The sequence below is a fragment of the Dioscorea cayenensis genome, chromosome 18 (assembly GCF_009730915.1).
Source record: "Dioscorea cayenensis subsp. rotundata cultivar TDr96_F1 chromosome 18, TDr96_F1_v2_PseudoChromosome.rev07_lg8_w22 25.fasta, whole genome shotgun sequence".
NCBI lineage: Eukaryota > Viridiplantae > Streptophyta > Magnoliopsida > Dioscoreales > Dioscoreaceae > Dioscorea > Dioscorea cayenensis.
The window spans coordinates 6,252,937-6,325,025 of record NC_052488.1 but is presented as its reverse complement, the minus strand read 5'-3'; the positions used below and the strand labels follow the sequence as shown (position 1 = coordinate 6,325,025).

The 72,089-nt window shown below is 35.1% G+C and overlaps 4 protein-coding genes across 6 annotated transcripts in view; all 4 read left to right on the top strand.

The window, feature by feature from the left end:
* The window catches only part of LOC120282714 (14-3-3-like protein), a 6,923-nt gene extending 1,363 nt beyond the window's left edge, over positions 1-5,560 (top strand). For both annotated transcript variants that reach the window (XM_039289566.1, XM_039289567.1), the window contains exons 3-6: positions 1-65; positions 134-256; positions 4,807-4,923; positions 5,019-5,560. The exon at positions 1-65 is cut by the window's left edge and continues 14 nt beyond it. In XM_039289566.1, the coding sequence (XP_039145500.1) occupies positions 1-65; positions 134-256; positions 4,807-4,923; positions 5,019-5,078 (365 nt within the window). In that variant the 3' untranslated portion in view covers positions 5,079-5,560. The remainder of the gene's footprint in view (positions 66-133; positions 257-4,806; positions 4,924-5,018) is intronic.
* Positions 5,561-16,698: 11,138 nt separating this feature from the next.
* Positions 16,699-21,213, top strand: LOC120282022 (leucine--tRNA ligase, cytoplasmic-like). The gene is made up of 2 exons (XM_039288735.1): positions 16,699-16,817; positions 17,669-21,213. The coding sequence occupies exon 2, from the start codon at positions 17,685-17,687 to the stop codon at positions 20,976-20,978; it is 3,294 nt and encodes a 1,097-aa protein (XP_039144669.1). The 5' UTR covers positions 16,699-16,817; positions 17,669-17,684; the 3' UTR covers positions 20,979-21,213.
* Positions 21,214-30,756: 9,543 nt separating this feature from the next.
* On the top strand, positions 30,757-31,556 carry LOC120281705 (acylphosphatase). The gene is made up of 2 exons (XM_039288404.1): positions 30,757-30,906; positions 31,000-31,556. Exons 1-2 carry the CDS (start codon positions 30,853-30,855, stop codon positions 31,267-31,269), a joined length of 324 nt encoding a protein of 107 aa, XP_039144338.1. The 5' UTR covers positions 30,757-30,852; the 3' UTR covers positions 31,270-31,556.
* Positions 31,557-35,196: 3,640 nt separating this feature from the next.
* Positions 35,197-50,304, top strand: LOC120283012 (DNA-dependent metalloprotease dvc-1-like). Of its 2 annotated transcripts, none has more exons than XM_039289835.1 (7): positions 35,197-35,444; positions 47,478-47,636; positions 47,795-47,861; positions 47,949-48,029; positions 48,135-48,253; positions 49,133-49,212; positions 49,425-50,304. In XM_039289835.1, the coding sequence occupies exons 1-7, from the start codon at positions 35,302-35,304 to the stop codon at positions 50,018-50,020; spliced, it is 1,245 nt and encodes a 414-aa protein (XP_039145769.1). In that variant the 5' UTR covers positions 35,197-35,301; the 3' UTR covers positions 50,021-50,304. The 2 variants fall into 2 exon arrangements, with proteins under 2 accessions (XP_039145769.1, XP_039145768.1); XM_039289834.1 differs by having other exon boundaries at positions 47,792-47,861.
* Positions 50,305-72,089: the final 21,785 nt, after the last annotated feature.

The following is a 72,089-nucleotide window of genomic DNA, read 5'->3' as shown; positions in this document are numbered from 1 at the left end:
TTAAGACTGGAGCTGAGAGAAAGGAGGCTGCAGAGAGCACTCTTTTGGCATATAAATCTGCACAGGTAAACTTTCTGGTGTATCATGATTTCTTGAATGATGGCCTAGAAGCTTAACATGTGACTGTGAAAAGGATATTGCTTTGGCTGAACTGGCTCCTACTCATCCAATAAGGCTTGGGCTTGCTCTTAACTTCTCGGTCTTCTACTATGAGATCTTGAACTCACCAGATCGTGCATGCAATCTTGCAAAGCAGGTTCATCTTTTGCTCATTGATTTTTCTTTTGAGCTTTTGAAGTTTTAGATATAAAGCAATTTGTCATTTTTTGCTTTGGTAAAGCAATTCATGATTTCTTATTGCATTGCATGAGGATACATCTTAACCAGAGCTAATTCATTTAACTCAGTAAAGCACATGTAAGGTTGAATTCCTCATTTGCTGAACACACATTGAAGTAAAGTAGCAAATATGCAATTAAAGCATTTGGGAAGCTGAGAATCCTGTATTTGTTTTGATTTTGTTATACATGACAGCTTAATTTTCTGGTAAGCCAGTAAAGGTCATGAAGACTAAATTGTGACAGAGGATCACATTGACCTACCCTAAAGTCAAATTTTAAGATTTTGCGATCCTCATAATCTTGAGATGTATTAATGTGCATTAGTGTCTTTTATTTGATAATTATTATATTCTGGAGTTTCCACCTTCATCCATCCATCTGTACATGCAATCTAAGACGTGAGCTATTATGTGTTTGCATAGTGCTCTCTATGGACCTGGCATGTCTGTTATGTAGAAGGTTGGGTTTAGACTCAGGATTTAGGCTTTGAATCTAGCTAATTCTGTAATATTAGACTATTAGTCTTAATTTAAATTAGATTTTGTTGGTGCGAACCACCTAGTAAGGTAAATTATATTTTTGGTCAAAGTTCAACAAATGATTTTGGTCCAGCTTGTTTATGCCCTTTAAATCTGACTTGGTGTACTATCTTACTTGTATATCTTATTCTCATTTGTGTTCTAACTTCGTTTGTCATCATGCTGTCTAATTTCTTCTTATTGGCATGTTAATGATATGATATTAGCTTTTCCAATATTAATATCATCGGTTTTAGTCCATCTCCTTCTTATGTAAAGTGGATCTTAACTGATATTGAATACCCTGTAGGGAGTTCTCTTTGCTGATGGTGCACCTCAGTAATGATAACAGCTTTGTGTTTTTATCAACTTTATATTTCTTTTAATCGGAGAACAATTCTACAGTATGGTCATAATCAAAAGTCTAATTACATGCCCCAATTATATCAGTCAAAAGGTGCATTTATCATTATATGACTTTTTTCTGTTGAAATATTGTGTTGATTGAAGTTGCATTTCCACAAGTTCTTGGTTTTTTATCTAATTGGCCCTTCAGAAAAATATGATGTTATTCATAATTTCACAGTTATCTAAGGCAAATTAAGGATTTGGGGATGGCAATTGTGTTGTAGCTAAATTCTATTTGGTTCCATAGGTTCACTCATCTAAATTCTGTTATCTCAATGTTGTGGGTGGGACACAATTAGTAATGTCTTGATTCTGTCATTTTGCTTTTGTGGCTCACTTACCTGTGAAACAAACACTTAGATTCTATTTTATCTGGATAATCATATTTACTAAAACTTTTGAACAAAAAATAAATATAGGATAGTTCTGCTTGATATCATGGGTTCTGTCGATATAGTTGCTCACAAGAAATGAGTTTGTGTTCAACATAAATTCCAGAAGAATAGATGAGGAGGGAGATACTTTTTTAATGTCTTAATGTAGAATAATTTACCTTGTTTCTTATTTTGAAACTGTTAATACAAGGCTAATCTAACTTTCAATGTTATTTTTCGTACATGCTAATTAATACTTTGGTTTCAATTCTTTTTAATTTCCAAGAATTATGTATAATATATTTTAGTTCCAGAGGTTTTGCAAGCGCATGTTTCAATTTTTTTTTAGTACATGCTAATTAATACTTTGATTTCAATTCTTTTTAATTTCTAAGAGTTATATATAATATATTTTAGTTCCAGAGGTTTTGCAAGCCTTCATTTCAATTTTATGAGTTCAAAATCTATCATTTGGTTGTTTATGAAAGAAACACTATGATATTGTAGGAAATTAAATATTTAGTTTAGACCTCATTTTACCGCAATTCCAGCTCCATGAAATCGCACGCAATTAATTGAATGTTTCAAATTTCTTATTTGTCAACTTATGACTTGTGCACTGGGTTCTGCATCCCATCATTTATTATTATTATTTTTTGTTGATATGGCCTTATTGCATCTAGTATGTAATTTGGCAAGAAAGTAATATTTCTGTTTGATGAGAAATATTAGAGCTATGCAATAAGCAAAGTAGAGCTGCGCATATGCATTATTTCCTTGTATGTGTGTTCTTAAGTTAGCCTAAGCATAATAATACTTATTAGTGAATTATTGAATTTATCTTCAAGATATTTGAAGGTGTATGGTCATATTTGTTCTAAATCTTGGCAATTAAATTCTCAATGATTGCATGATCACAATGTGGATTGAAATTATCCACCTAATGCTTTTACAAGACCACTATGGATGATCTTGAATCACATTTGATTTTGTTGTACCATCTTAATTAAAAGCGCTAGGTTCCTTAAGGGGAGGAGAATATAAACCGCAGGTGGTAGGCGCTCACCTGAGCGACATGGAGTACTATTTAAAAATGTAAAAAAATATAGTAAACAACTTCGAAATTGCCTAAGATTAAACTTAAATTAATATAATTATCATTTATTTAAATATTGAACATCCAAAATAAAAACATAAACATAAAACCGCAAAAGGCAATCTAAACTTTCAAATTTAGTATGCAAGACCTAATTTAGAATCTTAATTTTTTGTCTAATCATCATATAATTCTATTAGGCCATCTTCATCATCTAGGCTATCATTTTTCTTTATCATCTAGGCCATCTTCCTCTTTGAAAGTAATATGATGCTTTAATATTCTTCTCAAAATAGAACTCTTTCCTAATTAAACTTCCTTATCTTGCACATGAAATCTCTCAAGTTTTCCTATAGTTTTCGTGTGAAGTTTCTTGTGTTTTTTTTAATCTCTTTCTTTGTTTTATTTCTTTCTTTGGTTAATTCTCTCCTAAAAAGTCTCTCCATATTTCAAAAAGTTGCCTTAATTTGCTTTGAAAAAAAAAATAGAAAACCTCTCTTTTTAATTGTTACACTTTCTAATAATAATTGTTTATAATTCCTATAAAGCATTTATTACTCTATAATGTAATTTCCTAAAAAACATTAAAAGAAAATGTAAAAAAGAGAGCTAACAAAAGCAACACTATTTTTTTGCCTTCTTTTATCTTGCGCTTGGGCTGAGGTGCTTGTCTTAGCAACGCTTCTTTGATGACGCCTCACCTAGAGGGTTATGAGGTACTATAGCCTCGCTTTACCTGGGTACCTAGGCAATCACTTTTTGCACTCTTAGGAATGCTGTTTTGTACTCACAATATTATAGGCCATGACTTTTGATGATGGTAGTGTTTATATAGTTAATACCATGAGATGGTTGGGAGTCTCCATTAAGAAACTTACGAGAGCCCAAAGAGAGTGTATGCTTTCATTATTTCTTTTAAATAAATATTACACAAATTTATTAGCGGTATACCCCTTGTTGCATCATCAACACAAGAGGCAGTGAACATGTAGACTAGTAGCATAGAGGAAAACAATCTAGTTCATGTTGTATGTTTGTAGAACTTGGTTGTTATTGAAAGCGTTTGAATTTTGATGTTGCATAGTCCTGTGCTGTAATATCTATAATATAGTAAGTGTGGGTCGTGCATAGGGAGAATATGTTTTGATTTAAAAAAAAAATAATAAATTAAAAGATTTAGAATTGCAGGGCCCTTGGTTTTCCCCTAGTCTCAGTTTTTTAATGAATTTTGGGCTTCAATAAAATAGAACTTATTTTATTTTAGTTATGATTTATGAGTAGTGAGGCGAGGGAGTTAGCTATAGGGTAGAGGGGAAAGATTGGTTTTGGATCTCAAGCCCTGGTGATGGGAAATATTAAATGTAAACATTAGAGAGAACCATTTTGAAGGAGTTTCACTTTTTTGCTTTTACATCAATGTTGCATCTTTTTTTTTTTTTACATCATGAATCAGAGGACATTGAGAGGGATTTTTATTTTCTAGCTTAAGAAGATGCTATAAGTTAGGTCTTTATAGATTATGGAATTTTTTATTTTTATTTGTAATTTTATTTCACTTTAGAGAGTTTTGGGGGATGCTGCTATTAGGAGGGTCTTCATAACTTCACTAATCTGTGTAATTTTTTCCAATGTGGACCTACAGATTCTCCTATACATTAATATCTTGAGACAAATTAGCCCAATTGAAATTAATTTCATTGTACCTGATAATTGCATAGAACAGGGATGTTCATGGAATTAGCTGAAGCTGTCACCATATTTTGGTATAATTACTTGAAGCACTACTAAATCCCATTGCATTTAAGTGAAGCATCAGTTGACTTAATTTACACATTCAATTGTTGCTTACTCAAGCAAAGGGATGAATACAATTGAGATTTTATCACTAGTCAGTGATAATTACATCCCAATTAGATCTAATTCCAATTAAAGCTATATATTGATCGGTTAACATAATTGTCACGATTGGGCCTGCTATCAAAGCTTCATATTAGTTCCATTTCTAGAACCAATTGAGTTGCTTTATGCTAGATGTTCGATGAGGATGTTTAAAATGACATTTTGGGCAGGCCTTTGATGAGGCAATCTCAGAGCTGGACACTCTGGGTGAGGAATCGTACAAGGACAGCACATTGATCATGCAGCTTCTTCGGGACAATCTCACTCTATGGACCTCTGATATTACGGTCCTCTTTCTTCGCTATTATTTTTCCCTTTTTCTTTTATGTCTTGATGTATTACAATGAACCATTTGTGTTATTCTTTTGTCCTTGATTGGCAGGAGGACGCTGGGGATGAGATTAAAGAGGCCCCGAAAGGTGAATCAGTGGAGGGGCACTGATCTCTGGAACCAATCAAAGATCTTAGAATATGATGAGCATAATTAGTAGCTGTACCTGATATCCAGAACCATATGCAGTTCAACATTTGTTGCTCAAAGGACTGCTTAGTGGTGTGTTTGAAGTTTGAACCTTAGTGTGACCTTTAAGTTAAATTTGTTCTACAGATTGTTCTTCTTGGTTCTGCTGCATCCCTGAGCATCATCTTCTTGTTTTTTTCCTTGATTGCTTTGCTTTCTTTCTTTATTGTCTCATGGATGCCTGGACCTCAATTAGCTCATCAAATGCAAAGTGATCAGTGTCGTTTGACATTCGGTGTTGTCACCGAATTCTGGTGATTAATAATGTTTTTTCTGTCATTCCTTGATTGTTTGTTGTTGAAGTTTAAACATGTGTTATGTGAGACCAAAGTTGTCTTATTTTATTGGTCCTAGGAGAAATATTGTAAACTCAGTTGCAATTTTTCATCTGAAGTCTTTGGCTATTCAGGTCTAAATTGAAGTCTTGCATGCCTTTTGAGTTCTAATTTACATTATTGTAATTCAAACTATGGTTACTGTGAAAAGATTTAGCTGCTTTATCCAGTTTGCTTACTAGACAGCTTGATTTCTGGTAGTGGTTCTGTGCTTCAAATGAATACATTATTTCAAATTTATGCAGTTGTTATATTATGGTAAGTAATGTGTAATTTAACCAGTATCTGACCTTGTGTCAAGCCTCTTGAACTTAAGTTGTCTATTTCAAATGTATGCCTTTGTTGAATACAATTTTTGGGTAAAGTAAAAGAAAAATTTTTTTGTGGGTTTTGATATTTGTAAAATAATAGTATAGTTTTTTTTTTACGATTTTATGATGTGTGTTTTTTAGATTTGTTAAATAATTAAAAAAATTGTCAAGTAGTTTTTGTAAGTTTATTATTAACTTTTTTTCAAAATTTTATTAAACAAAAAATTTTAAATCCTAAAAATCAAATAAAATTATATTGTAAAATTATGTTTTTAATATCATGTAGTGGTTTTTAATATGAATGGATAATTTTATCAGTAAAAAAAAAATTAACACTGTTGACTGTTTTTTTTTTTTATAAATATAAGAAATCACATGTTATAGAATTGGGAAAATCAGAAGTTTTTTTTTTTAATTTTCCCCAAATTTTTATAATGTAAAATAAAATGAGATCGAGAACTTTTTTTATAAAATATTATATCACATTCTCGAATGTAAAAAGCACTTTCTCAAAATTTTTCAAAGGTTCCTATAACATAATTTTTTTTTTTTTCTTGAAGTAAGTTCAGTAAATTTTTATTTAAATGTAATTATAGATTTACTCCCTTTGATGCGAACCCAACTGTTTATAGTTGCTAACGTTTAGCTGTGTTTACTTAAAGTAAAACTACACAATTCGAATTGCTTAATTAAACTAATTTTTCCGGAAGCTTCGCTTTTTTATTTTAATATTTATTATGAAATTGGATTTTTATTTAAACAATTTCATTACAACCTCTTAAAAAAACTGTTTATATATATATACACACGCCACTAAAAAAGAATGAAAGTTTATTTATCTTCTTATATGGCCTCCTGACAAATCTTTCTTAATTCAAAGCCTGAATTCGAAACCCTATCCCGATTTTCATTTTTGACATAATCCCACGAAATTCATATTGGCTTCAAGAAGGTGATGAGGGCTTGTACTTGTAAGACTCTCTAATGAAGGATTGTGTAAGCTAGTTATATAATCTATTTTAAAACTATAACTATCACTTATTGATCAGCTTTGATGGTAATTGGAATATAAAATTGTTGACTTTTTATATTAGACCCTCATGATTAAATGGATGCAAGCCAAGGTATATAACAACAACAACATCAATTTGAAATTTTTTTGCTGTTTTGTCATTTGCAAACCTTTGATCATGATGAATTGGTTAAGAAAATGTATTCTAAACAAATTTCTTGACTATTAGAATGATTACCATCCTCGTGTGTATTTACACACTACTAGCATGACCATGTTCTTACCGTTTATTTATCTCTTATTTTTTCTTGTTTGGACATAACTATTTTCTCTAAATCTTAAGATATGTATGCATTTGTATATTATATTCTTTATGCGATGGTTCTATTATCTATCATCATTATTATGGTTCACTTTGTTTGTAATAATTTTGAACAACATAATTTGAAAAAGTATTCTTTGAACTAGCTTTATTTTGTGGATCTAATCAATTATCAATTATATGAGTGCACAAAAGGTAAAACTAAGTTTGATTAAATTGGATGTAGTGAATTCGACTAAAATTAGAGACAAAAAATATGAAGAAATTTAGTCTATTTATTTATATCCAAATTAAATATAGTATTGAGTCTTCTGAAAAGAGCCAAAATGAGATAGAAGATGAGAGAAAATAACTACTTGTTGAAGATTCAACATGTGAAAAATAATTTCTAAGGTAGGTATGGTTTTTAATTCAGAAGAAATTTATGATTTCTATGCTAGGTATGCACAACAACGAGAAGGGTTTGGTATTAAAAAAAAAATACAAAATTAAGAGATTACAAAATATTAAAATATTACACACTTGCATGTGTATGAGGTGTCATAAATTACAAAAGATTTTTTTAGCCATAGGCTACTTACCAAAATAAACTGTCTAATGTTATTGTTGGTAATGATGGATGTTTTAAGCTGCAAATCTGAAGCGCATTAGCAAGAAGCCTCCTCACTTTTCAGATTTTACTATGTAATGCATATATAATGCATAATAGTTCAAACAAATGTAATGCATTATAGTCCTCACACTTATTAGATTTTATGTAATGCATTATAGTTTGGTCGTGGAGTTGTGGTTGGCATGCATGTAGTAGAGTCTTAGTAGTTGGTTATAATTGCCACGTGGCATTATCTGAATGGCATGGTAGTTATGGAAATGATGATATATATCTAATAGAATCAATGGAGAGCATGATGAATCCTCTTCAATTTCTCTTCTTCTCATTCTACTCGTCTCTTATCTCTTCTAATCTTTCTTTCTCCGATCTATCTACCTTCCTTCCCTTCCTTAATTTCAGAAGATATCTTGCATGCATCAGTATCCCGTATCCATTTTGAGCATAACCATGCACTTAGTCCATATAAATTTTGTTTTAAAAAATGCAACAAAAAAAAAGATGTGTATATATATAGATTCATGTGTCAGATGAAGGCTTGAACTAAATGACCAAACATGTAACCATTGATTAAGCTCTCACGTGCTCATCCCATGGAACTTCTACAATAAAAGTACACTAGTGGAAATCCAAGTGTGTAATCTAAAGTGATCCAGCCTATTAACTACAACCTCAAACCTTTATCCGTTGCAAAATCCGATACCAAGCTCCCTAACCTTATTGTTGAATTGCACAATTCCCCTAATAATTTTCTAAACACCATTATTGCACCTTTAATTAATGCAAGTGATGTCGTTTCTTACTTACCACCTAGGAATTTATTTCACAAACTTTGTCTAGTGGGGAGACCCCCACTCACCAAGGACTTACCTCCAAACTATGAATGGAGACATCAAAAAGGTGCTTAGGCCCTTCTTCCTATTGAAAACTAGAATCCCATCTTACCTGAATCTCAACTCCCCCTAGGTCTAAAGGTAGTAGGGGATTTGATCCCTCCTCTACCTACTACAAACAATACACTTGATCTTGCCATCTCTAGACAAGATGACCGCAATTCGCTCCATATTGATGCCCAACCCTCTCCAAGAGACTACGAGGATGTAAGGGAGTAGGGATGGGCATGGGGCGGGGCCGGGCGGGGACGGGGAGTATCTCCCCATTCACTTCCCCATCTTGGGTGGGGATTCCCCGTCCCTGTCCCAGTTGGGGAATCGGGGAGGAGGAAGCCCCCACTCCCCGCCCCACGGGGATCCCCACCCCGCCCTCCAAACACAATTTTTTTAAAAAAAAAACAATCCACTAATCTAATGTTTAAATTCATGAACTTAGAATCTTAGATACCAATTATGACTCATCTTTATTAATAACAAACATGATATTATATTATATATTTTCTAATTTTTATTTCAACACATTTCTTACAAAAATCCAATAATCTAAGGAAAAAAATCCATTAAATTAGATATTAATTGAGACTAATCATTACTAATAACAAACATTGTATTATATTGTATATTTTTTTTTTATTTCAACAAATATATTGTTATATATATATATATATATAACATTTTGGGGCGGGGACTCCGTGGGGCGGGGAGATCACTCCCCACCCGCTACAATGATCGGGGAATTTTATTCCCCCACCCCCGCCCCCGCGGGGAAGGAAACTGGGGATTCCTCACCCCAAACGGGGCAGATCCCCGAGGGGGACGGGGATTCCCCGCCCCATGCCCATCCCTATGAGGGAGTTACCATTGGATGAGGTTGATTATGCCACTGATGACAATGAGGATGAGGCTATACATCAAAGATTCTTATAACTAGCTAAATCGTTTGAATCCACAAATACCATTGAGCCACTATAACCGATCCCTGAACCTTCGCCAACTGAATGCCGAAGCAACTGGCCCAAGAAATCATCATCTCACGGGAATGAAGAAGCAGGTTTTTTCATAAATCTTCCCCCACTCAACCAAGAAAAAGTAACCCATAATCCTCTTGAAGGTGCCAATCTAAACCTCCTTTCTTTTCTTCTTGTACTAAAGCCTAGTTAGAGAAATATTATTCTGCATGTGGTATCGTCTGCTGCCTATTGCTCATAAAAGTCCTTTCATGGAATGTCAAGGGCTTGAGTAGGGCGAAACAAGATTCCAGATTAGGAACTTCTTGGATTCAAATTACTTTAATTTTTGTTGTCTGTAGGAGACTAAATCATCTAACATATCACCTTTTTGCTGGCGATTGATAGGCGCTAAAAAGCTGGATAGTTTTGCATATCTCTCAGCAAGAGGTTCCTTAGGAGGGATAACAATTGCCTAGAATAGTGCCATGGCAATCGAACATGTTGTCTTGTAAGTGGACATTTCCCTCTCGATCGAGTTTTCTTCTTTTGACCAGTCCACATTACTTTATACATCAGTCTATGGACCAAATGACTGTAACCTAAGAACTCCCTTTTAGAACAAGATTAGGCTGAGTAAAGGGCAATCCCCTATTTCTTGGGTGTTTTGTTGACGCTTCAATGTAATCTTCTCTGTGGACGAAAAGAATAAGAGATTTCTGAACCTAGAAGACATTAACAACTATCTATGGCTACTCCATGACCTTTCCCTCTTCGAACCTTCACCGTTTGAAATGAAATTCACACGGTCCAATACTCAAACAGATCCTACCTAGGTCAGACTTGACATTTCTTAACTTCACACAATTGGAACTTGTTGTTTCCTAGGTGCTTTCAAACTTTTCTCCCAAGGTTCGGATTAAACCATGTCCCTATTTGCCTTGAAGTTTTCCCACACACACTTTGACCGCACCTGTTTAAATACAAAGTAGCATGGGAAACAATGAACAACTTTGATAATTTGGTAAGAGACTGGTGGTTATCCCCCACAATCTTTGGATGCAGTGCTTTTGTGTTAGCTAAAAAATTATCTCACTTTCTTCATGAGCTTCGTAAATGGGCAAAAAAAGTTTTCAGCTTAGTTCTCTATAGAAGAATTCATTTCTCCTTAAACACAAATCACTTGACATTTTAAAGGAAGTGAGGCAATTATCTTTGGAAGAATTGCCTAAAGAAACAGACCTATGAGCCACTCTGAGGTCTACCATATGACATGAAGAGCTATTTTGGAAACAATGATCCTAAACAACTTGACTTTAGGCAGGGGATGGCAACAATAAATTTTTCCATGTAGTTGCAAACGACCATTGCAACTGCAGTCACATAGCCCTAATCCAAGTGGAGGGAGAATTGATCGAGGGTAAGGATAGAATTGGAGCAGCTTATATTAATTTTTGGTGGAATCAATTTAGAAGCAAAATAGATTTCCATTTTCATGCCAATTGGTCTAGATTTTTTGCTCATAAGGTTGTTATTAATTTGAATGCATTAGAAGCCCCATTCTTTCTTGTTGAGTGATAAGGGCGCAAGTATACGTACTGATCGCGTAATAGAGTGTTCGTAAATGCAGAGTGTTGGTCCACAGGGAAGATAGTGGATATTAGTAATAACTCTAGATCCAAAAAATAGCATGAATAGTAAAGTGCTTGTGTGTGAATAAGAAAAAAAAGACAAAAAATACGGGAAATAGCATGAGAGAATTCAAGAAAGAAAATGATGTCCGGGTGTAGTATCCCTCTATATAAATTGAAAGATTTCCAGAATTATACTAAACCCCAATTTTTCAGGAGAATAATAACTGAATAGGAGTAGAGCTGATACAGACATCCACACAATCGCATTAACACTCCATGAAACCTTAGTGTAAGCTAATGACAATCTTTTAAGTAGATAATCTCCACCTAGAGAGAGATTACTCCCAATCCGAATACAGAGCGGAAATGCGATTTCTCTTAAAATCCATTCCACATGATTGTAAAGAGCACGGAGAGTACCAACAACTCACTCGAGAGAATTGAGGGAGATGGAGTCTCCAAAGTACCCTATACCCAAACTTACTCACAATTCCCTCTAATTACGGCATGCTTATGCTAGGAGGTATTTCTACTCGTCATGTAGCATGTCAAACATGATAGCTAGGGCTTTTGTCTCGTTAGGACCCAAGCATTCAAACACATAATAATATTCAAATAGATATAATTGCAACTATGAAATCAATTAAAGCATTAAAGATCCAACAACCAAAGTCATAGAAATAAACCCTATAGTTCAACTATGCCCAAACATCTACAAATTAGCTCTCCATTAGTGAAAGGCAAGCATCTAAGATACAAGGAATAAGGGTAAATATAAGATCAATGAAAAACCCTTATTAAACCCTAAGAGGGAGAGTCGTCGAGGTAGTTTCCACGCACGCCGTCAAGTTGAGCTTGACGGCTATGACCTTCATTCCTCTTGAATGCTAGGCTAAATCGCTCTCCAAATCTTGCCTAAAGTGCTGGAGATTCGGCTCTTTTCTTCCTTAACCTTGCCTCGAAGAATTGCCCCCAAAAGAATAGAAGGATATGATAAAGAATGCCCTAGAAATCTTCATAAGTTCTATTTATACTCGATTGCTTACGAGCTGCTTACGGGCATAAGGACTAGGCCATAAAGGAGCTGGGGAAGATTGACGTGAGCCTTACTGGATGATTTACGGTCGTAAGACCCATCTATAAGGTCTTCTGATTTCATGACAGTCCAGCTTACGACTATAAATGCTGGACCATAAGAGTCATTGTTCAGCTACTTGCGACTGCCATTACGGGTATATGCTGTGGTCTTAAGCTCCTTGGGATGGCCTTTACGGGTATTTTTATGAGTGTAAGTCTTGCCCGTAAGGTCCTCTGACTTGGCTTTGAATCCTCCTTACAGGCATAAACATAGCTGCAAGGTCTTCTGCAATAGACTTGTGCCGTAATGATGACCGTAAGCTACCCGTATGCCACCCAATTTGCCTTATCCTTAATACAATGATGCCAAGAGAGCTCCAAACTCATCATTTTCTTAATAGCAATATTTCTGATTCCCTTTCTTGGGTGGGTTGGAAGAAGGTTTGGTCCCTCAATGTGATGCCTCGGGTTAAGCTCTTCTTGTGGCTTATGTTTAATGGTAGGCTTTCCACTGCTGAATATCTTCATTCCATTAATTTGGGTCCTAGAAGAATGTGTGTTTTCTGCAATTTGGATTATGAGACAACAGAGCATCTTTTTTATTCTTGTTGCAAAGCTCACATTATTTGGAATCTTGTCTCAAATATAACTTCTTCTAAAATGGGCAGCTGGATCACCTTCTCTAGATTCTCTATGAGGTTAAAATCTATTATTGCTCTAACTGCTTGGTATTTATGGAAAGCTAGGTGTGACACCATCTTTCGGGATGTTAAGCCTAATTTTACTAATATTGCTCACAGAGCTATTAATCGGGCTAATGATATATATGATGTTAAGAATTCTCATTGCAGGAAACTTCTCCTCTCCAATTTCTGTTCTACTGAGGGCCCTATTCTCTTCTCTGCTTCTGTTTGGAATGATATCAACCAGGTTTGTAAATGCAGCTTTTTTATTGCTCACTCTAATTTCAAAATTGCTTTGGCTGGCAGGTTTGCTGTTGTTGCTGATTCCTACATTGATGCTGAACTTCAGACTCTGATATTTGCTCTTCAAAGTGCTTTTGACCAATCCTTACATGTTGTTGGTGACCCAAATATTTTGGAGGTGCTCCGATCCTCAAATTTTGTTTGTTCATGGAATTTACTACCTCAGATCAATGAGTTCTTCAGGTTGTCTGCTCTTTTGGGATCTCCACGAATGTGTGTTCTTCCTAGACACTGGATGGGCTTTGTGACTAAACTTGCTGGTTGTGGGTAGAATCTTCATCAAATTTCGTTGTTTCATGCTAGTCATGACCTCCCCCATTGGGTTTTGAAGGCTTTTTCTGAAGCTGGTTTCTCTTTTTAGTCCTGTTTTGTTTTTTCTCTTCTTTGTGTTGGTCTTTTTTCTTTGTTTGTTAGTTCTCTAGCTTGTTGTTTTTGTATTTTCTTGTTTTAGGCTTTTTGTTTTCCTGGTCTGGTCTGTATAACCTTATATTTTTATTTAATAAATAGCTCTTCTGGGCTCTTTCTTAAAAAAAAAATGCTTCCTTTGGCTCTCCCTCATCTTTAAGTACTGCCCTAATCCTATTAATGCAAAACACAATATTTAGCATCAAATTCCATACTAGGGTTCTAATATATGCTAATTGAGTGTACAAATTGATATAAAATATATGAGCAGTGTACACTCATCATTGAGATAAAAAAAAGGCCACTTCTGAACTAGGAGTAGATAAAGCATTTGGCCAGATGGTTTTCCTTTGCGCTACTTCCAAAGACTCTGGATGACTATCTAACCTGACCTGGCACACTTGTGTCAGGATTTCTACAGTTATAGAGCAAATTTCGAGTGCATCTGGGCCAACATTGCCCTGATCCAAAAAAAAGCTTGAAGCATTTGACATAGGAGGCTTTCATCCAATTAACCTAAGCAACTCCTCCCTAGAAATCATTTCAAAATTCTGGCCAACCAATTAGGGGGAGTAATCAATACTCTGGTGGATCACACTTATTCGGATTTCATATAGGAAGATGCATCACTTACAATATTGTAGCAGCTGAGGAACTCATCTTTAATACACATAATTGGAATGTGGATGGTCATATTTCAAAATCGACTTTTCTAAGGCTTTTGATATGTTTAATTGCAGGTTTCTTAAAGAATTATTTACAGCCCATAGATTCGACAACTGGTGCATAGCCTGGATTATGTCAATCCTAAATTCTTCGAAGTCCAAAATCCTAATCAATGGGACCCCATCGGGCTACGTTTAATATCAAAGCCTTAGGCAAGGAGAACCTCTCTCTCCATTGCTGTTTGTTTTTGTTACCTACTCGCTTAGTTCTATGTTTAACCATGTACTTGCATCACGTGTTTTGTTGGGAGTTCTGCTCAGAAATTTTGCACAAATGTGCCACTTACAATATACAAACGAACTACTCCTTATCACTACTAGAGGACTTGAAGGTCTTAGGATTTTCAAGCTAATTTTGTACCATTTTGAAGGCATCTCAGGCTTGTCAATCAACTTCCACAAAAGTTGTTTTTATTCCTCTAAATTTGGTATATTATCAGGTATTGGAGAAACTCTTATCCTCAATTGTACGGTTGGCCATCTCCCGATCACTTACCTTGGTGTTTCCATAAGAAGCCCTTACTAACAAGATTGCGTATGACTCACTCATGAGATCAAGGACCATCTCGTCTCATGGAAACTTCAATACATGTCTCTTGGTGATTGATTGACGCTTATTTACTTGGTGTTTTCTACTATCCCAACTTATTAATTACTGATCTACTTTTCTTCTAGGTGCTGACATCATCCTTAGAGATGGGAGATCTACTCTATTCTGCTTCGATTGATAACTCGATGGTAAAACGCCAAGAGACGTTTGGCCCAAACTTTTCTCTAAGTGGTGGAGCCCTTCTGTTATAGTTTTTGAATTCCATCTACTAGCACCAAGTACCCTTCATACTAATCTCCGTGAAGTCCATGGACTCCTCTATAATTGCCTTGCTGAGGGTAGGGACTCTAGGATTTGACATTGGGATAAGAATGATAGTTTTTCTATCAAATTCTTCTACAACTTTTTTGAACAATGGTGGCTTGAGATGTCCTCTTAATTAATCAATTTGGAAAAAGGGAATGCCTGCTTAAAATAAAAATTGTCTACTAGCTTGCCTTAGATAATAGGATTCTAACTTTACATAATTTGGCAAAGTATGGCTACAATAGGATTTCAATGACTACTTGTGTTCTATTTTTGGAATTATAGGAGCAAAACAAATAAGAGAAAAGAAAAGAGGAAGCTAAAAACAAGAGCAAGAAGCAAAGTTTGGTTAAAGGATAAAGCCCTCTGAGATGCAAATGTTATAGAGCCAATGTGGTAAGTCCATTCTTTTGGCAAAGAGAGAGTTCAGGATTTCTCAATTGTCCTTTCGCCACTGGGATTGTGTTATTTTTAATGCCCTGCATATCCTTTGCACCCTTAAGGAGTTTTGGACCTCCTGGATGCATAATTGTGTCTTTACTCCTAAGAGCCTGCGAAACCTCCTTATTAGTTCAATTTGTTGGGCTATCTAAATCGAACGGAATACTTGCATTTTTTTTTCTTGTGTGGCATTAGTGCATCCTTTGATTATTTGTAAGATTAACTATATGCTTATTGCTTGGATAAATGCAACTTTAGACTAAAAAAAAGGCTACACTTTAAGGAGTCACTTTCGACCATCAAGCTGAATATCAACTTTGCAGGATCTTTGCTACACACCAAGAGGACATGCCATCTAATGCCGTTGTTATTTCTGCACTTGTTGTTTTGTTGTTGTTTTTTTAATTAAATTATGGTTTATTTATTTTTATAAAAATATTTACAAGAACATACTAAAATTGGATGAAATGCTGATTGTGCTATGGAATCTTGAGAGGAGGAAATTGTAAGTGTAATCACAAGTAAGAGGAGAACTTTAAAAAAAAAAAAAAATCCTTTTTTCCAATATAAAAATTACCATACAAATTATACTTTTAATACTGAATTTTTTGTGTATATTACATGAGAATTTTTATTTGGATTTTCATTAAAATTAGATTCAGCTGAAATCAATCTCATCTGAACTGCTACACATACAAGTGAAACATTGTATAAATAGCTTGATTAATTAATTAATTAATTAATTTTATTTTATTTTATTTTATTTATTTATTTTTTTGTCTTCTATAAGAAGAAGAAGAAGTTTTTTCAAGCAAAAAATCGATTTTTTTAACCTGAAAAAAAAAATTTTGGATTTTGGCGGAAAAAGGAAATTAAATGTAGGGGCTTCCCTTGCTCGTATCTATTTTAAAGGGTGTGTGCATTTAAATATATAAACATTGGAGGGTGTGTTTTACAAAAAGTCCAGAATTTTGCCTTGCCCTTGAAATGCAAAAACCCTAGACGGAGGACGACATAGACATAAGCACCTTCTTTTGGTTACCGAACTGTGGCTATTTTGAAGCGGCTCCTCCGAAGCTCCTCTCTTCGATCCAGCCTTGCAGTTAGGTGAGGTTTTCGATCTTTGATTCCTTTAAACAATCGCTGGTGTAGTTGCTTTTGTGTTTGAGCTGTTGCGTTGCTGTATTTCTCGAGATTCGCGGGTTATGTTTTTCCTTAAATTATATCTGTGATAATTTGTTTGTTCTTGGTATTAATCTTAATCAGTAAAACTTTGTTTTTCCTTAAAAATTTCTGAGCTTTTTGTGTTGTAGGTATTAGTTTTTTCTTTATTTTGATGGAGGGTTGCTGTTAGTCTCAAGTTTGAATGTGGTTGTGATCTTTGGTTTTTGTAATTTCTTGCTGCTGTTGATGTTCTTAATGCAATAAAGCTGTGTTTTTGCTTCAGAAGTTTTGACCTTCTTGTCTAGTAATTCTTAGTTTTCTTTATTTTGAAAGAGGGCTTCTTGTTACTTTTGAATATGAATCAGTTTGTGATCTTCTTTTTGACTGTAATTTCTTGTTGTTTTAGTTACTTGTCTTAGAACAATAAAATTGCAATTTTGCTGCAAAGATTATTGTCATTTCACAATGTAATTGCTGGTTTTCTTTGGTTTGAAGGGGTGTTGATTTTCTTTTCAAATCTTTATCAGGTTGTGGCTTTTTTCATGGTTTAATTTCTGTATCCAAGGTGTTAGCTAAACGCAATAAAGCTTTGATTTTTCTTCCAAAATTCTGGTCTTTTTATGGTGTAATATTAGTTTTTATTCCAAAAGGTGGCCATCTTCCTTTTCAAATCTGAGTTTAGGTTTGGCTTTGCACGATTCATTATTTAGAATAAATTTAGTGTTGAATAGAAACCCAAATCCATCAGGATTGTGACCTTCGAGATGCACATTTCTTGCCTTGTGTTCTTCTAGGTTTTATAATAACGATATGGCTTCCAATACGGAGGGAGGGAGGAGTTTTGCGAGGAGAGATCTGCTGCTCAGGATCCAAACAGAGGTCCAAAAGGTCTGGGAGGATCATAAGGTGTTCAATGCAGAATCCCGAAGCAAGCCTCCTGAGCCTGGTGAGAAGTTCTTTGGTAACTTCCCCTACCCATATATGAATGGTTCATTGCATCTGGGCCATGCTTTCTCCCTCTCCAAGTTAGAGTTTGGTGCGGCCTTTCACCGTTTGTGTGGCCGCAACGTGCTCTTGCCATTTGCTTTCCACTGCACTGGCATGCCCATCAAAGCATCAGCTGACAAGCTTGCCAGAGAGATCCAAAAGTATGGGAACCCACCAGTATTTCCATCGGCCGAGGATGATTCTGCCACAGAAGTATCTGAGGAGGCCAATACTGAAGATGCTACTGTTGTTGCACGTGATAAATTTAAAAGCAAGAGGTCCAAGGCAACTGCAAAGTCTGGTGGCAATAAATCACAGTGGGAAATTATGAAGAGTTTTGGGATTTCAGAGGGTGAGATCTCAAAGTTTGCAGACCCATATCATTGGCTAACCCATTTCCCCCCTCTTGCTAAGGAAGACCTGAAAGCTTTTGGTTTGGGCTGTGATTGGAGGCGCTCATTCATTACAACAGACATGAATCCATTTTATGATTCATTCGTTCAGTGGCAAATGAGAAAGTTGAAGAATATGGGGAAGATTGTAAAGGACATGAGATACACAATCTATTCTCCATTGGATGGGCAGCCATGTGCAGATCATGATAGAGCATCTGGAGAGGGTGTTCAACCGCAGGATTATGTTCTGATCAAGATGGAGGTTGTTGTGCCTTTCCAAGGTAAACTGAAGATTTTGGAAGGTAGGAAGGTTTATTTGGCAGCTGCCACTTTGAGGCCGGAAACGATGTACGGGCAGACAAACGCATGGGTGCTTCCAGATGGAAAATATGGAGCTTTTGAAATAAATGATACTGATGTTTTTATCATTACTCACAGGGCTGCACTTAATCTTTCATATCAAAAGCTATCTAAGGTTCCAGAGAATCCAACTTGCTTGGTTGAGTTGTCTGGCCATGATTTGATTGGCCTTCCATTGAAATCGCCTCTTGCATTTAATGAGATAATTTACTCACTACCGATGCTTACAATCCTGACAGACAAGGGTACAGGTATAGTAACAAGTGTGCCCAGTGACTCTCCTGATGATTACATGGCCTTGCTGGATTTGAAATCAAAACCGGCTTTGAGAGCAAAGTTTGGTGTGAAGGATGAGTGGGTTTTGCCTTTTGAGGTCGTACCAATCATACATATTCCTGAATTTGGAGATAAAGCTGCAGAGAAGGTCTGTGTTGATCTTAAGATTAAGAGTCAGAATGACAAGGAGAAGCTCACTGAAGCAAAGAAGTTGACTTACCTGAAAGGGTTCACAGAGGGGTTGATGATTGTTGGTGAGTTCAAGGGGAAGAAAGTTCAAGAAGCCAAGCCATTGATCAGGAATGCACTTCTGGAAACTGGCCAAGCAGTTATGTATAGTGAGCCTGAGAAGAAAGTCATGTCACGGTCTGGTGATGAGTGTGTTGTGGCACTTACAGACCAGTGGTACATCACATATGGTGAAGCTGAGTGGGAAGCAAAAGCAGATGATTGTTTGTCTAGCATGAAGCTCTACAGTGAGGAAACACGGCATGGATTTGAGCACACGTTGAGCTGGCTGAATCAGTGGGCATGCTCACGGTCGTTTGGGCTTGGTACCCGCCTACCGTGGGATGAGCAGTTTCTTGTTGAATCACTTTCTGACTCCACCCTTTACATGGCTTTCTACACTGTTGCGCATTTGTTGCATAATGGGAACATGTATGGCTCAGATTCTTCTATGGTGAAACCTGCTCAGATGACAGATGAGGTTTGGGACTATATTTTCTGTGGTGGACCTGTCCCAATATCAGACATCCCAGCTTCTCTTCTTAACAATATGAAGCAAGAGTTTGAGTATTGGTACCCATTTGATCTCCGTGTTTCTGGTAAAGATCTGATACAAAACCACCTTACCTTTTGCATTTATAACCACACTGCTATTCTGCCAAAGCACCAGTGGCCACTTGGTTTTCGTTGCAATGGCCACATTATGCTTAATTCTGAAAAGATGTCCAAATCCACCGGAAATTTCAGGACTCTTCGCCAAGCTATAGAGGAGTTTTCGTCAGATGCTACTAGGTTTTCACTTGCAGATGCAGGGGATGGAATGGATGATGCAAACTTTGTCTTTGAAACGGCAAATGCTGCCATATTGAGACTCACCAAGGAGATCTCCTGGATGGAAGAAGTGTTGGCCGCAGAATCATCTTTGCGAGTGGGCTCCGCATCTACTTATGCTGACCGTGTGTTTGGCAATGAAATAAACATTGCAGTTAGATCAACAGAGCAGAACTACAAAGATTTTATGTTTAGAGAAGCTCTCAAAACTGGTTTTTATGATCTCCAAGCCGCGAGAGACGAGTATAGATTTTCGTGTGGGTCAGGGGGTATGAACCGTGACTTATTGTGGAGGTTTATGGATGTGCAGACTCGTCTGATCACTCCCATTTGCCCACATTATGCGGAGCATGTGTGGAAACATCTTTTGAAGAAAGATGGCTTTATAGTAAATGCTGGTTGGCCAGCAGCAGAAACGCCTGATCTTACTCTTAAAAGCGCTAACAAGTATCTACAGGATACGATTGGATTGATGAGGAAACTTCTTCAAAAGCAAGTTGCCGGTCCGAAGAAATCTAAAAAAGGTGCTCCCCCTCCTCCAGCTGAAGAAAACAAATTTACAGTTGGTCTTATATATGTCAATGAACAGTATGATGGATGGAAGGAGCAATGCTTAAATATACTGCGAAGCAAATTTGATATTCAAAATAGATCCTTTAAACCCGACCAAGAGATTCTAGAAGCTCTAAGACAAAGTTCTGTTGGGCAGGATGCAAACTTCAAACAGATTCAGAAACTTTGCATGCCTTTTCTGAGATTTAAGAAGGACGAGGCTTTTGCTGTTGGTCCTCAAGCACTTGATTTGAGGTTGCCCTTCGGTGAGATGGAGGTTCTCAATGAGAACTCTGAATTGATAAAGAGGCAATTGGGTCTCGAACATGTTGAAGTCTTATCTGCATCAGATGCAGCTGCACTTAATAAAGCTGGCCCTCACATTTCATTGGTCACTCAGAATCCTCCTTCACCAGGCAATCCAATTTCCGTATTCTTAAGTAGTTCAGAGTTTGAAACTCATACCCAATCGTAAGAATCAACAAGTTTCTATTGTTAATTGCTTTCTTTTTTTGGTGTCAAGTCTTATTTTTGCTTCATTTGTAGGCTCTTATCACTATTTATTTTTTCCATTATCATTCTGAAAGTGCAGTTGTTGGCCTTTGATAGTGAATTTTTTTTTTTATTTTACTTAGAATGTATGGGAGGTTTGCTTGTAATGCAATTAAGTTTAAGTTCATTAGGAAAGAAGTTGCAGTTTTGGTTGGTTTTGACTAATTTTGCAGGATTGCGTTTGGTCAGTTATTTTATGTTATTTTATCAGTCAATTTTATTTTACAAATTTAATTATTTAAGTCATATGATTTGTTAAATAATTAATAATTGATTTTAAAATGATTTGGAGATAATGTGTTTGCTTATGCTAAAAGGATTGTACTTAAGATGAGTTGATCTCTGCGAGGGAGATTTAGTCGGAACAAATTGAGAGATGTGAACAGTGAAACCTTAACTTGGGAGGAGGATTTCCTATATAATGCTCATAATAATGAGTTATTTTTTTTTTTCTAATTTTATTTTTATTTCTGGTCAAGGGAGTCACAAAACAACTAACTCAACATTCTGGTCCAAGGAACGTGTGACGAGTTTGGGGGGAGTTTTTAATTTAAAATAGTATCGGAAGCCTATATCTTATTTGAGGCTCTAAAATTGAATTTTAAATTTTAAATTTTTTTTTTTACAAATATTCTTCGAGTCTTTTTACTTGTCTATTTTAATTAAATTACATAGTTTAAGAAAAGTTAGTTAAAATAAATAGGTAATCTAAAATTTAAAAAAATTATATTAACTTTTTAATATTATCTTTATATAAAATATGTTTTAAGAAATGTGTAGTTGATTAATTTATTAGAAGTTGTAGATGTATATTAAATATAAAAGGTAAATTTGGGAAAAAAAAATATTTAATGCTTCACAAATTTTCTAACTAAACAAACAATAAAGACAAGAAAATCTCTAAAATGTGACAAGTAAAAAGGACTGGAGTAGGTGACAAGCGCACTTTATTTAAAAGAAATCAAACACTTGCGCAAGCATGGAACAAACTCATTAAGCATTTGTGCTCTCATTTTATGTGGGTTTTGGAATTCGATCTCAGCTCTTTTTTAAAACAAACACCCCACGTAAGAAATTCAGTGCCAATAAACCAAAAAATCGTTGGTAAAATAATAACATTAATATTAATTAATATTTTAATTTTATCAGAGCATTTCTAACCTTTTTTTTTCAAATTACTTGAAAAAATTATCATACTAGAAAGAGGAGAGTTGCAAAGTTGCGTCATTGAGAGATAAAAACAGCCGACTAGTCTTGATACTCATGCCAATTTGGACATAACATAAATTAACATCATCAAATTAATTAGATGATTCATTTAGGCTAATTATAACTATCAAAATAACTTATATTTTATCAATCAGAGACTAAAATATATTTATTAAAAAAATTTCAAGTGCGACTTATAGAGAGCAAACATGCATGGCTTTCTTAATTGATGTTGGGATTTATCCGCAGCTGAAGCCGTCTATTATCTTTAAAGTCATGATTCCTATCATCTTTTTTTATCTTGTGTACATCTAGCCTTTGATGAAAGAATACCAACTTCCACTCTGAGTGCTCTAGCCTTATTCAACACTAGCTCGAATCTGTGGTCAACCTGACCATTCTTCTCTAGCCAAGAAGAGGAGGAATCCTTACCAGGCCTTTCTTGGGAACTTTCAAACTGCTTGCGTTGGCGACCTTTTTTGTTGGACAACACCCTTTTCTCTTCCTAGTCCTTGTTTGAACACATCTTAATACTTCCATGATGACGGATGAGTTTGTAGGAACCTAGCATGTGTTCCAACCATTGGTATTTGCACAGGCAAGAAGTTAAACTTTGTACTGGTTCATAGAAATCAGATCGAAACACTGGTGAAAATTAGCCAACATGAATTAGCATAGGAAACAAACTGTCTTTTTTTTTTAAGAACCCCAGGGGATTTATTAAAAGAAGAGGAAAGGTACCAAGCCAAGAAGGAAGAAAGCATCAGAAAAAGGCTAATACAAGAAGAAAGAAACTAAAAGAGCAACATCAAAAGGAGAAACCGAAATCTAATAAGTATTTCATGATCCATCGAGGAAGCTTTTGGCCAAGTAAAAAGAGAGACAAAGAGTGAAGATTTGCTCCATGAACGGCCAGCTTCGTAGCAGGGGTTATTCAAGAATGAGGAATGACATGAATCATTGGGTTCCCAGCAGTTACAAGGAGTTGGCGAAGATTATCAAGGCTGGGGGCAAGGTGCCAATCAAAGGGGGAATGAGCCGAGTTGATAACGGTTAGCAAAGCTTGATTGTCAATGAATATATTCTGCAGAGGAAGGGACATGCTCATTGAAGCACTGATGGCAGCGACAAAGCTTGAAGGTCAGCAGAAACAACATCACCGGATGCAGAAGAGCAGTAGCCTGCAAGGGAAACAAAATAGTTAGAATTTGACAGGAAAAAACCAACTTCACCTACCTTACGAGCATGATTCCAGATCCCCGAGGAGAATAGGAAGAGACCATCGGAGCTGGGAAAATTGTTAAGAATGAGATGTTTGCCAGCAAGCGCTTGATTAGCCTAAGAAAATTCTCCCACATGAGCAAAAGCTCTACAAGAGATAAGATTATATTTTGGCGTAATACTTTTAAAAATAGCATCACAGCGGGCCTTCCAGAGAAACAGGCAATTGCAACAATAATAGAAGTGATAAATATAGAATGAGTATAGTCAGTTAGCCAAAATCCAGAGCAAAAGCCATCCGGAAAGCAGAGGTTCTTCACAACCATATTGCTGATTTGATTCCAAACTAACTAGGCTTTATTGCAATGCAGGAATAAGTGCTCAGCAGTTTCCAAAGCTATACCACAAAGAATACAATAGCCACTGGGCCCAAGTTGAGATTATATAAGTAGTCATAAGTGCTGATTCTGCCTTGAAAAGTTAGCCAAACGATGTGATGGACCAGGGGGTAACATGAAGTTTCCAAAGCTTGGCCCAACCAGACCAAGCATCATCCGAAGTCGAAAGGTGACTCAAATGCTGATAAATGGACCACAAAATTCTGTTACCAAAACATCCCCGGTACCAAACCCAGTGATTTCCAGAATCAAAATCAATAGAACCAAGAAAAGAGGAAAAACACTGAGCATTATCACCGAAGAGATAACGAAGGCTTTGGGTGTTCCAATCATTGCCAAAAATCAAATATGAGACTCTTATCTCGGTAAAATCAGAGTTAATATTTAAGAAAGTGGGATTGAAAGCCAAAGGAATCTCTGAACACCATGGATCATACAAGAGAGAAGCACAGTTTGGATTTACAGAGTTCAGCCAGCAAAAAAGTTTTAAAAATATTTGCAGAATTGCAAACCCCCGGAAAAAGCCAAGAACATTTAGGAGGAATGGGGTCTCTCCAAAAATTTAAATTGCCATACTTAACACACAAAATATCAACCCCAAAGTATGTCATCAGCATTTAGAAATTTGAATACATTTTTGGCCATAAGAGCATGCTTAGCAATAGCAAGATTTTTAATTGCCAAACCCTCTCAGGTTTAGTATCTGTTATATGATTCCATGCAACAGCATGGATGCCCTTTCGATTGCTACCTTTGTACCAAAAAAACTCCCTAACCAGCTTAGAAATCTCAGATAAAATAGAATCATGAATAGGGTACACCGAGAGATAGTAAGTTAGGATAGAAAGGATGGAAGAATTAATCAGAGTAGTCTTGGCAGTAGGGGAGAGATGAGAGAGTTTCAATCTAGCGTAGGTCCTGCAAATTTTATCAACCGTGGGGGTAAACGACGCAACCGCAATCCTCTTGGGGGAGATAAGAACACCCAGATAAGGAAAAGGAAAAGTAGCTGAGGGAAACCGAAGAATAGAGCAAATACTGGCCGCAATACGTTTATTAAATCAGGGCAGAAAAAAATTTTGGGACTTGGAGACATTTAGTCTCTGGCCAGAAAACAAGGAATAGATAGAGAGACAAAGATTTATGTTTTTGGCACCGATCTAGTAGCACGGGTGATGAGAATAAGGTTATTTGCGTACATCAGATGGTCGAAGTCATAACGAAGATTACCAAAAAGAAAATTTTCAACAGTCCGGACCATCATATAAAAAATTAATAAAGAATCAAGAGGAATCAAACAAAGAAATAAATTCAATTGCACAACAATCAAGACCAATAGCGACAAAGCAACTCAGCAAAGCTTCCATTTTTTTTTTCCAGAGGACCCGTTCAAGCATCCAATTAAACACGTCATTTGCCTATCTAAATCTATTTCATAAATCAAGGCCGGGGTCCAAATGAAACCCTAGTTAGAGAGAAGGAGAGTTTTAAGGTTTGTTTGGATCATTTGTAAGTTTCAATCTTATAAACAAAATGTCTTGTGTAATATAAGTATATATATGTAAAATTATTTTAAATTTTTATATGTATATATAGAATCTAATAATATTTGTGTTATGGATACATAAATATTTGAGTTATGTTGTTTTTTTATTACGACTTTTAAGAAAAAAATTATATATATACATGAAAAACAATGTAACAAAATTAGAATTTTAAAAAGGAATATTTATTTATTTTAAAACAATAAAAAGAAATAATATAAACCAAATTAAAATACACAAACATAAAGTTGTTTTCTTTCAAAATTATAAATACTTATTTTCATTTAGAATTATTAATAACGTTAAAAATGACCGTATATAAATTTTTTTTTTGGATTAATATCTATAGCATACGTATCTATAGTATAAAACATAAGAAAATAATTGTGGACACAGTATGAGAGAATAAAAGTTAGAGATAATCATCACGTGTACAATCTAATACTTGAATTCAGATAACTATCTTGACTCTAATGTCTACATCATCTATTCTTTTAAATTTATATTCATATACGATTTCAGCAAGAATAGGGTTTCTGACAGAAATGCATTTATTATTCCTATGATCATCACCTTTAACAGAATCTTGACTTCCTCAGCTTCAACGACAGTAAAAAAATTCAATGTTGATTATTATGTCACAAGGCAACTGGTTTGTTCCACATATCCTCTCTTTCTCACATGCTCTATTTTTATATTTTTATAATCCAACTCATTTGGCTTATTGATTATTTTTTTTTTGTGAAATTCACTATTGATAATGATAAAAAAAAATAGGCTCACATCGCTTCAATCACGGTTTCTCAATTAATTTCAATGCAATACATCATAATTAAAAAAATAAAAAAAAACAGCATGCAACAAATGGTGATTATCATGGCTCCTCAATCATCATATAACATATATATATATATATATATATATATAACAAAAATAATGAAACAAATACAAAAAATCAAATGCAATGTACAAAATTATTTTTAATGTCTATACATGTATGAACAACAATATAAGAACTATTAAAATTGAATCAAAACAAAAACTAAACATAAAAAAATGAAACTAATAAAAATAAATAAATTTGTATTTTAGTTCTCCCAAAGACAACAAACCCTAGAAATTCCAATTAGTGTCCTTAGGACTAAGAGATCGTTTAAGGTGCATCTGCGAAAAGCCGCCGCCATTGCCAAGGACGCCATTGTGGTGCTGGAGATAGCGAAACTTACATCGTTGGTGAATGGTACCTAGTGGTTAACAACCAAAACAAATATTCATAAATGGAAAAAAAATAAAATAAAAAACATAAAAAATACTAATTTCATTATAACATTGCAACTCAGAATTAATCAAATTAAGTAATTTCAATTGACAAATGCATAGGGAATTCATTCAAATGAATAGCAAATAATCTCTGATAACCAAAGAAGGGGGACACCGGAGGAGTGTTTTTGGCGGGTGACATTAGAGGGTTCCGTCCTATTGACATCAAGTCACAGAGCTTATCCAATCGCACAGTTTGCGATCCATCTTTCAATTTCGATTCCCTTATGTGGGAGTCGTTTGAGCTTGAGATGTGACGGCGCCGGCGATGACTTGACCTTTGGTGTGGAAATTGAGACGCGTATGGAGGAAAAAAGGCGGAAAAACGGTTAGGTTGGAATGTGAGGTGGCTAGATTAAAAATTTTTATATTTATAATTCATTTGTTTTACCTATTTGCTTATTATTATTATTATTATTATTATTATTATTATTATTATTTTTGTGAAATTTGATATTGATGAATAGCTTAGACTAAAAAAAAGTTAGGTTCCCATCCCTTCAAGACTCAACAATCCATTCCAATGCAATATATCATAATAATTTTTTTAAATTAAAAAAACACCATTTGGCATGTACCAAATGGCGGCTAGTATCATAATAATTTTTTTTTTTGAAAAATTAAAAAAACACCAATCTAAAAAATTATAAAAACACCAATCGCACGCACCAAATGGTTACTAGGTTGGAATGTGAGGGGCCAGATTAACATTTTTTATGTATAAAAAATATTAAAAATAAAAAGGATATAGTGACTCCTTTTTCTATCAACTGTTCAACAATAGGGAATGAAAACAACAAAATCATAAACAAATGTTTAAAAGAGTTAGGCTCACATCCTTTAATTATGCCTTTATCAATTAATTTTAACATAATAATAATAATTAAAAAAAATTTCAAAATCACCCATCTGCATGCCCTAAATGGTGTGTAAAGGCTTTAAGGGGATAAACTTTATAGTTAGTGTGTAAATATAGTAATAATAGTATAATAATATATATGTATAAATGAGTAAGTATGTATATATGTATGTGTATGTATACACAATAATAATAGTAATAATCTATACATACTATTAAAATAGATATATAATATACTCCGAGAGAATTTCAAAGAACAATTTTAATTTTTTTTAATAAAATTTAAATTTTTATTTATATTACTTATAATATTAATAATTGAAAAACATTAATTACACCAATTATATATATATACATATGTATATATATGATGGTACATGTACGGGTACATGTTTTAACCATACCCTCTTCAATGGGTAAAGGTACGGGTAAGGGTATGGGTAGGGTAGGGTAGGGTCATACCCTTACCTGAGCCTTACCCGCTCAAAAAATAACTGGTAATACTCTTACCCGTACTCGTACTCGTTCAAAGAGGGTAATACCCTCTTTGACCGGGTACATGTGTAGGTATACCCGTCGAATAGGGTATAGATTACCATTTCTAATAGAAATTCTTGATTTAATATTTTTGTTTCATAGAAAAAAAAACATTGTGTTTTAAACGAAATAACAGTAACTCATAATGACATGATAATATTCCATGAAGAATCTTTCATAAGAAATCAAAACAAATGCAATAAACATTTAAGTTTGAAATTCTTGGTTTAATATTTTTTAATAACATTTAAGTTTTTATTTATATTACTTATTATATTAATAATTAAAAAATATTAATTACACTAAATTATTTATGCAATAAACACTTTGAAATCCAAGGTATGAAATTGTTTCTATGGTATGAATTGTTTAATTATATTATTTTATATATTGTCTCAAAATTTTTAACAATATTTTAAAAACTCCGATGTGAAATAGGTCAACTGTAGCAACAATAGTTTTACTGTTGAAGAGCATGCTTGTAATTAATGGGTTTGGTAAGTGTCATGTTAGCTACATGACAATTAGGTATGTGTCTTGTAAGCTATAGTTGAGTTTGGTATGTGTCTTGTCACAAATAGTTGGGTCTTGGAGCCTATATAAGGCCCCCTTGGGTTGTAAGGTGAAGGCATTAAAAAAACCATCCTTGAAACCACCCTTAAGGTCTCATCCCTTCCCTTGTATCCACCATCCAAGCATCATGAAATAAAAAAGTCCCTTCTTGTGAATACATCTCTTGTCCCTTGTCTCTCTTGTTTCTAGCTTTAATGCTCTCTTCTCTCTAACTCTTCTTAGCTTCTGCACTAACCGTTACTTCACCCCGGATGACCCCCGGAGTAAGTTGAACGGCATCCCCAACATCCACGTCTTCATCTTGGAGACGGCCCTGTGGATAGTTATATTTCTTCCATTATGTAGTTTTCTTCTGTTTGTATTTTTGTTGGATAGTTATATTTATCATATCTGCAATCTATTAAAAATTTTATATCATCAATATCTTCTGGTAATTCTTCAAAATCGATTGTCCAGTCATATCCTGGATATATCTTTTCTATTATTTCTTCCATTTTGATATCCATTTTTATGTTTATGATTCTGTTAATATTAAGTCTTCTATTATTTCTTTGATGATTTGTATTGTCATTTTTAATACCGTTAATACTTTAGTTATTATGTTTATCTCTTGATGGATATTCTTTTTAGTTTTCATTTTAAGATATTTAGATTTCTTAATATTATCAAGATATTTATGAGAATAAATATTATTATTGTAATACATATTGCTTGTATTATAATTATTTTCTCTATTGTGTCTTTTAGAATTTGGTTCATTGATGTCTTAATTTGATTTAATAATTTATGATTTCTTTCTTTTTGATATTTTATTTTTTTGATATTTTGTTGTTGATTTAAGAATTTGTTGTTGTAATAGTTGTTGTTAAACAAACTTTAATTGATTTTGTTTTTAAATTAAACTGAAATAAGATTTGCAAAAAATATAATCTATTTCTTGAAATAAGTAAGAGAGAATTCTTATGCAATAACAAGATCCACAACATGTAATACTGATAGAAGTTAAACTTGGTAAATAACTCTATTTGATCCATAATTATTGAAAGTAAAAAAACTTGTTTTTTTAGTTTTTTTAGTTTTTGGTTTTTTTAGTTTTTTTATGGGTTTTTTAAAATTAAACTTATTTTCACCATGGACATTCTCTGTCGGCTCGTTCAACCTTACCGTCTTAGAGTGTACTAACCTTTCCCTATCTGCGGTACTAGGCCACTCTTGTAGAGTTTCCAGTTTTCAAAGCCTGAGTGTTCCACTTTGCATAATTACTTAGAAGAGTAATTTTTAGCAAATCAAATGATTATCTTTTAATATGTGAGAGTTCATCTTGTCCAATTTTCAGAGTTCAGACTTACCTCCGCACTCTTTTTCCCCTAAACGGACCTTCTGTCCTTCAGACGGGTACTGTTTGGTGTTCTGCAGTTTGTCTTACTCTTTATGTTAGTTAGATTAACTCTTTTCACATAAAAGATTCATTTTTCAAGCTCAAAATATTTTTCAAAGATCTGTACAAAACTCATTTTTTAGATTTTTAGATAATGGTTCATGGATCAAATAAAAGCTATACAAGATAAAACTTACTATCTACATGTTGGGGACCCTGTTAAGGGTTTTACCCCTTCATGGTAAACGTTACATTGAGGTTTTCGAGGAAGGTTACTGTAGCTCTGATACCACTAGATCGACAGGGCCGTCTCCAAGATGAGGACGTGGATGTTGGGGATGCCGTTCAATTTACTCCGGGTGTCATCCTGGGTGAAGTAACGGTTAGTGCAGAAGCTAAGAAGAGTTAGAGAGAAGAGAGCATTAAAGCTAGAAACAAAAGAGACAAGAGACAAGAGATGTATTCACAAGAAGGGACTTCTTTATTTCATGATGCTTGGATGGTGGATACAAGGGAAGGGATGAGACCTTAAGGGTGGTTTCAAGGATGGTTTTTTTAATGCCTTCACCTTACGACCCAAGGGGGTCTTATATAGGCTCCAAGATGCGAAGGCGGAGAACAAGGCTAATAATAATAATAATAATAATAATAATAATAATAATAATAATAATAAAAACATTTTCATTCCGAAGGCAGTGGAACATTCTCGGGCTTCCACAGCATAGCTGGTGTCCGGCGACACCAGGCGTTTCAAGATCATGAACTCTGCCATCTCCTGCACTGCAAATCCATCAATGCCACCAAGCAAAACCGTATTCAATCTTCTTCTTCTTCTTCTTCTTCTTCTTCTTCTTCTCTCAATTCGATCTTTTTTTTCATCATCTTCTTCTTTGATCCATGTCCAGGTGAGGGTTGTCATCAAGGGCCGCGTTCAAGGAGTCTTCTTCAGGGACTGGACGGTCCACAACGCTCGTGAGCTCTGTCTCAAGGGCTGGGTACGTAACCGCCGGGATGGCTCCGTTGAGGCCGTCTTCTCCGGCGAACCCACTGCCGTTGATGAAATGGTAGACAAGCGTTGCCGGGTCGGCCCCCCTGCGGCCATGGTCACTGGTCTCAACTCCTTCCCCTCTGATGATGACCCGGGCCAGGGTTTTCAGCGCAAGCCCACTGCTTGATATGGATCTCTTGGGGTAGCGCTTCTTCAAACCCTTGTAGTATATCATTCGCTTCTTTTATACCATTCGCATATGAAATTCTATGAAGATGATCTTCTCTGATATGATATGCTTGGCTAAAAGTTTTGTTTTTTTTTTTAGTCTCATCGTTGTCTTTGATTATACTGTTCTACCTTTTGTAGTAACACTGAAAATTTGGGGATTGAAATTATTTGAGGGATATATGCTATATAGTGTAGATTGTTGTAGATGGTAATGGATTATGTGATTGGAACCACGATTGACTACTTTGATATGATCTGCATGTAATATTCTTTGACAATGCACATCACTCCTGCTTTTCTTAATGGTTTTATGATACAGATCATATGCTTGCCTGATAGTTTGTTCTTGTAGTGACAATATTGTCGCTGATTATATTGTTCTGCATATAGTCAAGTTAATGTTGGAGTTGCATTTGTTTTAACATTGATGATTTTGGTACTGAAGTTCTTTGAAGGGTATATACTACATACCGTAGTGGTTCAATTATGCCCAAATATCTGATCAGATAAAATGTTTTTGCCAATCTTATTCATAATGTTTATTCGCCAGTTTTCTCTATGAGGATTTTGATGAAGTGTGATGTGCTTCTTGGGACAAATTCCTCATTTTAATCTTTTAGGCAAAGGTTTGCTACCATTGTAAATGTAACTAGTAGATTTCTGGTTGTTGGCACCTGTGTGATTTATGATAGATCAAAATGTTGAACTAATCTAGGATACCTTTCTCTCACAAGTAGAAGCTATGAACTCAAACACTAAATCAAATAAATGTATGGTCTTCTGTTGGTTTAAGAGAGTTGATCATTCATTTTTTCCCATTTTTGTTTGGCATTCATGTGGCTTTGTTTGGTTTTGGTATTTTGCTTCCTAAGATTCTTCAAAGTAAACATTAATCCAATGTGGATTAATTTGGATTAATTATTCTCATTATAATGCTCAGTGTCCCAACTGATAAATTTGATTTATAGGCCTAGTTTGAGACTTTCCTAATGACGTTGACTCTGCTCTGATCCTTAAGTTGATTTTTGTGAAATTATTTAAGGATCAAATCTCCTATTGTAGACTTAGCCCTTCTTTTGCCAATATCCTTGAGCTATAGCCTATGATTATCATCCGAGTCATTTAAACTTGAAAGATTTTCTGTTCAAAAGTTTCTATTCTCCAACCTTTTCTTTGCATTCTCTAGTTCAAAAATGTTGGCTATATATCTACCTTTTCCTCTCAATGTTTTGCCTTGTTAAGTCATAGCATTCAACAGCTTGAATATACATTCTCCAGAAAAAAAACATTTTCAACAATATCGCATCTCTTCATGTTAGGTGGCATATAAATATGTTGAATTATACATATAGTATCTATCGCTAGAATGGTGTTGAGGAAGTATTCAGCAATATAGAAGGCTGTATTCTATAGAGTATTACCATGCACTATATGTGAAGGCCCATTTTCCCTTAAAAGGGATTATATGGACTAAGCATTTAGGAAATTGATGAAGCTAATGTAAATGGCATTTCAGATTCATTGTCTTAGTGTTTTTCCATATTGAACTCTTTTTTCTAAATGGCTTATTAAACTGGGAAGGCAGATCTTTCTATGTCGGCTCTTTGAATCTCAGGGCCGTGTCACAATAGGTGACATGATATCATGAGTTTTCTTTTGGATAGCACACTTAAATTGGAGATTTCAAACTAGAATTAAATAGGAAACTGCTATCAAAGTTCCAGTACACCTGGCAGGTCAGGGAAATCAGAAATTGTTTGTGCATCACTAATAGTGAAAGGTTGAATTGCTTGTCATCTTTTTTAATTGTAGCAATAAGAACCTCTTGCCTAAGTTTATGTCGGTTTTTGAATGTTACATTGTAGCAACTTGTTTTTGGTATCAATGAATGCTTGATTCCCCATTTTCCTTTTAACTCTTGTCACTTTGCTTCTTTCATACAGGGAACAGTTTTAGGCTTTAGATCAACTCTCTGTTCTGTAATAAGTGCAATCCATGCAAACTCAAAATGCTTGGGCATTCAAATTCTCAAAAGTAATTCTTATTTATGAACTTGATTGTATTCTCAAGCAATTGAGTGCCGCAAATTACTTCGTTTTTCTCCAAATGTTAATTGTCCCCCACTTGACAGCCTGAGCTCATTAATTTTTTTTTTTTTAAGTTTTGTTTTTTATGATTTTCTGCAGTTTGTGGTTAATAAAAGAATTTTACATAATTCCTGTGCCTCATTGATCTGATAGTTTTTTTTTTTTTGAAATTTCTAATTATTGATATTGGATTTTTTTTTTTTAATACAAAAAGGACAAATATACAATGAGGATGTGCATCTGCTAAATATATCATATGCTTTTATTTTGTGGCGGGGATTCGATCCTCTGGCTTCGTCCGTACACATGAATTATGAATAATGTTGGTATTTTGGTATTTTAATTCAGTGATCTAAATAGAGATTTTAGCACATCTTTTGATATTTTTCAGGCATTATTCGGAAATACAGTGAATAAGCAAAGCATTAAAATGGAAGGAACTATTTTCCACTCGCAGTTTCAACCTGTAGCTTGTGGAAGGAGCATAATTCCTGTTGTCAAACTAAATAATTGAGAAAGCAGCATTGTTTGAAGCATCTTTTTTACAATTCAAGTACAATGACAGGAATTGACCCGAACAGGTTCGTGTTGGGGTCTTAAACAAATTTGTCACAAGCTTAATGAATTGGATCTTTACAGCTTGATGTGATGTAAATATGATTAATTATGCTGTCAAATTTCGGCTGCCAAACTTGAAAAGGTCTCACATTTTCATGCTCAATGAATGGCCTACTTCTTTATGTCACGCATGGCGTTATAAACCAAGAACTCATGCTATCTTATAAAAGGGGAAGGGCTTTTGTGTTATAAATCAAGAACTCATGATAACGATCTTAATAAAAGTGATAGGACTAAAAGGTTTTGGTTAAGTTTCAAGCACCCTTACCAGCCAGGCCCCTATGAAATTGTTCATTACCAATAAGTTTCACTCTTACCTTGCCGCAAGTCAGATGTAAGAAGACCATGATAAGAGTTTTCTAGCATTTTCAATGATATTGTAATCACACAAAATAATACCATGAGTAGAAGGATGTGGAATGATGGTGGTGGAGATCTCGTGGAAAGGGTAGATGATTTAGAGGTTAGCGAAGGAGGTGGGCTTGATTTCGACGAAAATGCAATGTTTCACGACGTAGTTGTGTTTGAAGGGAAGGAGTTGTGTTTGAAGGGAAGGAAAAAGAAAAAAAGAGAGCAAAAATGTAATTTTATATCAAATTAGTTAATTTTTTAAAATATTTTAGGACTAGATGGTCATATGCAATTTTAATAGCATGCAAAAAGGAGTTGACTTTTTAAAGGTTTATGCTACAAGGGTTTTGTTGGTATTTTCTTCTCTTCTCTGTCATCTTCTTTTGTATCATGGATATTTGATTAAATATAAAAAAGTACAAGAATATACCTTGTACAAAAAGTACAATAACTTTATTGAAAAAGCTTTAAAAAATAGCTTTCCCAAGACATTCTCTTGCTTACCACATTCTAAAATATTTCTATAAAAACATCATACACATCAATAAAAAGAATAACATAAACAGACAAATCTCATCATATATATATATATACATATACATTAATGTAAGTAAATAAAAAAAATGATAATTTCATTAGACTACCTGGAGCCAAAAAAGGAAAACAAAAAAGCAATTATTATTATTCCAACCTCCCCAAATGTCAGAGTCCATTGGTTTTCTGTTTCCATAAATAGCCACTTAAAAACGAATCTATATTATTTATTTATTTATTTATTTATAAAATTTTAAATTATTTTATAATTCCTTTAGCTAATTCCAGAAAATCTTAAAAGCAGTTCTTTGGTCTGCTTTCCAAGTGACGCCCTCTTTCTCTTTCGTACTCTTCTGCTTCTTCTTCTCAACCCTGTGAATCGAAAGGGACGAGGGTCCATGGCGGCCATGGACGTGGATGAGGTCGATGTGCTTGATCCTCATGCGGACATCTACGCTCTATTCTGCTATTATGATTCTCTCTACTTCGATGAATCGCTTGGCGCTTGCTCTGTCTCCTGGAGCTCTTCACGCATGACCAGGTATCTGGAAACCCATTTATTTTTCCTCTCTTTTTCTCTTGATTTTCTTTGCTTGATTCAGGAGTTTGTGTCTCTAGGTTTTTAGGTTTTCGAGTTTTGGAAATCGATTTCATCTTCTGGGATGTTAATAAGTAGAAAATCAAAGAAACATGAAGTGACTTTTTGAATATAGTGATTGTTGGCTTGCTATGTAAGTGGTGGGTGTGTTCAAGTGTCAATGTGAATTACTTATGATAAGAAGTTGATATGTTGAAGCATGAAGTGGAATTTGTTATGATGTAATAGTAGAGAAGTTCTATATTTCTTGAAGGCTCATGTTTCTGCATCTTGATTAGTGGATATCAACAGTTGTGTAAAGCATTTTGTTTCTATACACCTGAGCATTGACCAGGGGAGCCAGAGCATTTGAACTTTTTGAAGAATTCATTTTGCAATTCAGTTGGAATTTCAAGTGGAAGAAATATACAATGCTGACAGTCTAAGCTCCAAATCTGTTGCCATTCTTTTTCTGGGATTTTTGGGTATAAGAAAATGTTGCAAAAATAGTTGCATAAATTAGAAAAATAAGTGGTGTTATAGTGGGGGTCTTGTTGTAAAATAGCTATGAGAAATATGATATGTTGTAGTTCTAGTTGAGTAGTTTTTGTTAAATAGGCTTAATATCTTATTTGTAGCATGCTAAAGTGTGTAAGTGTTGCTTCTTGATTAACCTTTCTAAACTTGTGCAAAATCTTAATCCTGTTAGCTATTTAAGCCGTCTGTATTCTTCTGAGTTGTATTCCTAGAAACTTCAATATTTTTATGTTTTGGTTCAAGCCTTAATCTTTCACAATGACTAGCTTTAAACCTTAGTTTGCTTGCAACTCATCTAGATTAAACATATTTAATAACAACTATCAGTTAAGTGACTCCTAAATCGACATGCTTTTGTAACGTGCTACCCCTTTTTTAATTTCTTCTAAGAACAAGGAATTGACAAATAATTAGTAATGATTGGTTGTTGATTAGTTTTCCTAACAAATGACCTAATGGTATAGGATTGGTTTTTGCATCATATGCCTAGACCTAATATATTTTGCTCACTAGTCACTTGCCTAGATATCATTCATGTGGTGATCTGCCAAGCTAGCCCATTGGAACTATATAGCAGTATCTTAAGAAAATGTTGGGATTCGGTCATATATTTTCTAGACTCAACTCTCAAGATTGAGATGTCTCCAATAATCTCCATTATCTAGGTTCCCATGGGTTATTGGCTTTAATTAGATGTGAGGGCCACAACTTTGACTAGACATGGTACCCTACAGCATGTGTTGATTGAAGCACATCAACTTTGGTTTTAACTGAGGACACTGACTTGACTTTGTCTCGTCTGGATATATAATCATGTGGCAAATAAATGATAAGATGAGAAAAGGTGAAGTGAAGCAGTGAGCAGTCCTATGTAGAAGCAGAACAAGATCTGCATAGCAAATGGCTAACATTTCTATAATCGGATAATAAGCAGTGCTTTATACCTTAAGTTTCTATTTTAGGATATGGGTGTAAGAGAGTGTGTGTGTATGTGTGTGCACACACTAACAGTGTTACTCTCCTTTGATTGTCCGCCATTTGTGTTAGTAGACCTCTGATAAACTTACCAGAACTTTGGTTAGATGTTTATTGGATGGAAATTGAAAATGTCTAACACTAAACTAGCAAACAGAAAAACAATAGAAATAGGAAAACTTTAATAAGTTTTGTACTTTTATCTTGCTTACAAAGAAAACAAATGGAAAAATTTAATAAGTTCTTAAATGTCAAATAATTGAATAATTAAAACATTGAATCAGTTCATATCTAGCTACAATCTCATAAAATATATTACTATAACTCAATTAAAACATTACTCACACCTGTAAAAATTATGAGTTGAGTTTAGCATTGCGATAACAAACTTTTGCAATTTAGAACACTCATTTGCATAAGAATCCCATTAATTTTCCTGAAGCTTCATGTCTTTTGCTAACTTTGTATCTTCAATGCCAAACAGCCCTTTTGTAACCTAAATAACTCAACTTGCAATTGATCTTTCACCTTCCTTTTATAACAAAATCCATTTTCTTTATGCAAATATAAAGCCCAATTATGCTATTGGCAGTAACACTAAAATCAAGACTATAATGCTATTGCAGGTTCATATAATAAGCTGCAAGATGCACCTATGGAAAATATGCTCATATCTACAAGTAATTTAGCATAAAATTTCTAAAAGTGCAAAGTTGGTATTCATTAAATTAAGAATATAGCTTTTCTTGACATCTTTGAATTTAACTTAAATCGACTCCTTCGCTTGATCCATTTGTCATATATAAAACCCCATGGCGGGGTTCTCATCTGAATCAACCAATTGAGGCATCTTAATGAGAGGATAGGTTGCCTTCAGACATGTTTTGGCATCCTTCCAAAATCTACTATCTAGAATAAAATGGCATGTGTTTTTAAGTCTTTGGATATTGGGGAGTGTTGGATTTCAAGAGATAAGACGGATGAAGTTGGAATTTTGGAGCAAAAGCTGGATTTTTTTTTAAAATTATTTTCACTCTTTCACTAAGTGGTAGGAAGGCCTTTATTTAGAGAAGAATGAAACATGTCATTTACAAATTGTTTGTCGGTGAGTTGATATTGCCAGCTTGGTTTTTTCTTTTAATTGTTTTCAAGGTTCCATTGAGCTGCAAACAGACCTTAATAAACTAAATATGACATGTATCATTTATCATTGGTTAATGGCCAGTTATGGGGGAAATCCTAAAATGTCAGTTTTGCTTTTCTAACAAATTAACTCATGATTTTAATGATTTTAAATAGTTAACTCAGAAGCTTAAGCTTTTTTAACCTATATGCCAGTTTGGGACTGATTGAAATCGGTCCCTATATGCATACATGTTTAAAATATAAATGTTGTTTTTGTCAATCTTTTGTCTAATAGCTGAAGCAACACATTAGTTTCAATGATTCATATTTGTTCTTTTGACAAACTTAGCACTCGGCCCCATATCTCTTCGTGTTTTTCTGCATCACTTCTGGAATTCTAGTAACTCTCTTGAAGAGCCAAGCATGTTCACTTGTGGGTGAAGCATGAAATTCATGCCAGGAACGGATGAATAAGAGGTGAACCTTTCACAAAGACCGACCTACCCCTATTGTCTTGGACTAATCATTAAGCTTGTTCCAATGCCCAAGCTTACTCTTTGGACGCGGTAATAATTGCTAACATAAGCCTTGAGCCTTTTGTCTCACTGCATTTCTTCATTTAATGCGCCATATCTTCTAATTATGGTTTGGGTACCAACAAAACTAATAAATCCCCTGTTAGATTTTATATTTTGGTACTAGTGGGCCTTATATGGGCCCTAAGCCTTACACCAAAAAGTCTCAAGACTTAGTGGCTCAACCTCTATACTTATATATAAACCCATTACACTTCTATCACACAACCGATGTAGTACTATATTTCCAACATCCCTTTTTCTAGATGGTGGACCGTCTACCTTTTTGTTTTAAAGCTTATACTAACAATTAAATCAAGCCCCATGGGTTTGGCTTGTCTTTTCTTCTGCTCAAGGTTCCATAGGCCATTGATGCATGAGAAAATTTAGGCTCTTTTGATTTGTTTATGTTGTGGACGAGTGCTTCATTAAAAAATTCTTCTTCTAAACTGCTGGCACTGCTGTCATATATATATATATATATGTTTTATATGCTGCCTTTTGCTTAGTTCTTGCAGATGCCCTGGTTTAAATATCATACAAGTCACTCTTTCTACAACCACATGGTTCTAAGTCCTACCTACGATGAGTTAATTTCTACCTCAAATTGTTTTGTTCAACTTGAGAGTGACCAGTACTGGAATTGTCATCATTACCTGCTTTAGTTGTTCAACTTTGGAGTGACTAGTACTGGAAATGGGCTAAATAGGTTAGGAAGATAGGTTTAAAATCCCCTAAATGGAGTAATAGAACCAATTACTTAAATGGAGGGATTAAGTTAGAAAGTTTCCATGGTAAGGAGTGATTTAGTTTCCTATTAATAGAAATACTATACAATACTGTGTAGTATTAATTCATTTATCTTGCGAAGACTTTAGAATTTTCTCTTCCATCTCATATTTTGGCTTTATTTTACTACATGGCATAGAGCTTTGGGATATTTTTTGGGATTTCTTTTTCCTTAAGCGGCTTTTGTTGTTATGTGTTTATGCCTTTCTTTGAGTATTGTTTCATGCCACATTCCTGTTTTAATTGCTGCGAATTTCCTTCCTTCATGGCAACCTTTGGCTACCATCACTAGTTAGAGTGCATAATCAAATTTTGTTTAGAAAATTGGAGATTTGCAAAATGTTTGGTCCTTTACTGGCTTAATGGAAAAACACTATCTCCAATGATTTCAATTTGTTTGCACATCACATATCTCAGCAACAAAGGAATATTTAGCCACTTTATCGGAACAAGATCGACAAAAGATGACCCGATATTTGGAGTATGGGATAAGATGGTTTCCATGGTAATATCTTGGCTTCATAGATTTTATAATTAGTGGTCCCGTGCATGTGTTTGGCTATACCAAAGGATTTTGGACGTTATTCATCGTGCATATTTGAAGACCTACAATGCTGCTCTAGTGTATGGGGTTAAGGTCAAATTTGTAGCCACTAAACAAGGAAAGCAATTTGTCATAGAGTATGCAAACTTACTCCAAAGTCGTAGCGATAACTTGATCATTATTGAGTTTTTGAGATGAAATGGCTTGAGGATGTTGCCATCTTGAAGAATTTAATTGAAAAATATTATGTCTATGATTTTTTGGTTAGGGTGAATCTTGGATTTGATTAGGATTCAAATCCTTAGCAAGAAAGACACACCGTTTTTAGAAAGACAATTTCATTGATTTGAGGAGAAGAATGCCGAAGAAGTGTTATGTTCGAAATACAAACCATGGTTGGATTAGCCCTTGTAGCAAAAATCGATCATCAAAAGAAAGGAACGAGTAATTTGCCCTAACAACACCTGAGTAGAGAATACTAGTAGAAGGAGAGCATATGATAATCTTTGGTGCACTTATCGCAATAAACTGATGCACACAAAAACGAAGTGTTGGTAGTCAAATGGTAGCCACCAAGTTGAGAATGGGGAAACCATGGGGGGCAACAAAGGCCTCGAAGAACAACCCCAAACTGAATAAAATTCTGCAACAGGTGGTTCAACAGTGAAGAAATTGAGAGCTTGTTGGGGTTACCTGAAAAGCCTTTTGGAGCTTTATTTTTTTGGCTCTTTCAGGTAAACTTTCATTTCCTCGTTACGTGAATGCCTCAAACATTATATGCAAACTCTTGGATAATAAAGATCATATGAACCCTTACATCTCAACTTTTTCTCACATATACACCATACATGGGTAACAAAAAAATTATAGTGGTCAAAGGCTTTTTAACTATTATTGCAGGGTTCAAAGATATATATATATATATATCATATCTACTCTTATCTTTAAAAATGTACTCCATGTACCGTACTAAGGATTCGGCTTAATGAGTCTTTTTACTTTTTATAGTGGGAACATCAAGTCCAAAACCTGACGGGGTTAACTTTACAGTTTGTTTTTGGTGACGTGGCATTTTCTGGATTTAAATATTATAAAAAAATTAAAAAAGAGTAAAAATAATTAAAAAGAACTTTAGTTTTGGGTTTGGATCTAGAAACTCGGATCTGAACTGAAACTCCACTCAATCTTACCTTCATCTTTATCCTCCTTTTCCTTTTCCTTATCCCTTCTATAGTAACCATAACAGTATAGTTAAAAAAATTTCATCCACTCAAATAGACCTTAAACTCAACATGAAAAAACCTTTAATTTACACCAAAAATCTATAGGGAGGCGTAAACTTTTATCCAAGGAAAAGGAAATTCAACAATGATTCATAACTTTACCATAAGATAAAAACTAAGAAACACAATGTTTATCACCAAAACAAATAAAATGCATGGATTATATACCAATCATCCACACTTATTGAAGAATATGCATACATTATATTTAAAAGACTACATAAACCAAAGCTAGCTTCCAAATGGACTTGAAGTTCATATAATACAAATGAATTAATCAATATCATGCTAACATTTTCTATACATTTCAACAAAGATGAACTTCCTTAAAGGCACTGGCCAATATAACTTAATCAAAGTTGATTTAGCGAGGGTTGACAGAGAAGACACCTTCATTGTCATCCACGGTCATCATTCAATGTACACAACAAGCAATGAAGTAAGGGAGGCTCTAACGAGGAAGAGATTGCTAGAAAGCTTGGAACCACTCTTGGTGTATTACAATGTTACCCTTGCACTATGAGGTTATGTCCACAAGTATGAGAGGTTGTGCCTCTTGAAAAACTACACCTGTGTCTATTACTCTTCAAATTCTACAGCTTGGGGAGCTTCAATCCATGTAGTGCTTTGAATGGTAGGCAAGATTAGCTCCAATTTGGGAGCCAAGGCTTGACCTTCTAGATGTCCCTATTTTCCCTCAGTCAGAACGACCAATGTACGATGGTGGTGAATTCGGGCATAGTAAGCTTGTTGCCACAAGGGAGAAGTTAACATTCACATATATTTGTAACCATGGCAGAGCAATGCATGATGTGGTAGGGTTGCTACTCTTATTGTGACTGGTTTCGCAAGAGGGCTGAGGAGGAAGAGGAGGTGCTGATGATGATGGATGGATGTTGCGGCTGTGGGTTCTCGGAATGGGTTCGTAGGGGTTAGGGTTCCGCTGACAGTTATGTAAAGGGGACGAGGAAGAGAAGGAGAAGGAATGTGAGGGTGAATGGAGCTTTGGTTCGGCTTGTTTTGATTCGGCCTGAAACTCAAGTTCTTTTTAATTATTTATTTATTTTTTAAATTAATAATAATATTTAAATTCGAAAAACCCTATGTCACCAAAAACAAATGTCAAAGTTAACTCCTTATTAGGTTTTAGACTCATTATTCCAAATCCTTAGCGCGAGGATCAAAAGGGAAGAGTGAGAAAAGTAGAGGAATTATTTTGGGTATAATACCTACATGAAACTCTCATCCTATTCAGTTAATTGATAGACATATGGGGTCCTAGTATACTAAATGTTTCTGGGGCTTGTTTGTTTGTATCCTTGATTGAAGATTTCATTGGAGTTACGTGGCTCTTCCTTCTTAAACAAAATATGATATTAGCATTGTTCTACCTAATTTCTCTTAGTGGTTCAAAACCAATTTGTGGTAAACCTAAAAGGCTTTAGGCCAGACAATATTAGAGAGTACTTTAACCAAATTTTGTCACCTTATTTTCAATCACATAGCATTATTCATGATTTATCATATATTAATATATTAAAACAAAACGAGGTAGTTGAAATGAAAAATGGGCATCTCACTCACACCACCTGGGGAATTACTTTTTCAAAGGTATGCTTTGAAGTCTTATTCGAGAGATATTGTTCTTATTGCCATGTACATGATAAAGAGACTTTTCTCACATGTGTTCGATAACAAGTCCTATAAAGATCTTCAATAGTTTTTATTATCGCTTTAGATTCCCTAATGACCTCACACTAAGGGTGTTTGGGTGTTTTGCCTATGTCTATGTCACAACCATCATAGAGGTGAGCTAGAACCCCGAGCTATCAAATGTATCTTTCTTGGTCACTCATCTACTCAAAAACTATACAAGTGTTATAACCCTTTATCCCAAAAATTTTATGTCTGCAAATTTCATCGTCACCAAAACTATATGTTTTTTGCTCCAAGACCTACCTTTAGGAAGGATCTCAATGATGAAAAATGATACTTGTGAGTACTTTGAATCATTTATAACCTTTGATCTTCCTTATGATCCTGCCCGTGCTGATAAACCTAAGTCATTTAAGCTCGTAATATCTAAGTCACCCAATCCTACCCACTGAACCCGAGTCATCTTTTGTCCTTGCTGAACCCGAGGCATCTTTTGTCCTTGCTAGTGTTGCTCACAATGTTCACGGTTCTCTCAGTTGTATTCAAGGTGTTCCAAAATTGGCATAGATCTAAGAATTCGACTTAGACCCTGGGAATAAGATTATAGTAAGATTTGACCCATCTATGTACACACAAGCTATTGAAGCATCTGCTAACTCAACAGATGACCACGACCTTCTCCTCGCTGTTAGAAATGTATTACAGAGTGCACTAAACGGTTACTCTATCCATTATCTCACAATGTCTCTCTTAAGCATTTCTTGTTAACCCACAAAAAAGTTCATTGTGAGCTTAAATATCATTGATAGCTTTGGCATGCCCAACATTGTTTCTAAGTTGTTGCCTAAAAAAGGGATGGAAGGGTGCTATGAGAGAGGAGATTTGTGCACTAGTAAAGAATAAAATAAGGGAGATTGTTCAAAAGCTAAAAGGAACAAAAAAGAAACATTGTTGATAGCGAAGGACTTTTACACTGAAATACAAGGCTAATGGATCTCTTGAGAGGCATCAAGCACTGTGGGTCTCGCCAAAAGGCACTCTTAGACTTATGGGGTTGATTATTAGGAGATTCTTTTGTAACAGTGCAAATCTAAGAGTGGATTAATCTAGGGCATTAGGATTATTACTATAACATGTTTGCTTATCAAAATACCAACATCGGCAGAAATAGTCCATGTTATTATGGAGTTAAAACCGTAAAAAAAGAGGAATAGTGTACTTACTAACAGTAATCATTCCATTACATAGTCATTTTTTAAACAACCCTAACAAAAACAATTGAAATAGTTCAGTTCTAAAATGTGGAAGACAATTTCAGCCATTAGTAACATCAAACATATAAGGAAAAAATATGACCCTTTCAGCACATCCCTTTATCATCACTAGCATCCAATCTTGCATCATCAATCAAGTCCTTAGAGGGCTGAGTAACAAGAAATACCGTGTAACTTTTCAAATGAATAGAAATAAAGTCATATCGCATGCACTATGCTTAACCTACTTAGCTTACGTCTGATCTGCTTATTCTTATTGCTCAACCATCTTGACATAGTATATCTCAATTGTGCTCTAAGCACACATCCCAAAAACTCAGTCTCACAATGCTTGATTGGTGGATATTAATGCGGGTCTTTTCCTAAAGTAAAGAGCCATAATTAAGGAAGATAAACATGCATCCATAGACCTGACAACAGGACATATGTGCAAGTTATGGACAACATGCCTTTAACTGGGGCCATGTGCAACTCCGGCAGTGAAGATAACTTATAAAACATGAGTTGCATAGCCTGAGAATTTAAAACTGGGGCAAGCCATTAGACATTAATGTGCCTGTAACTGAAATTCCTTGTTGACATAACATATGTTAATGCATGAATGGTTATCTTAATTTTTGTATTACGTGCTTTGATGATACAACAAGGAGAGAATAGAATGTAACATATAGACATAATCTTGAAGCACAGAATCATTTTAGTAATAAAATACAAAAGCATCCATCACATGAAAAGCCACTTACAATCTTCTTACAACTATTAGAAGCAAGAGAAGTAACTACTTTCTAGTCTGGTAGATCATAGTGATTGGAAGTGTTGAGAGAGAAGCATGAATTGAGGCAAAGATTAGTTAAAGAGTTCCAGATAAAAAATAAGGAAAACTGAAGTACTTTCTTGGTATTGAGATGGCATATTCTACACAGGGATCGTCATATTCTAGCAAAAGTATGTGGTTGATTTATTGATTGAAACAAGGAAGATTAGTTGTAAGTCAGTGTTCCTTAATGGATCCAAACCATAAAGTTAGGAAAAGCTTAATAAGAACCAGCTATTTATAAAAGAATGTACCAGAGGTTAGTTTGGTGGACTCATATACCTTGTTCATACTCAACCAGACATAGCATACACAGTAAGCAAGATCAGTCAATTCATGTATGATCCAAGAGAACCTCATCTTCAAGCGGGTTACAAGGTGTACATTACTTGAAAGGCAATCCAAGAAAAGGAATATTGTTTAAGAGGAATGATACTCTACTCTAGAAGCTAACATCGACACTGATTATGCAAGTTTTTTAGTGGATAGAAGATCAACAACTATGTCAGTATAGTAGTCTAACAACGTGGAGCAAGAAGCTGACTGTGGTGGTAATGTTATTTGAAGAAGTAGAACTCGGGCTATTGCATATGGATTGATTGAGCTATAATGGCCGAAGATTGTCCTAGATGACTTGAGATTCAATTGGGAAGGTTTTATGAAGCTCTATTGTGACAACAAGCCCATTGTCAATATTGCTCATACAAAGAATATTGAGATTCATAGACATTTTATAAAAGAAAAATTAAAGGAGGGATTAGTGTGTATGCCCTATTTTCCATTAGAGCATCAATTAGTTGATGTTCTAACTAAATGGCTGAACAGTTTAAGTTTACATGATCTTGTATTCAAGCCGGGGATGAAAGACATCTATTTCTCAGCTTTAGGGGGAGTGTTGAGGTGTGAATGAGCTGTAAATTGTGAACATGGGCTAAATAGGTTTAGAAAATTGGGTTGAAATCCTCCAAATGGAGAGAGAGAACCGGTTCCTTAAATAAGGAGATTCACTTAGAAAGTTTTCAGGTTTAGGAGTGATTTAGTTTCCTATTAGGAGTGATTTGGTTCCTATTTTCCTTTTGTAAATTAATATATAATATTGTGTAGTATCAATACATATGTGGTGAAAGAATTCACAATTCTCTTTCCCATCTCATACTTTTGCTTTATATTTTTGCTTTGTTTATTCATTTATTTATTTTGTTTTGTTTTACTGTACTTCGCTCGATGCTTTATACATTGTTTGATATTTTGTCTTTTTAAGTCGTTGGCCAAATTATTGAATTCCTATATGCATGATTTAAAATGTTTCAGCATGCCTTTCTATGCCCTTACGGTATCATAAGTTTAAGTCATGACAAATATAATGGAAATATGACATCAATCTTATCACCTGAACTTCGAAACTGTCATTGGTGAAATTATCCTAGTTTCTGAGTGACGCATGACTTACGAATGCGGTCCAAACTTATTGTTATGGACCTATGGTTGTAGAATAGATATTTTAACAGAGAAAGTTATAATACTGCACCAATATCTATAATAAAATATGCTGCTTTTGGGCCTAGGTACTAAAGTCATTCTTTTGAGTTGGATTCATGAATAGATTAAGCGTAAATGAACTATTAGATGTCTATTCTTCTAGTATTTGAATATCTTTTCAATTTTTTCTTTCATTTGTAAAATTTTATGTGTTTCTCTCTTCACTAAGACATTTCTCCTAGGTTCTGCACATTATATTCTTGCTGAAATTTCTTTTTGTATTGGATATATTTAAATATTTATTTACTAGAGGTATATCTTGAATACGCTTGGGCTTATTGTAATGCCCTTCCCTCAATTCTGTTTATTTGCAAGAAAACTTGTAATTGTGGACAATTACCTGAAAACTTTTTCTTATTGCGCCTTGGCGAAAGAGAACTCTGTCATCAAACACCCCAAACTCTAACTAAAATAAAGTTTTAACCCTAAACTTAGCGAAGATTTTTACCATAATGTGATGAGCAAGCATAAATAAGCTTTTAAATTTATATTGCTCAATTACATATTGTAAGATTAATTACTTTATTACATACAATTTTGGAGAATTTCATATTTGTATAGTGTTTTGTAGGGACTGGACCTTTCTACTTGTCTTTGTTGAAAAATGATTTTGTCCCCAAAGCTGTACAATTTTAATGTAACAGTGCTGGAATTTTCTGTTTTCTTATGATTGCTTGAACAGTACCTTTGTTTTGGTTGAAAATGTGGATAAACTACTTGAATTAAGAACAGTACATGTTGTACAACAGCTTGTGTCACTATGCACTAAATGTATTTGTTAATAAAGTCAGTAGACTTGTTTTTATTAATTTTTTTTAATTTGATCAAGTAAATTTCTGCTAGCATATTATTTTCAATAATGTAAGTTTCTAGGGCTTAAATGCAGATGTGCAGGTGTTTGTCGCTATCTGCCAGGGGGAGGGTGTGAAATACATCTTTCTGAGCCCTTGTTGAAATTCCGCTCAACTGCTGATGTAAAAAATACATTATTGCATGAGATGATACATGCCTTTCTGTGGATCAAACATAATAACAAGGATCATAGGTAATAAATAGGTTGTGTTACGCGGAGTAATGGTTTAATTTCCTTTGATTTACTCATTTGAGGAACTTTCTGAAATTGAGTACCTGTACCATATTAGCTGTTAATAATTATATTTATCTTCTATTACTATTGCCAAAATCCTTACTGTGATCAAGCAGTCAACATGGACCGGGTTTCCAGGCTTTGATGAATAAAATTAACTCAAGCTCATTGATAGATCATCAGGTTTGTTGATGCTGATTTATATGCAGATTAAATTTTCAGTGTTGGGTTTATCTTACTTATCTGTTTTTTTTATTCTTTTATAATCAGAAACCAGCTTGTGGCTACAATATCACCATCTACCATCAATTTCACAATGAAGTTGACAGCTACAGACTTCATCATTGGATTGTAATATAGCATGCATCATTGTCATCAATTAAGCAAGAGCAGCTAATTGTGGTTAGTTTTAGATATCCACGCGATAACCTTATAAATGTTTGTTTTGTTGTCCAGTGTGAAGGTTGTGGGGATTTGATCAAGAGGGCAATCAACAGAGAACCATCAGCAGGTGATTGCATGGAGCGCTTCCGTGAAAATGGATCGTGCGGAAATACTTCATGTCATTGGCATAAGTAAGATCTCTTGTAAAGTAATATTGTTGGATATCTTTTGTCCTGCATTTTGTATTAAGCAATGCAGACCCGAAGATGTAACACAACATTCATGTAGATTGTTACCTCTAGAATTAGCATTTGCCTAATTATTTGGATGAATTTGAAATCATCCTATAAGAAATTAGGGCACTAAGTCATAGTTGGCAAGCTATCTTTGTAGTAGTTAATTTAAAATATTCTTGCCTTTGTACTAATAACTATAAGCTATGGAATGCCTCAAATGTATCCTATCCCATGTAGCTACAATAGCATACCTTGTTGGCACTTCAACACAGTCTGAGTGCCAAATGATACGCAATTTGCTTGCTTATCAGCAATGTCTTAATCCTAGGAAGATGAAAGTATAGAATCATGCCTAATGCCATTGCATACCATCTGATGAATTGTGAAGCAGCATGAAAAAATAAACAAATTGGAAGCCTGTCAGATATGAGTTATGCATGTGCAGGAAATTGCTTCCTCCGCAAAGCTAATGTGTTTTACCTATATTGCCTCACACAACAACTTTTTTTCTGTTATGTCTTTGAGCAGGCCACTTGTTTCTTTTGCTGAGTGTCTTGTCTGTTGGACGAAATTAGTCACATTTGTAGGTCAATCTTTCACAATTTTTCCTGCTTTCTTCTGAAGCAATAAATTGACTTCTGAACAAATTATTTGATTTTGTTTTACTGTCTCCAAATGCCATGCCATTATCAACTATTATGTGTAAATCACCAGAAAGATGTCCCATATACTCCCGTCTGTTTCTATTAATGATGCGCTACCACCTTCAATATATGCAGCCTTCAAGTTTAAATCTATATGAAAGTAATGATGCTGTTGGGCTTGTTTCTGCAGCCACAAAATGGTATGTTCGGGTAGCTACAAGAAAATAGCAGAACCACCTGGATACAAGGGAAAGAGAAAGAGAGCAAAAGGCGAGTTATAAACTGAATGCTATTGTTCTTCTCTCTCTCTCTCTCTCTTTTGCCGGTTGAACTTCATCAAATATAAAAAGTGGTGATTATATTTCTTTGTTAACAACAATTTTATGCAAGAGTTACTTGCGCATAAGGAAGCATGTTAACTGTCAAAATTTGCTTTTAAATTCTCAGTTATTCATGAAGTACTTTTTCCTGATTCATTCCAGAACAAGAGCTGCCAGATAATAAGCTTAGTGGGCGTGGAGGCATTATTAACAAGCTGACCCAGAAATCACAGAGTAAAGCAGAAAGTAAAGCTCAGTGTAGTCTTGACAACATGAAATCACTGACCAGTTTCTTTCCATCGGCAAGCAATCGTCACACTGGCACTTCTTTACCTGAGGACTCGAAACTTGAGGCGCTGAAAGCTGTTGAGCCTAAGATGCAGACTCTTGCACTAGTTTCCCAGTTTCCTAAACGCCCAAGGACTGCACACTCCCAGAAAAGCAAATATGTGTGCAATAAGAGGAGAAAAGTCGATAAAGAAAAGGATAGATGCATTGTGTTCAGCAAGTGGTTGGGCTGGTTTGCAGACGAAGAAACTGATGAAGAAGTAGAGCCTTTGATAAACAAGAGAACAGAAAGAAGGAAAAAGCTAAAGCTGCTGGAGAATCAGAAAGGAAGACATGTGGAATCTCAGGCTTCAGATGCAACTCAAACTGCAAATTCGAGTACAAGTATTTTCCACGGGAATGAAGGGGAATTGATGGGGAATTATTTATTATATCACCAAAATGAAAATGGAGGACCTGTTGGATGTTAGAACCTGAGTAGTCTGGAATGAATTAGCTGCCGGTTTAGCAAGTAAACTTGAGACATCCAATGAAGGTGGTTTTTTTTTGCTGTTGGCTTAAAAATCATGGCTGCTTTATGGTTTTCATTTGCTAATCTGAGTTTATGTAACATTTTGAGTGTTGTGCATATGTTTGATGGTTATAGTGGTGATTGTAGTGGGAGGAAAGCAATGTAATTAGTAGTGGATCCATGTTTATCAATGTTAACCAGTCTAAGAAGATCAGTGTCTAGAGGATCCCCTTTTGTTTTTGAGATGGTGCTTGTTTATAATTGCTAATGAGTTATGACAACTTGTGTTTCTTCCTGGATGGATGTTTTCATCATGTACAAAGTGGGGCGATAAAGAAAAATGTAGTCAGGGTTTTTGGCTCATTATTTATTTTGAGTTTATTTTTCCTTGAATGTTCTGATGTTTGGTCATATCAACTATCACTCTAGATAAGCAAATTAAAATAAATGTTGTAAGTAATATGTTTTTTAAAATTGATATGTTTTGGTAATTTACTATTGTTGGAACTAGAAAATAGTCTGACATCAATTGATGTGAGAAAATAAAATGGGTTTATATATAGAGGTATTGGGGTTGAACCACTAAGACTTTGAGTTTTTTTTTGTGCAAGACTCTTAAGCTTATGTAACACCCCCAAATAAGGCCATTATTCAAAAACTAAGCATGGTATTAGAGAGACGGAAAAAAAAAAGAAAAAGATCATGGTAAAAATAGGTATAGTGGGACACAGTAGAAAAAAAAGAACCTATGAAGTTCCAGTGAAAGAGGAACATAAGGTAGTTAAATAGGACCTTTGAGATGCAGAGTGGTGTACAAGTCCTAGTTAAAAAATAGACCTCTAAGACACAAGTATAAGGTACTTGGTGTACAAGTCTGAGCAAGTTCAACTGACAAGAAAATACCCCAATTGAACTTGAGGGAGGGTGTTGGAATTAGAAAATATAATCCCACATCGGTTGATGTGAGTAAATGAAATAGGTTTATATATAGGTATGGGGGTTAAGCCCAATGTTGTCAAACCCGGACCGGCCCGGCCAATTCGACTGAAAAAACCGGGGATCGGCCATGATACTAGCCCGGTTACACCCTTTAACCCACATTTGAAATAACTCGGCTAAAAATGGATAACCCAGCCAGTTTACTCGGGAACCAAGTGACCTGACTTCCCGAATTGGGTTAAAAAATATTACTTTTTCAAAAAAAAAACGAGAATGAGAGGATTGAAGGTGAAGAACCGGAGAAGAAGTGAAAGAGAACCACCAACGAGCGGTGGAAGAAAGTGAGGAAAGAAATGAGAGAGAGAGAGAGAGAGAGAGAGAGAGAGAGAGAGAGAGGAGGGTTCACCTTCTAATTCCTTTTTCTAAGTCCAATGGGAGTTCATGTGCCTTTTTTTAATATATATATTTTATTTGGTTCAAAATTTAATAATAATATAGAAAACTAAAATTTTAAATATTAAATTAATTATATTTAGATATTTTAAAAGGAGAAAAGTTTATAAAATTAAAGTTTTAAATATGACATTTTACTAATTGTGTTTTTAATTATTATAATATAGGTTATATTATTTTTTATTATAATATATTTTTTAATATTTTATTATTGACCTCAGTTTGACCCGGTCGAACCCATTGACCCCTTACCCCTAGATTTGGCCGGATCTAGGGATGGCAAAAACCGAACCGACCCATTTCTTCCGACCTGATCCACCCTGACTTTGGGTGGGGCGGGGCGAGTTTGGTTTTTCCATGCCCGCCCCGCCCCGCTATTAATTTAACTTATTATGGTGTAAATATCAAAATGGTCCCTCTATTTTTCGTTTTCCGCCCTTTTAGTCCCTCTAATATAAAATCTGCCCTTTTGGTCCTTATATTTGAACATTTTCGTCCTTTAGTTGTAAATCCGCCCTTTTAGTTCTCATATTTACACATTTTTATCTTTTTTGGTCCCTCTGATTCATCAACTGGAAGGACCAAAAGGGCAGATCCGTCAATTAGAGGGACAAAAAAGACAAAAATGTGAAAATACGAGGACCAAAAAGACGGATTTTATATTAGAGGGACTAAAAGGGCGAAAAACGCAAAATAGAGGGACTCTTTTGGTATTTTGACCAACTTATTATAAATATTATATAATGTAAGGGTAAATGATTTTTTTTTAAAATTTCAATAAATTTCTTATGAGCTTGTTTTTATAAGTATATGGTTTATAAAAAAATCTATTTTAAAAATGTTTTTAGAAATTTTAGTTGCTTATTTGTAACTATGAGTGTGATAGGACCAGGTGGGGTGGGTGGTTTATGAAAAAAAAAAAGAAACGGGCCGGGGATGGTAAAGGCCTGCCCTGCCCCACCCCGCTCCATTGCATTACGGGGCGGGGATGGTAGAGGAGTGCCCAGCCCCCACCCCGCCCCATTGCCATCTCTAGCCAAGTCTGACTACTTTGGTTGAGGCACTAAGACCTTGAGGCTTTTTGGTGTACGAACCCTTAGCTTATGTAACACCCTCAAATAAGACCCATTATTAAAAACTCAACATGGTATCAGAGAGATGAGGAAAAAAAGAAAGAGATCATGGTAAAAGCAGGCATAATGGGACCCAGTAGAGAAAAAAAGGGCTTATGAGGTTCCAGTGAAAGAGGAACACAAGCCAGTTAAATAGAACCTTTGAGACGCAAAGTGGTGTATAAGTCCTAGTAAAAAATAGACCACTAAGACACAAGTATAAGGCACTTGGTGTACAAGTCTGAGCAAGTTCAACTGATAAAAAAAAACCCAGTTGAACTTGAGGGAAGGTGTTGGAACTAGAAAATATAGTCCCACATCAGTTGATGTGAAGAAATGAAATTTGTTTATATATAGGTATAGGGGTTGAGCCACTAAGCAAGACCCCTAAGCTTATGTAACACCCCCAAATAAGGCCCACTATTAAAAACTCAACATGGTTAGATAGAGACAGGGAAGAAAAAGGGGAAAAAGATCATGGTAAAAACATGTATAGTAGGACTCAGTAGAAAAAAAAGGGCCTTTGAGGTTCCAATGAAAGAGGAACACATGGCAGTTAAATAGGATCTCTAAAACACAGAGTGGTGTACAAGTCCTAGTAAAAAATAGACCTCTAAGACACAAGTATAAGGTACTTGGTATACAAGTCTGAGCAACTTTAACTGACAAGGAAATAACCTAGTTGAACTTGAAGGAGGGTGTTGGAACTAGAAAATATAGTCCCATATCGGCTGATGTGAGGAAATAAAATGGGGTTATATATAGGTGAAGGGGTTGAGCTACTAAGCTTTGAGGCTTTTTGGTGTAAGACCCCTAAGCTTATGTAATACCCCCCAAATATGGCCCACTATTAAAAACTCAACATGGTATCAGAAAGACATGGAAGAAACAAAAGAAAAAGATCATAATAAAAGCAGGCATAGTGGGACCCAATAGAAAAAAAGGGGCTTCTGAGGTCCAAGTGAAAGAGGAACACAAGCAAGTTAAATTGGACCTTTAAGACATAGAATGGTGTACAAGTCCTAGTAAAAAATAGATCTCTAAGGCACATGGTGTATAAGTCTGAGAAAGTTCAATAGACAAGGAAATAACCCAATTGAACTTGAGGGACGGTGTTAGAACTAGAAAATATTGTCCCACATCGGTTGATGTGAGGAAATAAAATGGGTTTATATATAGGTATAGGGGTTGAGCCACTAAGCCTTAAAGGTTTTTGGTGTAAGATCTCTAAACTTATGCAATACCTCCAAATAGGGCACACTATTAAAAACTCAACAATTATGAATATTTTATTGTTATTTTTGTGATACTTATAATTTATATAAAACTTCTCGGTTTGTAACCAATGTTAGAAATTACTTAGGTAGAAAACGATGACTCCAAATAAAGTTAAAGAAAAAAAATGAACAATGAGGATTAGCTACGGTTCTGTACCAAAGAAATAAATTGATTTCCCTTTAAAAAAAATCAATTGTTTCCTTCTTGTTTTCACTTCTAAAATCTCTCAAAACCATAATGCCAAGTCATGAATGAACTTAATATGAAAAAGACAAGTAATAGCAAATCCTTAACAAGAAAGTGGTTTACGAAAGTGAATCTTCACTAAAAGATGCAAAAAATGACTACTACAAACCAAGCAAGGTTTGAGCACTCAAAAACAATTTTTTTTATCAATATCTTTATTGGGGAAATTATGATTTCTGGAATTTAAAAATGAAAACCCTCTCTCAATTGTTAGAATGGTTGAGAAGCTGCAGGGCAATAAGAGATGATGTCAATCGGCAAGCTATGCAAACATAGAAGTTACTCACATAATTGTTCATGTTCAAGGTCAAGTCAAGTCAATAGGGTGTTAAGTAGAGTGAATTGTAAGCAGTCATATGCGCATACAACTATGTATATAAGTTGTACCTCACTTGTTTTTGGCAAAGTCATGTTACAGTCTTTATATATCTTGTAATGTGTTATGAAGAAGTAAGAAAGAAACTGGTAGAGCATTTTAAAACCCCATCTATCCAAAAAGAGTGTGACCACTCGTCTTCTTTCTTCAACATTAGTATCAGAGAAATCATACTCACCTCATCCTCCATAAATATCAAAGCCTCCAATTCCATGGTGGCAAATGGGAATTCCCCCTAGCAACTTTTCCTACTCTGCTTGTACTGACTAGAGCTGGTTACTAATGGTGGCTTGTCAAGATGCAAACTCTATTTTCATCCCAAAAGTTGTGGGATCTAGTAGAGAAAGGCATCACTGACTCGGACAACGAAGCTAGGCAAAGAGAAAGCAAAAGGAAGGATACAAAGGCCCTTTTCTTATCCAACAAGCTTTGGATGATGATATATTCAACAACATTGAAGGTGCGCCAACCACAAAGGAGGCTTGGAGCATTCTATATGCTGAGTTTCAAGGTTTGACAAAGGTGATGGCAATGAAAGCTCAGAATCAGAGGCATGACTTTGAAACTATGTAGATTAGGAGCAATAAAGGGGTTTAGAGATTTGTATTAAGAGTGCAAGCTCTAGTGAACCAAGATCATGCTTATGAAGGGGAAGTCACCGAGAAGGCTGTTGTAACTAAAATTCTCAAGAGTCTTATGCCGAAATAAAACTATGCAGTAGCTTGTGATTGTGAAAGCTAAGGATATATGTAAGCTCACACTAGATGAGCTTAGTAGCTCATTGCATACTCATGAAGCATGAATGTCTTGTGATGATTAGAAGACTGATGGGGTTGCTCTTCAAGTTATAGAAGAAATCCTCACACGAAGAGGAGTGGAGAAAATTGAGACAAGAGGTGATGGAAAAGGCTAATTCGTGGCATAGGGCGAGGTAGAGGAAGGGGAAGAGGTCCTGTCCAAACACCAACTCATGATGATGATGGTAACCCCTAAAGGTCGCATGGCATATAGTGGCATCACTGTAAGAGGCCTTGCCATAAGAAGGCTCAATGTTGGTTCAGAGAGGAAAGAGACAATGTAGTTGAAGAAGTTGAAGTGAGTCACCTATTAATGGCGCAAGGAGGCTCTGACGTAATGGCGAGAAGTGTACGGCTTATAGATAGTGGTTGTTCAATCCACATGACGGGAGAGAGGAGTCTATTTCACGAGCTAGTTGAGACCAAAATGCACACAGTAAAGCTAGGAGATGACAAAAGAACTTCAAGTCACTAGCTGTAGAATGGTGATGATTGAAACGAACTCTGGAAGAACAAGGTCGCTGAAAGATGTTCAATACGTTCCTCATCTTGCCTATAACCAATTGAGTGTAGGGTAGCAAATGTCATCCGGCTACACTTTGTTGTTTGAGAATGAAATATGTTTGATCAGAGATGAAAAGTCGGGAATGCAAGTGCCCAGAGTGACCATGATGAGACATCATTTGTTCTTGTTGGAAATAGACAGTGGTTGTTGTGCAAACATTGTCACTAGTAGTCTAAAGATCTTTGTTTTGTGGCATAAAAGGTATGACCATTTACACTTCAAAGGGCTACAAGCACTGAGTCAGATGAATCTGGTGAAAGGCTTGCCTAGTATTGCATATGCAAGTGTGTGTGAGGGATGTGTTCTTGGGAAACATGCAAGGCATTCATTTCCTAGTGAAAAGCCATCTCAAGCTAGTACTCCACTTGAGCTTGTGCATGTGAATTTATGTGGACCGATGTAAATCAAGTCATTAGGAGGTAGGTTGTATTTACTCCTTGTCACTAATGATTGGACCAAATACAGTTGTTTGTATTTCATCAAATATAAGTCACAAACATTTGAGAATTTCAAAAGCTTCAAAGTGATGACTGAGAAACAGCTGAAGGTCCTACGCACAAGTCGAGGGAGCGAGTTCCTCTTAGTGGAGCTTAAGGATCATTGTGAGGAACAAGGTATATGAAGGGAGTTGACTGCACCATACTTTCCACAACAGAATGGAGTCACCGAAAGGAGGAACCAGATAGTCGTTGAAATGGCGAGGGATATGATCAAAGAGAAGAACATGCCTACCAAGTTCTGGGTTGAGGTAGTGGTGATAACCATATACTTTCTCAACATTTCTTTGACAAGGGTCGTGGTGAATAAAACACCTTACAAGGTGTTTACAGGTAGAAAACCCTTTGTTGACCATTTGTGTATCTTCGAGTGCATAGTTTTTTCTTTAATTAACTCACAACAACAATGAAGTTGGATGGTAAGTTAGAAAAGTCAATCTTCATTGGGTATTATACTCAAACCAAGGCCTATAAACGTTTTAATATAGTAACTGGAATGATGTTTATCAGTGGAAATGTGGCTTTCCACAAAGATGCTACTTGGGAATGGAGGGTGGATGATGCTCCAAGCCAAGGTGTTCCACTCATATGCCTTGAAGACGCTACGCCAAATCATACAACAACACCTAGTAAGTCTTTGCATTCTTATTCGCCACATCCTAGTTTCAATGCAGTTGGGACCCCAAGTCCATGTAACAATCCATTCACAAACAGTAAAATATCTACTGAGTTACCTTCTACTAGATACAAAAGTCTACAAGAATTACATGGAACATGTATGTTTGCATTAATTGTCTCAGATCCATGTTCATACGAAGAAGCTACCGACAAGGGTGAATGGGAGAAAGCCATGCGGGACAAGATTAATTCAATTAAAAAAAACCATGCCTGGGAGCTCACCAGACTACTTGATGGAAAGATAACGATTGGTCCAAAATGGATTATCAAGACCAAATATTTCTCTTATGGCAATGCTCATAAATGAAAGGCTACTTATAGAAATAAGGAGTAGACTTCAATGAGGGTTTCTCCTATGGCAAGGATGGAAATAGTTAAAACCTTCCTAGCTATTATAGCATAGCAAAAGTAGCCAATTTTCCAACTTGATGTGAAATCTGCTTTCTTGAATAGGGAGCTCCAAGAAGAAGTTTATGTTGATCAACCAGAAAGGATATGTTATATCTGGGAGTAAGGATATGGTGTACAGACTATGGAGAGCCCTGTATGAGTTGCGCTAGGCTCCAAGCGTTTGGTATAGCAAGATTGCTATTTTTTGAAGCTTGGATTTGAACGGAGTACATGCAAATCCACTATCTGTAAAAAGCTGAATGGAATCTTCAAGCTATTATAGGTGTGTGTATATCTAGATGACATCTACATGGAGTCCTCTAAGAAAATGGTAAGAGAATTCAAAGAATACATGCTAAACAGCTTAGAGATAACAGACCTTGGACTTTTGCAATATTTCCTTGGTCTGGGAGTCAAACAGAATGAAGGCGATGTGTTTGTGTATAAAAAAAAAATATTTAAGGAACGGTTGAAAATTTTTGATATGCAAAATTTCAAAACAATATCAACAACAATGAGGGTTAGTGAAAGGCTATAAATTTAAGATTACACTGAACCAGTTGATGTAGTCAAGTATCAAAGAATTGTTGGAGCCTGCTATACTTGTCTCATACTCATCCATACATAATATACTTTGTTGGTGTGATATCCAAGTTTATGCACCAACCTACCATGCATCACTATGGTGCAGCCACAAGCATATTGTGTTATATCTCGGGAACAGTAGAGCGATGGATCTTGTATGAACATGATGAAAATGCTACTCTTTAGATACTTTGATAGTGATTGGGGAGGATCTCTAGACGAAAGGTGAAGTACAATAGGCTGGATATTTAACTTGGGTTCAGGAGCCATTGCGTGGGGCTCAAAGAAGCAAGATGTGACTGTTTTTTCTTTGGCTGAGGTTGAATACATTGTAGCGAGCTCTGCAACCTGCTAGTCTATGTGGTTGAAAAAACTCCTCTATGATATATGATAGGACCAAGGCAAAGTGACTCAATTGTTCGACGACAACAGATCTGCTATAGCCATAGTCAGAAACCCTACCATGCATGGTTGTACTAAGTATATCGACATCCGGTTTCACTTTATAAAGGGGTTAATCTCTAACGGAGTAGTCAACATGGAGTATTATGGAACAAATGAGCAGTTGGTAGATGTTAAAACAAAAGCATTGCTAGTTCAGTAGTGTGAGTGTCTTTACTCTCGTTTTGGTTTGCATAGCTTCTAACCAAGTGGGTATGTTGGAATGGTTGACAAGTTATAGGGTAATAGGAGATTATGCCAGTCACCAAGGTATGATAACATATAAGTCACTCACAGTTGTTTAGGGGCAAGTTAGTAGGGTGTTAAATAGAGTCAACTGTAAGTAGCCATATGTGCATACTAGTGTTTACATGAGTTGCATGTCATGTGTTTTGCCAAGTCATGTTACACTCTTTATATATTTTGTAATGTGTTTTGTGTTGAGAGTTGATTGAAGGTACAAGGGGAGCATGGCGAGAAGCATGGTGTGAAGGATGGCAAGCATGGGTGGAAACCATAGACTTGTTCATGTACAAGTAAGGAGCCAAGCATGGTGTGAGAAGCCTTTGTTAAGCATGGGGCAAGTTAATGTACTATGAGATATCATAGTAAGGTATGGCAGTGTATGGCCAAGAGTATGGTAGTGTATGGCCAAATGTATAGTAGTGGTAACTTGTGTTGACTATTTTTGCTTAGTGTTTTGCATATATAATGGATGGAAGTGATGCTTTGTGTTGGGCCGGTTTGCAATCATGGAAGAGTCTTCCACTAACTTTGCCCTTGCTTTAAAAACTAGTTCCCTTTGTCTATTCAGCTTCCATAGAAGCATTTCATCGAACATTTGTGTTTTTCCCTGGTTTTAGCTCATCTTTGATCCAACATTTTGAAGAAGTAAGAGAGAAGTTGGTAGAGCATTTTAAAACGCCATCTTTCCAAATAGAGTGTGACCACTTGTCTTTTTCCTTCAACATCAATTGCAAGATATATGGATTTATTTTGGGAACGGTTATGAAAAACCATAATCTAGGATCCTTTCATATGCTCAAAAAGAAGCTTTAAAGGGTAAAAAAAAAAATGAATGCAAAAGTCCTATATTCTATTCAAGAAGCTATCACCATCAGTTTTTCCAAGAATCATTACGGTTTCAAAATCTAAAGAAACTTTTTGCAAGAGGAATTTAAAGGAAATGTGAAAGTAAGAGCATCTTGAACTTTACTCTTAGAAAGTATTCAAAGACATGAAGATGAAAGAATAAGAAAATTTAAAAGGCATTTTGCTAGAGTTACCTAAGTAGCAAATTAAATTGATTCATGTGATAAAGCAATTTCTAATAAGATGATTGTTGAAAAAAATTCTTATAAGCTTGTCTTAATTGAAATTGTAGTGTCTCTCAATGAAGAAACAAAAAATGTGTCTACTTTTTTTTTTGGAACATAAGAGTTGAAAGCTAGAAAAAGAGAAAAAGAGAACTAAAACAGGATTCAAAAACTAAGATTGAGATGAGCATATTTCTTCCAACCAATTTGGGCGATTCATGCCCCTGAAGAAGAGAGATAAATGTGGATTGATTCTCCCAAAAGCAGCCAACTCATCAGCAAGCAAGTTTTCATCTCTAGGAATGGTTGATATGCAAACATTTTGGAAATCATGGAGGATGTTTCGCAGCTTGATAATCATCCCAGCGGACTGCCAAGCAATGCAAGGGTGAGGATTTTGAGCCAACTTCGCAGCACCCGGGCAATCAGTGAAAATTCGATTTGGAAACCAGCTTCTCTCTCTGCAGATGGATAAAGCATGACAAATAGCATCAAGTTTTGCATTAATTGGGGAGTCATGATGAGCACCCAGAGCACCTGCTAATAAGATTTTCCCCGGGTTAGTAATGATAATAAAACCAAGACCAGCACATTGAGAAATGTTTCTCCAAGAGGCATCTGTGTATATGAAAATTGAATTTGAAGTAGAATTAAGTCGAAGCAGCTCTCCTGGTTTTTGCCGGATGCAGAGAAGAAATCCTCACAATAGGCATTAGCTCTGGTAAGAATGTTTCCAAGTTTTGGAGTGAAGATTTGAAAAATGCAGTTGCATATTTCCTTCCAAATAAGCCAAGCTGTAGAAGCAATAAGGGCTTTGGTTTTGAAATTTTCCATTCTGTTGTGGGTCCTGAGAGTTAACCAACTACCCGAGCTCAGAAATTGGAAATCAGGAGAATTGATGTTCATCATAGCAAGGATAGAATCCCAAATATGTTTAACTTTGGAGCATTGCCAAATAGAGTGATCAATGGAATCCTCTTCCAGGTCACAGAAATAGCATTTTACAAAAGGTCCAATGTTCAGGGTGTAAAGATAAGCGCCCGTGGTAAGCTTGCCATGGGCCATTTTCCAAATGAATGTTTTCACAAGTGGAATGACAAAGAGTTTCCAAATTTGTTTCCATCCACTCCAAAGAGCCCCAGAATCTTCAGAAGAGATAATATGATCATATACAGAGGAGGAAATTGTAGCCATGTGATTTGGGGAGGCCCAAACCCATTGAGACGGGCCGTGGGCATCCAGTTTCATAATCAGATAATCATTGCATAGAGAATTATTCCTCAAAAAATCTTTGAAATGAACATTATCCAAATCAAGGTTCATATTCAAATATGTTGGCTTATGGGATATGGGCAAGTCCAAAAACCATGGATCCCTTATCCAATCTAAGCCATTAGGATTAACAGAAGAGATAGAAAAATTTGTTTTGAGAAAGTTTGCAGAATTGCAAATAGATTTGAAGAACCAAGAGGAATGAGAAGATCTGTTATGCTGCCAAGGGTGCTAGTTTCCATATTTGCTTTTAAAAATATCAATCCAAATTTTGTTTTCCGAATTCATAATAGCAAAGATGTGTTTGGCCATAAGCGAGTGTTGGACTAGTCTGAGATTTCTAATACCAAGTCCTCCCTCAGATTTTTTTGGGTAGTAAGGGACCAGCCAATAGAATGGAAGCCGGGATTATTGCCGCCACTACTCTAAAGAAAAATCCTACCAATTCTAGAAATAGAGTCAAGAATAGAAAGAGGAAGATTCATGACTGATAGAAAATAATTTGGAATTGCAAAGATAGTACTATTAAGCAAAAATGAACGACCAGCTAAGGAGAGGTTTGAGTGATTCCAATGATTAATGGCCTGCTGGACTCTTTTTGGTAAAAAATCAAGTTGTCTAACCAAAAGCTTTTTCGGGGATATAGGAACACCAAGGTAAGAGAAAAGAAAGTGTCCTATCTTGAAGCCAAGAATTTTAGAGATTGAACGAGCAATTTTCTTATTTCGCCAAGAGGGTAGGTAGATAGCAGATTTGGAAGGATTTGGTTTCTGGCCCGTTAAATTGTGATAGATATTGAGGCAGAGGAGACAATTCTTGGCTGCTTTCCTAGAGGCACTCGTGATCAAGATGAGGTCATCGGCAAACATCAGGTGATTGAAATTTCTACTGAGGTTATAGGAGAATCCAGGGACCAAGTTTAAGTTCATGGCTTTATTGAGAATTGCAGAAAGGGTCTGGGAAGTAAGTAGAAAAAGAAGAGGGGACAGGGGGTCCCCTTGTCTCACTCCTCTATTACTATTAATCCAGGTGGAAGTATGACCATTGATATTGAAAGAGAAGGAGGCTGAGGAAAGGGTAGCATTAATCCAAGAGATCCATCGAGTTGGAAAGGACATTTTGTGGAGGGTGGCAAAGATCGCGGCCCATTCAATAGTATCAAAGGCTTTTTCAATGTCGATTTTAAGCATCATCCTAGGGAGGACAGAGGTATCATACTCTAAGCTGTGGGCGATTTCCTGGGCTGCAATTATGTTATCATAAGTGCCACGCCCCGGAATGAACCCAGTTTGCTCGGGACTAATTAATTTATGAATCACAGACCTCTAACGGTTGGCCAAAATCTTAGCTAAAATTTTATAGCAAACATTGCAAAAAGAAATAGGTCTAAAATCCAAAACAAAAATAGGATTTTCGTTTTTAGGAATCAAAGTGACAAGAGTTTTACCCCAAGAGACAGGAATTTTAGCATGAGTAAAAAAATGAGATATAGCTTTAAGAAGATGATCCCAAAGAACATTCCAATAGAAAATATAAAATTCCACATTAAGACCGTCCGGGCCAGAACTTTTTCCCCGGGGCATTGAGTTGAGAGTTTGTAAACCTCCTGCTTAGAGATAGGTTTAATCAAAGCTTCTCCTTCCTCAACATCCAACACGGGGAAATCATCTGGCAAGGCAAGAATCAGGGAATTAAGGTCAAGATTTGCAGAGGAACTCCAAAGATTTTTGTAAAAATTAACAAAACAATTTTCAATATCACTCTGAGCAATATAAATGTTACCTGAAGTATCTTTGATGCTTTTGATTTTGTTTTTGTGATTTCTAATCTTGACCGCTTTTTGGAATAAACTAGAGTTTGTATCACCACCAACTAACCACAGGTTTCTAGCCCGTTGACCCCAGTAAATTGTTTTTTGTCTGAGCAGAGCCGCATGGTGATTTTTGGGTGCCCTAAGCCAAGTATTCCTCCATGAATCATCCAAGAGGGTGTTGTTCTGGTCCAAAGAGGAAATCTCCATTTCAATGTTTTGGATTTCTTTATCAAAAAAGCTGGGAGATGAATTTTTCCACCTGCAAGGATTCCTCTTAGTACAAAATATGAGATGGGCAAAAGAGTGCATGGGAGAAGAAGAGGTATTAGAATTCCAAGCACTGATAACATTACTATGACACCCATCATAATCCAACCAAGTATTTTCAAAACGAAAAATTTTATTTGAGGAAGAAGGGGAATCAAAAGCCGTGAGGATCATAGGAGCGTGGTCCGAGTTTAGACAAGCCAAGTGATGGTTCGTGAAAGAGGTATAGCGAAGGAGTTAGAGGGAATTTGCTAAAAAACGGTCAAGACGAGCCCATCTGCGAGCAAGGCCATCCTGGTTGTTACCCCAAGTAAAACAGTGCCCTACAAAACCAAGGTCATGGAAATTGTTATCAAGAATAAAGGAGGAGAAGGCTTTAGATTTGGAAGAATAGTTATTGAAAGACCCCCCTTGATGCTCGTTCATTGAAGCAATCACATTGAAGTCTCCCGTAAGGAGCCAAAGCGAGTTCAAGTGAGAAAAACCAATTAGGGATTTCCAAAGCTTTTTGTGTTCAGTAAAACCTGGGAATTGTAGATGATTGACAAGATCCAGGTTTCGTTTAAAGAATAGATGATGAGGTGAAGCACAAGTCTGGAGCTTGCTATCGGAGTAACTAAACCCTTGAAACGTTTCCAAAGGAAAATGATGCCTCTGGAGAAGCCATTTGAGGGAATAGCCGCCTAATCCCAGCAGCGTTTAAATCTGTTACAAAAATGCATAATATGATCAGAGTTTGACTGAGGCTTAAGTCTGTTCATAATATCTTTAATATAGTCAACCGTTCTAGTGTTCGAGATACCTCTGCAATTCCAGGTAAAAACCTTCATAAGAAAACCAAGAGAGAGAAATAAAAAAGAAAGATGAAAGGTTAGGGTTTCCTCCCCTTTTTTTTGGCTGTGGAGCCATTTTTCTCAGTTTCTCTACGGGCTAAAGCCTTCATTTTTGCATCAGGTTAAAACTGAGCTAAGATCATGTCATCGTCTAGATCATGAAAGGTTTCAGAGTCAACCGAAGCGCGCTCTTCCATATCATCCTCAGGGTTCTCCTCGGAAGAGATCATCTGGACCACCTTGTCAACCAAAACCAGGTGCCTGTCCGCAGGGTTTGGACTAGGCTCATGGGCGGGTGACAGGATCGAGGAGATGAGAAGAGGCTCATCCGTATGTTGTCTTTGTTTTGGGGGAGCCAATGGGTAATTTTCCATCTTGTCAAGGAGCGTATTGATGTAGTGGGCGGCGCTGTAGCAGCATGTTTCTCTAAGCCAACAGAGTCTGGAAGAGTGATTTGTGGTGATTCCTCGGGATGGCAAGAGGCATCAGAGAGAGTTAGTGCATTGTTGGGCCCAAGGGTCTCGTGATTAGGTGGCAAAAGAACCAAGGATCTAGAGGAAAGATGAGAATGCCCTTCTCTACTTGCATGTCCTCCACGTGTCAAACCCACACGAGAAGAGGATGCCACTTGTCCGAGTGAAGGAAAATCGGATTACCACGTGTCATTTCTCTGATCATCGTCCCCAGGGCACAGCTGAGAGGTAGGGTTTCAGTTACCGTTGTGGGTATGGCCACCTCTCCGGCCACCACCTCTACCACCGAATCTGTTCCGGTTTGAGAGGCGACGGCCATTGGGCTTTAACCAAGGCCCAAATTCACTGTCTGTTTCCGAGGGTTTCATGATCGGAATATCAGTGGCGATATCATCTTGATTACCCACAGCCACATCCACCTGCATTCCGAGGTCCTCTAGCACTTGAAACAGGACGACATGGATTGTTGTGGGTGGGACAGAGAGTGTCGCCATGACCAACCATGCCACACTTGAAACAAAACACTGGAAGTTTTTCATAGAGAACTAAAACAAAAACCGAAAACTCACCATATTTAACCTAGGTTCCTTGTTGGAGTGGCTGGCTAAGGTCCAACTCCACACAGACCTTGGCGAACTTAGCTCTGGAACGGTCCAAGGTATGGGAATCAACTTTGAGCACTCTACCGAACTGGGAGGTGACAGATTCCAGGATATCTCCTTCCCACAGCTCGATGGGAAGATGATGAATCTAGATCCAGATAGCCTCCAGATCAAGCTTTTCAAACGCTGGCTGAAACGTTTTCGACCATGGAGAGAGTTGTAAGATACGTCCAGCAACGGTCCAAGGGCCGTCCCAGAGGAGACGACATTGCATCTCTTGCGATTCACAACGTATGTAGTGGAAACTGTTTGGAAGATCGGCAACCGAGAAAGCGCCAAGACCACGCCAAGCATCCGCCATGGCCAGCTTAGCCTGCTCAAGAGACAGAGATTTGCGCAAGAATTTAGCATTTTGAGGTTTGCATACTATCTCTGGCCTGAAGCCATAGGTCATTTCCTATGGTAACAGAAGAGGAAGAGTGGAGTTTAAGTTTATCGAAATGCTTCTTTTGCAGATGTGGGGGGATTTCAAAGGATGTGTTTATTTTACTGTCTTCACTCCGTGAAATATCTTAGGGAATAAGATTTTAGTTGAATTTAATTAAAATGTTGAAATCCTACTTCAAAACAAATTCAAACCCTCTGCATATATATATATATATATACTCATAAATTGCTTTGTACTATTTCTTACTTTCTTAATGTGACTGAAGTTATTTATAAAGAGAGTTTTTTCCTCTCCTTTAGTTAATTCTTCTTTTGAATCAATTATCTCCATACCAATTGAGATCAAATTAGGATGAGATTTAAGAAAAAATAATAAAAAATTTAAATTTCATAAAAGTAAAAAAAGAAGGACAAGAAGAGGTGGATATTTTAAATATTTTAATTTTATAAGCTATAAAAATAATTTTACTTATTAACATATGAAATATACATCACAATACCATTTCTTGTGATCATTGAAATATAATATTTTATTGGGGTATATATATATGTAATTTCTCTAAATATTTTTCACATGCATAGATTTTTAATAAAATTATAGGCAAATTTAGTTATAACTACATCCTACTTTAGTGCACTATTTTTATCATTCAAACATCGGGAAAATGATAGAAATTTTACTTTTAGATCATCTTTTTATTTATCAAATAATTAAAATTCACACTTTTAACTAAAAGTAGGAGTTTCACCACTTTTGTCACTTTAGTTGATTTCTTTGAACCAAACACCACCAAAGTGTTGAAGAATTGAAAAGGTTATAAAGACACTCTGAAAAGCTTATTGGAAGTGATTTCCAATATAAATTGAAAGAAGGAAAATTTGGAAGACAAAGAAGAACTAGCCAAAAAAGGAAGAGAAAATATCTTTGACAAGAATCTTGATGTTAGAAGTTTCAAACAAAATTGTGGTATTTGCAGAAGAAGTAGCCACATTGGCAAAGATTGTTGGTTTAATTTAAGGGAAAACCACATTACTATGTTGTAAAAAGTTTAGCCACTTACAAAAAGATTATAGATTGAAAATAAAATAACAAGAAAGTATTTTTGAAGAAAAAGATGATGAAAAAGGGAAAAATGAAAATAAGATAATATTTAGTTGCTTGATAGTGGAAAAAAGTAATCTTATAGCAAGAGACAAGAGCACTAGTGTCATTATAAACAATATGCCATTTACCATCAACTACATGTTTTTATACTCTAGTGATACTTTTGTATAAGGGCTCTATATTAATAGATATTGCGTATATGAGTAAATAGATCATCTATACTAGAAGATGGAAATCTGTGTCAATGTACATATAGGTTTATACCAACACTTAGAAATTTCATTTTAGTTACACGCAACTAAATTTGTAAGTAGTCTGTAATGTAACGGTTTTACATGTAAAAAGTCTATTTGGTTTCTTTGTGAAATCGAGTTTTATATGTACTAGATTTTGCGATTTTGTGTACTTTTGTTGCATTGTAAACACTTTTGCAGTTTTGTGTACTTTTCTTTGCATTTTCAACTTCTGACAATACTTTTTCTGCATTTCAACTTCTGACAAATTTCGTTTGTAAGTTGAAATCTGACAAAACTATTGAGTTAAAATCACCATTCTTCACTCTCCAAATTATGCATTAAAGGAAAATGAAAACCTACAGGGTAATCAATTGTTAACATAATTAAACTTATACTTATTTATGTTTTATTAAATTTATTTTTTTATTTAAAATATACCAATTTGAATTTAATTTTAATTTAAAAAATATTTTTTATATAAAACTAAAGAATTTTATATATTTTTAATTTAATAAAATTATTATTAAGTTAATTAATTAATTATTTTACATCAGTGTTAAGAGTAGATAGGGAAACTTAAATTAATTATTTATAGTTAGTGTTTAATTATTTAAGTTTCTTATTATTACTTGGCTTAGTTATTTAAGTTTTTAATTATTATTTTTAAATGTAATAAATAATTTATTAAATCATTTAATTAATTTAAAATTTAAATTAAATTAATTATTTTAATTTAAATTATTTTTTAAAATGCATTAAATAATTAATAATAATACTGTATATTGGGTGTAATCTCACCCCCTCCACTTACATGGTGACTATATCTTCTAACTTACATAAAACCAAACAAATTAAAAGTAATACAACATTTCCAGTCACAGCAAACCAAACAGCAATGATATAAATTGAAATGCAGCATTTTCACTTACACTGTAATTTCACTTACAGACAACCAAACAACCCCTTAATGTAAAACATACGCATAGGCATGTTTATGCCAACAAAACTAATTAAATATTAGTGTAGTTTATATAATGTACTTACGATTTCAGAAGTATGTGTTGGTAGAAATTTATGAATAAAAAAAAAATCATTGATATAGTACTCAAAATTCGGGCAAGCCATGGCAAGAATAAAAATAAAATGTGGGCTTAATAAAAAAAATGAAATAAAGCAACCAAAAAACCCTTAAAAAACTCTAAACTCGTACTAATAAAAAATTCAAGTGAGTTCTTATTTTTCGTTCTATGGATCCAATTGGCCACCAATACAAGTCTAAATCTATTCCGATTACTAACACCTATATGGTAACAATTAATGAGATATATATATATATATTTCTCATTTGTCAAATAAAAAAAAATGATGAACTGCTCAAATATGAAAGAATGAAGATACTATGGACATAATCTAGAGTTTGGGTATCTCGTTCTCTGACACTAATTTCTAAGCAACTATCATTAGAGGATAGAAGCTGTGCGACAATTGAACTTTTTCACTCTCTCTTACTCATTTGATCTCCCTAGGTTAATTTATTCCTGCTAGGAAGATAACCTTATTGTTGGTAGGTAACTTCTATTTTTGATCATCCACAAGGTTTTTTGTTTGTTAAGCAAAGTTAGATTATGTACTTTTTTTCATTCATGACTTCAATAAAAAGCTTTGAATTATAAATTTTGAATTGAGGATGCAATATTTCAACATGACGTGGGTTTATTACAAAATTTGTTTCTAAATCCATCATTTAAGGAGAATATGGATGTTAACCAAGATTATTGTAATATTGAATCTATAGCAACCTTTGAGAATCAAACATATATATATATATATATATATATATTTAAGGATAGTATTTTTATAAGCAGAAACAAGTCTAATATTAAATTTAGAGCAAAACTTTGAGAGATAAAAAAAAACCCAATGAGAGGGTATACTAGTAGAAAATTTTATAAATTACTTAAAGATACCGAGAAAAAGTTGTATATGGAATCTAATTACGATGAGTAAGCCACTATAGTGCATTTATATCATTTTAATCATTTAATTGATTTAAGTAACAAAAGTTTTACTATGCTATTGCAATTTAGGAAAGATATATTACCTGAAAGGAATGCATTACTTGGCACACCCATCTTGCGTGTAGAGCATGTGACAACACAGTGATGTCCCTATTGGCATCACATATGTCTACCTAATTTCAAAACACCAAAAGGCTTAATGGTACCTTGTTTGTTGATACTTCAAGAAATATACAATATCTACCTAGATAACAAAATATACAAAAGAGTGGATGAATAATACAATTACTCAATGAGGGGTTAGAAAATATTACAAAATCAATAAATAATGTAATGGCTAGAAAGAAGGTCTAAAATACAATTCTAAAATCCCTCTATATTAAACATGCATCATATAACTTACAATTAGATCAAGTGTGAAATATGGAGAGGCAAGCAAAAGGTTCACACATATTAAAGGCCACATGCAGAGTATGGTGATGTCTGTGTCTCAATATATGGGGTTTAGGGGTATCCCCAACCCACAATTAGATTCCCACTATGCCTCCTCAATAGGGATAAACTTACTATTGGTCAACCATAGCGCTTCTCAATAGGCCAGATAGTGGAGATCTCTATTATTGTAGTCAGAGCAGCCAACTCTTAGATTTCGATGAAATATCATATCAAATATTACATATATTGGAACATTTGGTGTGGTGTGTGTAAAATAATAATTTTCACATTCTCAATACTATTTATGCACAAAGAAAATTCATACCGTCATATTCAAAGGATACCCTTTTACAAAACATACTAATTTCCAAGCCAAATCAAGTATCAAATCATTTCTTATAAAATGAAAAATGAAATATGATATTGAATAAAATAGGTTAGAATGTTTAATAGATTGAATAGATAAGCATTTTAAGATGAGTTAAAATACATTATAAAACTTCCTATAAGACATTCGAAACTAAGTTATAATTAAGGTATGAAGACATTACTACCCAGGTGTCAAAAACATAAAATATAATTAAGTTATAAAAATAGATTATAGAAGTATGGAAGGCCAAATATAAAAATAATTATAAAATAGCTCAAATAGTGTAAAATAAGGAATAAAATGAGTATAACCTAGATCTCCTTCAAATGAATATACTCAATATTTACATTTGCTCACCCTTACTTCCTAATATCTCACAAGTATTCAACATGGCATACAATCCTCATATGCTTACAAGTTAATGCCTTTGAGCACAACCTTCTAACATACCATCCAACAAATTTAAAACTCACCCATGTTTTCACCAATCCTTGACAAGCTTATGCCCAAAAATGGATATATGCTTTTAGATCCTCCTAACACACAAAAATCTCTTCTTACAACATGAAAGCATACATGAATAGAAGTCGAGCAACTTATACTTGAGCCATGTGATAATTTATAATTTAAACCAACCATATGGATTAACTTGTATGCGTATATGCTCTTCTTCTAGTGTCCACATCATCCTCTTGTTTTCATCCCATAATTCGAACTATCATCATATAATCTAATCACTTGCACAAATACTTCTTGTAGGTATTAAATCAAGCATCTTATATACAACATTTAAGTATCCAAATTTAGTGCACGAAATTATCACAAGCTACTAACTAATAGAACAACAGTACTTCCATAAATAAACCTTCCACTTAATCAATAACTCCACCAACTTCATCTTAAATTTTCACAAATAACACCTAGATCACTAGCATTTGTTGCACAAGGAGAATCGCACCAATCACCTTCCAAGCATCCTCCAAATACACCATATTAGCCTACAAAACCCACATTATGCTTTCTCTTAAATTAACATAACCAAGGAAACCAAGAGAAAATCATAGCCATAGCAAGTAAAGGAACCAACCAGTAATTTCTCTCAGTACTATAGTACAACCGTACTAACATTATAATAAACTATTCTCATACATACTTACACCTTCAACCATACTTATACTTATGATACATATCCCGAAATCATTCTTTAGCTCCCTAACCCTACACCACCGCAATAATCCAACCATGCTCTAATCCTCTCACTCAGCACCATCTTCATATCTCCATAATTATCTTCCTCATCTATGAAAAAAATATAAGGAAGCAACAAAGCACCAAGTTTATCAATATACAACAATTATACAAGTGTAAATATATACAAATATTCCTATATATGCCAGATTTCATCCTCCTTCCTTTCCTTACAAATTTTTTTCCCGTCTCCTTAAAATAGGGAAATTAGCAAACCTCAATATTTAAAGCATTACCATTATCACATTATAACCATTACACCATTACACCATCTTCCATTTCCGACTAAATTTAATAAATACAAACCTCTCCCACAACAATCAAATCATAATTGGCACAACTTGCAAATACTTATGCATTTACATCTTATATTCATGTGTGCACACACATCTTTATCATATCATCAATTGTATCTTCAACATTCTAACAATCAACAACAATGTCTCCTTCACCAATCCTTCAAAGATTACAACATTTCATCAAACTCTCCATTTTCGGTTCTCAACGGCAATTTGTCAACTACCTTGAAGGCATCTTTCAAACACCCAATTTAGTATAGAAATTCCTTACTAATTACTTCCATCTTTACACTAACAAGAACAACAATAATAGCAACAACAATTAATCCAAAGGATCATCTAAGACATGCTAAATCCCACAAGGATCCCACTTGAAATAAGATACTTGACAATAATCAAGAAACAACATCAAACCAATCAACATAACCCATTAAAGGAATAAGAAGGATCAAGGTCATGGCAAATAAAATATTTTACAAATTCAACCCACTCACCTTCGACTTAACTTCCCCATCTTCTTCTTCTTCCTTTTCTTCTTCTTCTTCCAAAGAAACCAATATATCTTTGCTAAGCCCTAACTCTGCCAAAACTCATTTTTAAAAGCTCATAGAAAATAAAATCTCTCTCGGTTCTACAATAACTAGCCTATTGTTACCATCTGTTAGATTTACGTACAGTGATGGGTTGCAACAAAAATAGTTAAAAATGAAAGGATTTGAGGCACTACATTACTAATGTTTCATAATGAAATTAAGAAGATTATTAACAACTTACTTCTAGGATATGAGAAAATATATGCTTGTCCATATATATAATCGTATGCTATTTTGGAGTAGAAGGCAAACAAGGAAAGATTATTTAATATTTAGTGCTTCTAGGTAGAACATAAATGATTGTATTTTGCATCTCAAATATCTACATTGAGATAAAGAAAAAG

Bases quoted from the DNA above. Each gene is read 5' to 3' on its own strand.
- LOC120282022 (XM_039288735.1), top strand. From the start codon at position 17,685: ATGGCTTCCAATACGGAGGGAGGGAGGAGTTTTGCGAGGAGAGATCTG.
- LOC120281705 (XM_039288404.1), top strand. From the start codon at position 30,853: ATGAACTCTGCCATCTCCTGCACTGCAAATCCATCAATGCCACCAAGC. The intron at 30,907-30,999 runs GTATTCAATCTT...ATCCATGTCCAG, and splicing joins CAATGCCACCAAGCAAAACC to GTGAGGGTTGTCATCAAGGG.
- LOC120283012 (XM_039289834.1), top strand. From the start codon at position 35,302: ATGGCGGCCATGGACGTGGATGAGGTCGATGTGCTTGATCCTCATGCG. The intron at 47,637-47,791 runs GTAATAAATAGG...ACTGTGATCAAG, and splicing joins CATAATAACAAGGATCATAG to CAGTCAACATGGACCGGGTT. The intron at 49,213-49,424 runs GCGAGTTATAAA...GATTCATTCCAG, and splicing joins AAAGAGAAAGAGAGCAAAAG to AACAAGAGCTGCCAGATAAT.